Genomic DNA, 62,448 nt, shown 5'->3' with positions numbered 1-62,448 from the left:
CTAAGAGGGGGCCCGCTCCAGTCACGCTTCAGTGATTCCCTATATAAGCAACCAAATTTTTTCCCAAAAAGGGGGGGCCGGGCCCCCTGGGCCCCCCCCCCCCCTAAATCCGCCTCTGGGCTCACTATAGTCAAACAAACAAATCTAAATATAACTCTGAATTAATATAATCTCTGATGATCTCTAACTGTAAATGGCTATGTGTGAAAATACAGATGTATGTATACCCGATACAATCAGACAACACACTTGACCTAACATATAAAAATGTTACAGTTTATGTATACCCTAATGAACCGTTTAAACGAATTATGTAATGAGTCTGTCACATTCCTTACCATACTTCTGTAATACTTAAATAGTACTCAATGTTGTTCCCATGACCCAGCTAAAAGCATTTTGATACAGTGAGAGTATATATATATACAACCTAAGTCTCTTTCCTCTTGCAAAAGTAGAAGAAAAAACATTTGACTTCTCAACTCATTCCAAACGGAAAAGAGTAAGTCAAACTTTGATTCATAAAAAAACATGCAACGCACAGGCAAATATCTTGCGTTGTATATAATTCGGAAAAGGTAAATAATACTTTTTATTCCACTGCATGTTATATTTGGTAGCGAAATCAACATATGATTGGTTGAAACTATCACACGTGACGTCGAACTAAACTTGTTATTCCCCTCTGAGTATCATATATTCCCCTCTGAACGTAGGGATTGCCTTTTGCGAAGTTTCCCACGGTTAATGTTTAAATAATATATTTTGATATGGTTTATTTTTTAAATTATTTCAAATCTAAAAACAAATAGAAAAAAATAAATTATTTAACTTTAAAACGGTACTGATTATCATTGTGTATCATGTTGTGTTTAGTTATAAAACCAAAAAATGAAAAATATAAGAAAACAAATTTTATATTCAGAAGTAAAAAAAAGTATTGGCAGTGGAATAAAACATTCATTTCCCTCAGGCACGGGAAATAAATGTATGGTTAAAAGACCCTAATTCAAACAAAATATATTCTTAACCTTTAGAGGACGTGTTTCACAATACCATCGACATTCCTATGGGAACCAACTGTGTTCGTTTGGTCGACTTCTCTCTTTTTAATATGAAACAGAATTTATACAAGATCTTTTCAGGATGAATGAAAAGAAGCTTGCATTATCCTATAATTTTAATTTTCGTTATATAATTCCGCTTAAAAGTTTGATGACTATGTATAATTAACAAGTTATCCCATCCAACTTGATATAAATGATACCATAGCCAAATACAGTCGAGTCTACAAAAGGATGACGCAGTCCTTATATCTTGAATAAATGTAATATTTACGACAAATGAGATTAATTCATCTTTCCTATTGTCATTTCTTCTTTTCGATGTAACACATTCCAAAATCGCCTGCATAGTTGATATGATATTCCAGAGCTTGTATCATTTAAAAAAAATATCATGATTTCATTGATTGTGGTTTTCTGCTTACAAGGAGGACACTATACATTTATTTTTCGTGCCTGAGGGAGATATGAAGATTTTTTCACCCAAGAATATTCATATTTCACGAGGGCTCTGCCCGAGGGAAATATGATTTTTCGAGTGTGAACAAATCTTCATCTCTCCCAAAGCCAAGGGAAATGAATGTGTTATTCCACTGCTTAAGCTGTGTATACTATTTGAACTTCAAATATTAGTTTGCATACCGGCATTTTTTTCTTATCCGCTTGTTTTTAAACACGACATACATATTGATAAACAGTACGGATAAACATTAATTATTTAATTATAGTCTTTTTACTTTAACGTCTGAAATAAATTTGAACACGATTTAATGATATTTGCTAAAGCTACTTAGAAAATAAGAAGTTCAAGGAGTTATGTACATAAACCGTGCGTTACGTCGCACGATTAAGTCCCGACAGTTAATGGAGAGGAATATGAGTTTCAGAGGTGAGTATGAAGTTTTGTTCGACGTTACGTGTGAATGTTTCAACCAATCAAATGTTGATTTCGCTATCAAAATCAACATGTAGTGGATTAAAAAGAATCATATAAACAAATGTTGTCTAATAGTAAAGTTGAGGTAATATCTGCGAAACTTTTACGTACGACATCATGATTTAACTTAATGGAATGTATGTGTCATAAATTACCAAGGATGGTTTCCAACTATAGACACAATCCCTTCTTCGTTTCTTCGAATCTTTAACAATAGGTGCCACAAGTGGAGCAGGATCTGTTTACCCTTCTGGAGCACCTGATATGATACATATATTCTTTTTTTTTGTGCAATCATTCATCATTCACACACACTTTGGTTGAAACTCAATCTTAAGTTTGAAAGGAGAAAATCTTTGAAAAAGGTTACCACAGACAAATCAAATTTTGACTTATTTTGTAGATATTAATTCACTGAATTGTCTCTCTATCTATCATAATGTCTGTAAAATAAACCAACAACAATAGAAAAAAAATGTCATTCAAGGACAATAACTCCTACAAGATATCCATTGACAATTTCGTTCATGTTTGACTTACAGTTGTATTTGTCGGGTATAACTTCATTCGCTAAACATCTTTGCATATAACATGTATAAAGGTTATCTGTATCTATCGTAGTTTCTCCAAAAAATATTTTCAAGGACAATAACTTCATTAAAGAACCAATTTACGATTTCGGTCATGTTCAACTTAACAGTAGATCTTACTTTGCAGAATATTTTGCCCCTTAGTTTCTCTCTATCTTTTATTGTTTTTAAGGGCCATTACTCATATACGAGATCAATTGTATGTCAGTTTTACTTTTTTCGATATCTGAACTTGCTGGACATATTTGCTTTTAAAATCTATCTTTAAAAAGGTTTTCAAGATAATACAAACAGAAAGTTCGTAAAATTCATTTTATTGGTGAGGTATAGCTCCAAAAAGGGTTTTGCGATAGGTCTGGAAGTTTTGTGGCAGATAAATCTAAACATGCAAAAAAACTGCATGCATGTAAACCATTTGTTCATTTTTAGCCATGGCAATCTTGTTTATCGATGGCAAAGATAAAAAAAAACAAAGTTTATACAAGATTTCACAAGTTATCATTCAGACTATTTTTGCTGACATTTGGTCCAGTGGTTTCAGATGAGATCTTTGAGAAAGTTTACCATGGTCTATAAAGAACGGACAGACAGCAGACGCAAAAGCTCATCTGGCTAACCAGATGCTCCGCAGGGCGCAGCTTTATACGACCGTAGAGGTTGAACCCTGAACGGTTTGGGCAAGTATGGACACAACATTCAAGCTGGATTCAGCTCTAAATTTGGATTGTGATTAAATAGTTGACACAGCATAGGTTTCTGACACAGAATGAATGTGGTATAATGAACTTAACATATCAAGTGTTGTCCACATCAGCTCTGTAGTTTCAGAGAGGATTACACTCTATACAAGACATGAAATGTCAAATTGTCAGCTAAAAAAGGTATTTGTATTTAGAAGGAAACTTTTATTGAATTGTAAGAATGAAATTGGTGTATTCTAATGTAGGGCACTTTGAGTCTTGCCAGTTTGACCTGCCATTTTTTGGTGTCTATTTTCTAAGCTATCATGTTCATGTTTACTGACCAGTAAATGTGGAAGAGGTTTATAATATTGACTTGATCTCATTTTGTTATCAGTAACCACAAATCAAAGTTTGAAGAAAAAAAATGGACATATTAATTACTGAAACTGTTGGTAGCCTGCAGTTCATCACCATATTCAGACAGGATAATTATTGCTTTGGAAAACCTGTTTAAGATTAACATTCTATCAACAGAATGATGACAACGGACACCAAATAAAGGGAATAATAGCTCATCCTGACAGTTTGGGCCAGGTCAGGTAAAACTAAAAATTTTCTTGTGGATCAAAGGTATACAGTTGTTTATATGACTGTTCCTCAGTGAACTTAATGATATCATGTTGGTAGTTTTAAATCAAAAGATTGCTTCAGTGTTGGCCTATATTTTCGTATTGATCATTTTAAAGATATCACCCGATTTGCTTAGTAATTCCCACTCACAGTCTTTAGTTTTCTACATTGTGTTTTGTAGACTGTTGATTGTCTTTTTATCGTTTTTCCTTTTTACCATGGCACTGTTAATTTGTCTTTGGTTTTTTAGTTTAATATCCAATTTCCATTCGGTATCTTTAAAAAAAAAAAAGCGGTCACTCTGGCTGTAACTGAATTTCTTGTATGAACAAATGATATTTATTTTATTGTCATTGGTCATGTGCTCTCAAATTGACAGCTTGTTTCCTTGTCCCTCTCTTAAATGCTGTATATGTTTTATTTTTATTTATACTTTTATATATATTTGTCTTTCTATGTTGGCTCCTAAAGCATGTTTATGCACCTGTCCCAAATAAGAAACCTGTTGTTCAGTGATTGTAGTTTGTTGATGTATATAGATATAAAATGTGGTTTGAATGCAAATGAGACAACTCTCAATCCAAGTCACAATTTATAAAAGTAAACCATTTTAGGTCAAAGTATGGTCTTCATTAAGGAGCCTTGGCTCACATCGAGCACTAATCTAAAAAGGCTCAATAAATTACTTGTGTAATACCATTCAAACGGGAAAACCAATGGTCTTATCTTATCTAATGGTTGTTCATAAGTGTTTCTGGCTTCTAGATTTTTATATAGATTATATTAGACAGTTGTTTTTCCTGTTTGAATTATTTTACACTAGTCATTTTGTGTCCTTTAGCTTGGTGTGAGCCAAAGTTGTGTGTGTGGTAAGGCCTTAATTTGACTTAAAATGGTTTACTTTTTAAAAATTGTGACTTTAATGGAGAGTGGTCTCTATACCATTCATACCTCATCTTCTTATATCTTAACTAAAAAGATTATCTTCACAAAAATATCCCAAAAAGGGGTTAGTTACTATTCATGACCCCTCATTCATCACCACAGATAATTTCTAGTTTACATTCAGAATTCAATAACAATTTACCTCAAATTATGCTGTTAACAGTGTCCAAATATGACACAACTGATTATTTCAAAAAGTCAGAAACTCTTCATCCATTTTTAATGAAAAGAATAAGATTCTCAGCTTGATAAAAAAAAGTTTATTTAATAAACGACTGATTAACATCATTAATTATGCTGGTTTCAAGCGCTTTTCTCTGTGTGAACTTACCTTTTTGTAGCTAAATCTAAAGGATAATTGGTAAATTTCAATTTTTAATGTTAGGGAAATAAGATTAAATTGTCTATAAACAGTTGCTGTGATAAATATAATTAAAACATTCAAAATATAGGGAAAATTATAATGACTCTTTCACACATAATATCATAATTCAGGTATTTTTTCAAAGAAATTCATAATTAAAACAAACCTTGTGCCAATTAAGATGTAATTCATTCAGGAATATACACAATGAAGCAAATATAATTATATTACAAATAAAACAATAAAGTCAAGACTAAGAGATTTAAACATTGTCTAAATAATAAGTTTTTCAAACTTATTCACACATCTAATAAGTGATAATATTTCAACTCTTTCTTTTGGAAATTAAATTAGAAAATAAATGGTTTTCCATTCTTTCTTTATCTTTTGGGACTTACATGTAAACCCGATGCAAAATTTGATTGCAAATCTATGTGAAAGAAAACTCATATTTGGCATCTACCAATTGCAGAACCTTTTTAGTTGATGCTGATATGGACCTGAATTTAGTAAAATTCACTATTTAGTTGGTTCTATACACAAGAAAAAATAGTGAAAATAATTATGATCAAGACATTTTATCACACAAACATCTGCAAGCATGATCATAAACTCTTTCTAAACAACTTCAATTTATCATTTTTATACTGCCAAAATTTAATTCCTATTATTGTTGTTTGAATTTTAGTTCTTGTGAAATTAAAATATTTATTTCTATAGAGTCATACAAGTATTGTGGAATGGAAAGGTTGACTTTTGATTGACCTATGAATGTTTCTAATAAATGCAGCTTTTGATTGTAAAAATGAGACAGTAAACTTTCTTTACATATTTTTAACCTTTTGTTTCTACTAATTGAAAATTCAACATGATCTAAAATTATGTTAACAAATTGGCTGTGCTAGTAAGGTTTTTTTGTGTTTTTTATAATTTCAAACATTTTATGTTTGTTTTCTTTTCAAGCTCTTAGTCTCAAGCAAGCATGGTACATTCATAACTTCATAATATTCATCTCAAAATTTCAAGTTTTCAATTATCCTTGCTCCTGCAAATTAAGGTCTTAAAAATTAACAATTGTGTTATACATTAAATATATTCAGATAAGCTGAACATTTTACTTGAAACCTATTTACAACAGCAAAATTACTGTTCAGTTTATCTCAAAATTTTACATGTGCTAATAACTGAATCAATCACATCCCTAAAATAATTATAGTAAAAATAGAATTACTTCTTCTAAATTACCATTTTAAAACATTCATAGTTTTTACTTGATCTAAACCAAACCTGTATATATATAATCACATTCACTTCATATTGAAGTAATTTTTTTTTATTAGATTCTGACCAACAGCCATTCTGATGCCAAATTACTTATATGAAAGTATAGATCATAAAGATTACAAATAGGAACTAAAAAAAATCATCAAAGAGTCTTATTATTTTATAAACCAGGAGTTGATTTCACAAAAAAAACTTACGACTAAGATTGATCGTAACTATACTGGTTTGTTCATGACTTAAGACCAATCTTAGTCGTAAGTTTTTTTGTGAAACTGACTCCTGACTTGTGTTTTCTACAAAGAGACTCATCAGCGACCCTCCAATCAAAAAAAGTTAAATGGCCAAAAGAACAAAAACCAAAATTTTCTGAGAATTTTAAAATATTTTCATGTTCAATTACAACTAATTGATTAAATGATCAAAACAGTCTCTTCCTTTGTGGAAAGGAAAGACGAAAGTACCATAACAAGTGCCTTCTACAATATTGAATGGACTTTTTAAACCTGGATAACAGTTTAAAAAACAAGAGATCTATAGGATAAGTTTAATGCATCTAAGAGTACAATCATACTTCACATTCAACACATTCAAGACATCACAGGCTTTATGAATAACAATCATCTCAATTTAATATGAAAACATATGGGTAAAAATATGGATTCTTCTTTTGAAATTCAAATCAGTTTTCTATGAATGTGATTGTTTTTCTATTAAGAAAACTCAGTTAGCTACACAATTTGAGTTTTATCCCTATTAAATCTTACAAATGTTTATATATTACTTATAAAGTAGAGCATTAATAAAGTTTGTTCTGTGTTTTAATACTAAACAGTGAAAATGTGTTTATTTTCACAAATCTACTTCCCTTCTTGCCAAGGATTTCTTATGCAATTGAAAGTGCATTGATTATATAATGCAATCTTATTTTGCCATACATGCAAAATTTAAAAACTGATTAATATTTATAACAATTATAATGAATTTTATACGGGAGAAGAAAATCTGATGAAGTTTTTTTCATACCTAAAACTCTTACTTAATTCATAATCATTTCAATTAAAAAATTATCTTACATTTGGTCCAGTGAAATCTCAATTTACTGATTAGACCATTTTTTGATTGTTTTCAAATCTTAGTCCTTTGTAAACTATGCAAGGCCACACTTAAAAATATTTTAGTTTGCCCAAACCCTACCCAAAAGTAGAGACAGTGGGTAGGTAGGTAGGTAGGTAGGTAGACAATTTCTTTTTTATTTTGAAAAAGAGAAATGGAATTGTCGGATGTTTTTTTGTCATACAGATCGGATTAAAAAAAAACTTTTTCTAATCAAGGCAATAAAAGTTTTTGAGTAGGTAGGGTAGGGTTAGGGCAAACAAACATATTTTTTTTATGGCCCAATTGAAAAACATTCAGATACTAGATAAGCTTCACTAAATTTTGTAAAATTAACTATATTTGACATCTACAAATATAATTGATGCCTTAGTTCAAATAAAGAAGTTTGAAAGAAAACAAAAGTTACAAACCCATCCAATTTCTAAATTTTAGTTGAAATACATTGTTGTCATTACGACCAATGTCAATTCATTTCCTACTTTATATGCACTGCCTGTCTGATTCTTTAACAGGTACAATCTGTTTTCTCAAAATATAAAACTTACATTGTTTCTCTTAAAGTAAAACATATTCAATGGACCTTATCATACCCTAAAAATCATGACTCAAAATGAGGGAAAACATTAAAAAAATGTTGAAATAAATCTATAATGAAGACAAGGAAAGCAGTCAAAAGCCATGAACAATTTGTCTAGTAATCCATTATAACATGTAGTCATAGATATTTTGTGCAAACAATTTTAATGTTAGTCTGTGGAGATCCATGTAATGTAATTTTCTAACAAAAACAATTCTTAACTTCAATAAAACAGTAATCGTACAAGCAATCATAACTTACATAAGTCTCTAGTGACATAATGTTATTTGATCACATGCATGATATAAGTAGGTATAACATACAATGAGGTGATATTATGGAGGGCAAGACCAGAGTTATAGGTTAATACTACTTTGTCACGTTAGTTATATCCCTTATTTTGTAATTCTGCTTCCTGTGCAAAGAAGTTTCTTTTCATGACTTCATACAAATTCCTCTACATAAACCTTTTTAAACTTTTTAGGAAATTTTAGAGATAGGATCTGATTTATTTTTGCAATGCAATAAAGATTGACAACTTCAAAATAAAACTGAGAAACTGTGTATACAATATCAATGTTTATTAAAAACACTATACACACCATCTTGACATGTTATATAATTTGTCTTCTGATAATTTTTTGTCAACATTTTACATTTTGCATTTTTGAAGTTCATACCAAGGTCAATCAATGGCATCATATGTCATTTGGTCAAAATTAGATAGTATATTTTTTAGTTTTCTTTGGCTTGTTAATTCACCAACGTAAAAATGAGTATGATACAAGTATTAACCCGATTTTTCACACTTCAATAACATTTAATCATTTAATTCAAAATCAAAGCTTTCAGAAAATTTTAGTATAACTTAGGTTGGCATGTAACATTATTGAATATACATGTATATTATAAGGAAGATGGGTCAGGTTTTTATGCAAAAGATCTCAAATTTCTTTGTGGCCGACTATACATAGAGCACATGTCTCCAGGGAATAAACTGAGAAAAAAACACAATTTTTGGGGCAAGGTTAATGCCCTGTATTGTTTCTCTGCATGTATGAATTAAACAGTGTTTTAAAATAATATTTTCATCTTCACTTATTTGATGTTGTTTCATGGATACTTCCAGCAATTGTTTTCAGTGCATAGATTTTCAATGTTTATTTCGGCAATATAGAGAATTTTAAAAAACAATTTATTCAAAGGCCAAGTTGACCTCTTAAAGATTCCGTCTTCCTTAATATGAAAACAGAAATTATAAAGAAAAAAATCTTCTGAATTACATCATTAATACCTTTGTACATGTAACAACTTTAGGAGTCGTTTATATGTACATTTCCAAAAAAATAATTGAATCATATAAAAATCTTTAGGGCTGTTCCAGAATTAAACTCATGGGGGACATGAGAGGCACATTTTTTAAGACCCAAACGACTCATTATATTAAATTTTCTTTAATTTTTTTCATTTTCTAAGGAAAATGCAACCACCCACAATATGAGTGTCTCCCATCTCCAACCAAAACCAATTATGGAACAGCCCATTTATTTATATCTGTACAGGATGATTGGTAACTATTCTGACAAATGGTTGATTTATAACAATGATGTCTTCCATAGTATTGGTGTTACCCTTCTCCTTGCCCTCCAGCATAACAATATCACATATGAGTTTCATCATCAACATAAATAACAAAAGGACGTAGATTTGTTAAAATGTCTATAACACATGAATATTAGCTGAGTAAATTCTCTGTCGCTCTTTCTATATCCCAATTATGTGATGATAGTGCTACTCTAGCCTTGCCCTGAAAAACATCAGAAAATTAATTATTTCAATATATGATATAAAGCAAATTGTTTTTTAAGTTAGTGAATACATATGAATTCAATAGGTTCATTCTGTTTTTCAATGCTTTCTTTTCACACTATTTACACAATATTAAATTGTAGTTTTAAATCTTGTATTTCCACTTAATCATTCTAAATTTGATGTGAAACAACTAAGGAAAGCCCTAACCAAATACCCATTTTAAAATGATAGACATTTTAAATCCTTTTACCCCTAAATGTATGTTCCATTTTAGCAATAGTGGCTATGTTACTTGGAAATAAAACACAACAAGAATGTGTCCATAGTACACGGATGCCCCACTCGCACTATCATTTTCTATGTTCAGTGGACGATGAAAATTGGGGTTAAACCTTTAATTTGGAATTAAAATTAGAAAAATCATATCATAGGGAACATTTGTACTAAGTTTCAAGTTGATGTAACTTTAACTTCATCAAAAACTACCTTGACCAAAAACTTTAACCTGAACTTCGCACTATCATTTTCTATGTTGAGTGGACCACGAAATTGGGGTCAAAACTATAATTTGGCATTAAAATTAGAAAGATCATATCATGGGGAACATATGTACTAAGTTTCAAGTTGATTGGACTTCAACTTCTTCAAAAACTACCTTGACCAAAAACTTTAACCTGAAGCGAACGGACGCACAGACGGACGCACGAACAGAGGCACAGACCAGAAAACATAATGCCCCTCTACTATCGTAGGTGGGACATAAAAATTATACTAGATACTCTGAAACTCATTTTAGTTTATTTAAAGTGATTCAACAGAATCATAGGACAATAACATTGTCATTTTAATGTTATAATTAACATTGCCATTAAAGCGGGAGGTTTGGCATGCCACAAAACCAGGTTCAACCCACCATTTTTAACTTAAAATGCCCTGTACCAAGTCAGGGAAATGCCATTGTTATATTATAGTTCGTTTCTGTTTGTTACATTTTAATGTTGTGTTTCTCTTGTGTCCTAGTTCTCCTATATTTGATGCGTATCCCTCAGTTTAAGTTTGTATTTCGCATTTGTTTTTTCTCTATCGATTTATGAATTTCAAACAGCAGTATACTACTGTTGCCTTTATTTATATGACAAGATTTTTTAAAGTAACCTTGATGAACAAATTGTGAAACATTTCTTTATAGGGCTTTTACTCCTTAAAGGGATAATTGATAATATTGATCATATAAACTTATTTGTTAATCTTACTTTTCTGAACATTTTTTATGTTAACAGTTAATTTTTATCCTTTCAAATAATATTCAAAATAATAACGAAAAACTGCAAAATTTCCTTAAAATAACTATTTAGAGGCAGCATAGATTGATTAGATTCATCTGAAAATTTATGGACTGATAGAACTTCACCTAATGAACATTTTTACCTCACATCAGATTTGATCTCAATGCTTCAGTGTTTGAGATATAAGCCAAAAACAGCATATTACCCCAATGTTCAATTTTTAGCCATGACAGCCATGTTTTTTTATGAAATAGAAAATAAAACACAAACTTTATTCTAGATAAATTGGTTCAGTTGTTTCAAAGGAGAAGATGTTTGAAACAGTTTTACACCGGATGGACAATGATGGATGCCAAGTGATGGCTAAAGCTCACAGTTTCTTGGGAACGGTAAACTAAAAACAATAATGAAGGGTTTGACATATGATCTGATTGTCTGTCTGTTGTTGAAGAGTGTGTTGCCCTCTAGATGTCTTTTGGTAATACATGTACCAGTATTTGTTGGTGAGTCCTTACATCTATTTCAATTGTAACAAAAGGCAGAGATATTTTTGAACAGAACCTTCAATGCAAATAAAGAAACAAGTAACAGCATTGTCTTCATAGTACTTACCTCATCAAATCCCATTCCCATTACTTGTGTAATTTTATTTTCTAAATCCAATTCTCTATGGGGACCTACAAAAACATAATTCATAGCCTATAACATCAGTTTGTTTTTTGTTTATCTTAATCATGCTTTAACAATGTTTTAAAATATGTTTCTGTCTTATATCATGTTTGTTTGTTGTTCTTCTTTAGATATTTTTGCTGATTATATCGCTCTCTTTTATTATTAAAAATAGTGATGTTCTGATTATAGATTATAATGGCAAAGGAGTAGGTCCGGTAAGGGCCGATTTTGGCCTCAAATTTCAGGTTCATCTGACGAAAGATGTTGGACACTTTTTAAACACTTAAGCGTCTATTTCAGTTGATCCAATTTGTTTAAGTGAAAGATTTTCACTGATTTAGTCATTAAAAACACTCCGATTCAAGCTTAAATACGACAAATCTATCAAATATGCAAAAAAAATGTCACTTTTCAGATGTTTTTTTTTGTAAAAAATGAAAGTGGCCGCATTCGTGTTCATCCTCAACTTTTATATATGTTAAGTATTATCATCAAATACAACTTACACTTCAATATTAATGAAACCGTCTAAAATTTAACTAAAATGCTAAAGTTGTGATGATTTCAGTAATTTAGAATGACTTAATGATGCTAGTTCTCGATATATGTGCATTTAATTGTCAAAAACAGCCCATATATGTATGTAGCAGAAGCATTCTTCTTTCCAATAAATAACTAAAAGTTTGCATTTTAACAATTTTGTAAAACTGCTATATTTTGGGGCCAAAAAGGGGTCTTACTGGACCTACTCCTTTAGGAAATCCAACCAAAAAGCAATTGTACAATTCCATAATCAAATGTAATTCCTTCTAAATAAACACTTTGAAGGTTGGACCTCTCTTTAAATTGTTGCAGGACCTTCAAGTTTCCATGGAAATGAAATGTGCTATAATGAATAATCTTATCTGGATTGTAAACAGACAATATAATAGGGTTTTGAACCCTATCATATTGGCCGAAGCATGTGAAAAGTTCCATATTAACTTTACATCTTAACCTCAAAACAACAGCTTTTTAAGTGTCAAATAACTCAGATAATAAGCTTCTCAAAGCAATGAGTACTTAACTTATCATGATCAAAATGTAAGACATGGTGACCGTTTTTGAAGCAGTATTATTTTAGATACATCAATTAATTTACAGGATCATATTATCAGAGTATTGTATTCATGGTTAAATTTAACTTGTCAATATTTAAACTTTGAAATGCTTATATAGCTTAGAAGTGTTTAAATATATCGTATATGAAACTTAAAATATCTATGTTATCAAAATCTTATCAAAGTATCAAGGAAATGAAACTTTAAAAAAAGTTTTAATAAAAAATCAATACAAAGGGGATACATATTACAACCCTGTAATCTAGTAATCTGGTAGCAAGATACCGGTATATTAATATACAAGAACAATGACTTTACATTTGTATTTCCAATAAATATATATGTATATACAAACCACCAGCATATATATTTGTCCAATGTCTGGCTGTTTTTATAAAAATTTCTTGACAATCTTTATATTGTTTGGCTACAACTGCATCCTGTGGATCATCGGGTTCTGCTGCAGCTAACAAAGCTTGTAACGATAATAAAACTGTTCTTAATGTCATAGCAGCAGCCCTGCAAAAAATAGATTATTTCAGAATAAAATTTAAGCTTAAATTTTGATATACATTGTAGAAAAAAATAAGAATGTGTGTTTAAGTGACACATGCAGCTTGTCGTCTGTGGTTTCAACATGGTCAAATCTGACTTGTGGCTTTGGGACCAGATATCTCATTTGAAAGGACTTATAATTTTTTTTTTTTTTTTTTTTTATCAAAACCAGTATCATATACTTCAGAACTGTGTAGAAGGCATAAACTTGACTTGAGTTAATTTTTAAACGTGACTTGAGGGGATATCCTACTGGAGGTCCCTTTCTCACACTAACAAATTTCAGTTTTCTGTGAATTGCAAAATTTGGTAAATAAATGGGGAAGATCGCTTGCATATAACATTATAAGCGGACATTACTCAAGGACTTCAAGTGAAACTGGCCAAATGTACATCATTTAAGTTTTGTGGTAATAAGCATTGTATATCAGTTTTATAACATTTAGTTCATTCAAACTAAAGTTAGAGAACGGAAATTAAAAATTTGCCAATTTTTCCATTTGTAAAGGGGCATAACTCTAGAACAGTAAAGGTGATGCCACCAAAATTCAAAGTTGATCTGTGTTTTGTATAAATAAGCATTGCGTTTAAGTTTCATTACATTTGGTGGAGGCAAACTTAAGTTAGAGAACAGAAATGAAATATTCAGCATTTTTTCATTTGTAAAGGGGCATAACTCTAGACAGTATAAGCTTTGTGTATAATTTTGAACTTTCATAACATTTGGTTGAGGCAATTTAAAGTTAGAAAATGTAAGCCATTTTGGGATGTTGGTATGTTCAAAAAGTCAGACAAGGGTGAAACTTAAAGCCCTGTCTGCTACAGTAGGGGTATAAAAAAATCAAAATTGGGCATTTTATTTTAAAAGTTCACAAACGACATAATAAAATTGAAAATGGACATAATGCACATTTTCAGTTATTTTCAATTTTTATATTAAAACAACAGGTCTTTAAATCACAAAAACTCACCACTGATCTTTTAAAATATCTAAACAAATAGCTCCAGTGACAGAACTAATATTTGGGTGCCATATTCTTGTAGTAAATTTTACCTGTAAAAAAGATTGTTTACTATTATTATACTCAACCACAAAACAGACTTCAGGTCATTAGTTTTCTCATTAGAATTCAATTTTTTAATTTTTGCCAAATAATGGTATGGGTTGTGCAGAACTTTTGCTCATTGTTGCAGGCCATACAGTGTCCTATGGTTGTTACAGGGAATTAACTTATAACTTTTTTCTCTATTGGCTAGCTTGGATTAAATATATGACCACCCTAAAATCTCTCAAATAATAAAATTTCAGGTACATGTTATTGTACAAGTTTATTGTAAATTTATAAATAAAAAATCAAGAGGAACATGTTTTTAGTTTTATGGTTAATTTGATATTTTTTTACATGTAACTTCGTTATTAAATGTTTAACAATGGAGGTATACATTTTTATCCCTAGGACTAATTGGTATTTAAAATTCATGTAATATTCAAAAGAAAGCCTGAGCAATGATATCTTATTAATGTTCAGTTTTTATTACACATCAAAACTGAGCATTTTGTTTTTGGCATAGTAAATGATAAAATACAAGAAAATATTTCAGCTTTATACCTTAGGAGGATTAAATGGATATGTTTCTGGAATTTTAATTTCTAGTTTAAATGTTCCTCCAGCATATGGTGTGTCGGGAGGTCCTGCTATCGTCCCTTCTAACTCATTATACATATCATTTTTCAGCGACACTTTTATCTTACATCGTTCCACCTGGATTATAAAAGAAAAACACATTTAGTTATACATGTACATATATCTGTAAGAAGGTAAAATCTACTCATTATCACTTTCCACTTGAATGTTACTTTTGTTAAACTTAAATAAATGAAGAATTTATCCATGGGACAGATGTCTAGGGCTTGTAAATGTACAACAAATTACATTTTTTTTATTTATAAAGGGACATAACTCATGAACAGTGCAAGTGATGCCACTCAAATTTGGTTATGACCAGTGTTTGGTGGTAAAAACCAATGTGTTAAAGTTTCATAATATTTGTTTGAGGCCAGGTAAAGTAACTTTCACTGTACGAGTGCAGAAACACAACAGGTAACCTTATTTAATCCTTTGAACATGTTGAATATCTTATTCTAAAAGGTTGACAAATGCAATTCAACACTGTTATAAGATTTAGATCTTTTTCAACTGATTTCAAGTATTTGTTCTTATGTTGCACTGTCACATCACTTTCCTAGGTTAGTTGAGGGTTGCATTGGCACCTTTTTAACCATGCGACATTCTTTATATGCCTGTAATTGAGTAGTTATTGTTTTTTGTTTTCTCATTTGTTTTCCCTTTAGTTTTATTTGTTAAGTTTGTTCTGTGTTGTGCAGTTACATTGCTGTCCTAGGTTAGAGAAGGATAGGTAGTTCAGTGGTTGTAATTTTTTCATGTCTGTCAGGAGTAGTTCAAATGATAAAAGACTGTTAACAACAACAGCATTTTTTATTTGTCAATCAAAACATCCCATGCACCCAGAGGCACAGAACAATTAGTTTAAAGTTCTGTAAAGTTTGTCAGAACAAAGTCTGTACTTGAAATTGTTTGTATATAGCTAGGACATTGGGATTTTTCATTTATTCACATGTAAGTTTCTTTTATCATGTTTATGTATGGGACAAAGATGCATAAGCTTTTTACACCTGTTCAGAGTTTAACCTTGATAGCTTGCACTAATCACATCAACTTTTATGTTTTTTACTTATCATGCTTATTCATAATGCATGCTGTTTTGTTTTAATGAATATCAAATTATGTGTGAAAGTTAACTTTTAAATAAACCTCTATACTATAAATTAAGTGACATGATACAGAATACAAAATAAAATGTGTATCCATTGGTATTGGGGTAGTCAGACCCAGAGTCAGCATAAATCAAGGTGAACCGTCCCAGATTCTATAAAGCAAGTCACACACAAAATAAGCCTGTACAGGTGATTATTGGAACATTCCTTATTGCAGTCAACTCAATTTTCCCATATTGGTTTCTGCTATCAATCTACATGTTATAAGTCATTTTAGGGCCTTTTATAGTGGACTATGCAGTGTGGGTTTGCTCATTGTTGTAGGCTGTATGGTGACCTTGATAGTTGTTAATTTCTGTGTCATTTTGGTCTCTTGTGGAGAGTTGTCTCATTGGCAATCATACCACATCTTCTTTTTAAAGTCAAGTATGAAATAATAATGCTTATTAAACTGGGAATAATACTAAATAGTGATGTAGAAAATTTGCCAGCAGACCAAACTTCACAACTTTTAGCATCAATGGCAATGACAAGATCGATCTGAGCTATTAACCATGAATTTGGGGAAATATACCCATCAATCAGGAAATTAGGTAACTAGGAATACTCTCCTTCAGGTTGTCCTGTTAAAATGTCTTGGTCATAACTCATATTCACTTCTGTCCTGATAAGGAAATGAAAAGTCCATGATGAAATCAGTAAATATATGGTTCTAGATTGAAACCATTTCATGATAAAGGTTGGCTTTTGGAGTCGGTGTGATCATGAAAAAATCTGCAGTTTATAGATGAAATATATCTCAAAGAACATAGCAGTCTGTACCTCTTCACTTTTAACCACTTCTTTGAATTCTCTTTGTATTCGAGCAGCAGCAATATTGGCCATATTTACAAGACAAAATGTTACATCAATCACAAGTTAAGGGCAAAATGAATCAATAGAATTAATTTTTAACGGGATGAGTAACACTTTCAATGTTTTTTTCAACAGTGCTTGTTCCGGAAGTGAGCACATGGAAAGTTGCGCATTAAATACAAAACTGAACTTTTTACTTTATTCACGGAAATTTTTGAATTGAATATATTTGCGATAAAATAAGATAGAATTATATATTATTCCGCTGATGTTTCATTGAAGTTAACTATTTTCTACGTTTCGTTGAAATATATTAGGTCATGTAAGGTCAATCTTAGGGTCAAGTTGTCTTAATCATGTTCACGCTTTACAGTAACATCCGTTACAACCAAGCGCAGAAATGAAAATACTCACATGCATCCTGAGGCCAAACGTGTTTAATGTTGGGTATTCGTAAACAAATTTCTGAATCAAAAAGCTTGACAGACTTCGGAAGAATGCCTAACATTAAGGTTTTTAGTGGAAGTTCTCATGTTGATCTTGCACAGAAAATTTGCGATCGTCTTGGAATAGAACAAGGCAAAGTTGTTACCAAAAAATTTAGCAACGGTGAATGCAGGTGATCATGAGTGATTTTATCATTATTTTGTATCCATGCCCATGGGGCACCAACAGACTATTTGACCTGAATAGTGACACTCATTGAAAATTAGGTTTTAGAGTTGATATTTCTTATGTGAGACAGCTGTTACACATGATGAGATTTGAAAGTTGGTTTTTAAATTATGTGCATGTTTAAAAAAATTACTAGGCATTTCCAATGATTTTCTCATTATGTGGGATCATGGCTTAGACATAGGTTTCTGGTCACCCTTGGTCTATTCTCATCAAGTTCTTTCGACCATATTCTGTTTCTGATTCTGTTAACGTAGTTCTGCCAATCAAGGCACACCTCCATTCACCAGAGGAAAATGTCAATACACAATATATCACATTATTGCATAGCAATATAATATTTCCAACAGAAAGTAACCAAAAGTTAGCGTGCAATAAATTCCAATATTGCACTAATGTAATAAATCTTTGAAATTAATGATGTCATATGCATCAACGACAAAATCTTAGTTTAAACCAATTTTAACTTTCAAATTATTATATTGCTCAGATACAATAAAAGGGTTATTGCATGAATACACCTTATCGCTAATCCCGGCTGACCCGGCCACTTGAACTTTTGACGTCAACAACAATCACTTTTCCATTGTGGCGTCAGACATTTTGTTTTATGACGTTAAAATTTGACGGGAACCTGTGTGATATCCAGTAATGGCGGACAAATAGCGATAAGGTGTATATTGGGGAATATTCATGCAATAACCCTTTTATTGTATAGCAATATATATATATTCAGTGATTTTCCAACCCTCATTTTGGGGCTGAATTTCGGCCCCATTCCCAAAGTGAAATATGCTCTTTTTTTCCCAATTTTCAGCTCTAAAATTCCCAATCGTATTTGGACATCGTCACGAGATTTTGTTATTGTCGTAACTCCGTATCTTGTATTATTTTGTTGACAAACCTCTGAGCGTTCGGGGTATTTCGGGAGTTATCATTATCGTTCAGTGTTCTCCCCAGAAATTTTGGATAGCATCACATTTGGCGTAAAAAAAAATGTATTTTTTTCAATGTAATTTGTCGCGTCTCGGCAATGCTCCATTTCCATTATGATATATATGTGTTATTGTTTATTACAAAATGTATTATATTTTTTGTATGCTATAGGTCCTTATTTGGTGAATAAAATATTCTTTTCAACCCTATTCTTTGTGTCAATATTGTTGAATTCATGACTGAGAATACAATTAAACTATAACCATGATAACAGTATTCTCAGTTTATGTTTTCTATATTTATTTATAGTTCCAGAATTATTTTTTCCTCTTGGGCCAAAAAAAAAATATATGTGTGGTTCCAGTTACCCTACCTACCCAGTTAAAAAAAAATCTTTATCATCTATCTCTATGAAATATATTGGTTCATGGTATTCAATGAATCAGTCCCAGTTGTTTCTTTTTATAAAAATGATATATATTCTTAACAAAGTTATCCAACAAAAAGTCTGTTAATGCTAAGTTTTCTCTTTAGGTATCATTGTTTTCTGTCTACTGTGCCATTTGTGCAAATGAAATTATTATCGGAAAATACGGATTTTTGTCATATCTGGTCCGGTTTCGACCAGAAGTTTATACTAAAATATTAAATGGCCGCCGAAAGCAATGAAAAATACGAAAATAAACAATGTTTGACAAGAGATTTGGAATGAATATGGCGTTTTTAATGCATTAAATGGATGAAACATAAACTAAAGCCAATTATGATCATTTTCAAAGAAAGACCAAAACTTATTTAGCTCATAATCAAACTTTTCACTCTCGATTTACAAAAAGTGATAGGAAGAGAAAGAAAGTAATACTACTGTAATATTTTGCAAACCACGTGGTATTTATCATGTCACAAGTGACAGCTTGGGGTATTCCTATCCAAACAGTTATCCCCAAAGGGCAATTAACACCTATTTGATCACTCTTAATTGTCTATTGCCCGACTTGAAGGGATCAAGGTGATATATTTTTTTATGATTATAAGCGGTAATTAGATGAAAGTTCAAAATTTAGGATATGGCTTTGCATTATAGAAACGAGGAAAATAACATCCTCAAAATAATTATAGCATCGCGGAAATTATTATAGCGTCGCGGTAATTATTATAGCGTCGCGGGAAGAAAATATAGCGTCGCGGTACCGCGACGCTAAAACAGCCTGGGGAGAACACTGATCGTTCACTTAAGACGATGATTGGTTTGCAATCTTTTTTGGATTGCATTGCAATCTACGATATTCTGGTCACGTTTGCGCTTGAAACATCCGAATGAATAATTCAATGACAAAGCAAAAAAATGAGACATAATGTAAACAAAATGAACGTAGATCATGTCTCATAATTCCAAATATTACACAAAGAAGCTAAAGGCGGCGGACGGTAGTAAATGCCGGAAGCTGGAAGCTTTCGGATTCAAAAAGTCGTTTCTACTTCCTTCTGATGAAACAAGTGAAAGAAGGAAAAGACCGACTCTCAGATACAGAACTGGAACAACTAGTTGACATGTTTAAAAATAAACATGAAGGAAAACTTGGAATTTTGAATAAAACTAAAAAATAAATGCTTCAGATTTCAAATGTGTCTTTTTAGAATTTCTATAGATTCTCATCATTATAAATAGAATCAGAAGGGATAGGTTGAATTTTACCTTTCAAGAGTAAAGTTACAAAGCTTGAGTGCATGCAAATGTGTCCTCAGACACATTCAACTTTTATTTTTAATCCTTTTCCTTATAAAGATAGCTTATTTTGTAGGCAATTCATGCAGTTAATCCTTCTCAGATTGCAGGATTTTGCACCTAATTTTCAAAATTTTCTTGGGGGGAGCATGCCCCCAAACCCCCCTAGCGAGGCGCACACGGCTTATGCCGTGTGCCCGCCGTCGTAAAGACCAATCATATTTTTCCCAAACCATAATTTTTTCCCAATTGCATGGGCCCCAGGACCCTTCCCCTAAACACCAGGAAAATCACTGAATTATTAAAATATAAAAATTTATGTTAAATACACAAATAAATAAATAAAAGAAATCTTTGATAGAAATAAATTAAATTCAATACTTTAAAATGTAATCGATTAAATTACAATTACTTTGCTAATGAAATGCAATCGATTACATTACAATTACACCTTATTTCATATGTAATCGATTACACTAGATTACTTTTCTTTAAAGTAATCATGATTACTTTAGATTACTTATGATTACATTGTATATTGCAATAACAAAGTTTTTTTATAAAGCTAATTTTGGTAATTTTTGTAAAGCTTTAATTTATTCATCTTATTTAAAAGAATTAAGACAAGTACAGTGTAACATGTGTATTTGATAAAATAGCTATAGACAAGTGTCATTTCTCTATATAAAAGATATGTCTTTATTTTTTTCTACAAATTTTAACCAACTGCCTAATTAACAAAAAAACTGAACAAATAAGGAAAAATTAATTAGTATAGTTTTATTGTCTGTTGGGACATAATTGACACATCCATTAATATTTTTACAGGTGTTAATCACTACTTCCTATTTTTTAACAAACAATAGGTGAGCTTGGGTATTAACATTTTATTGTCTTAATAACAATATCAATAAAGTTAAAAGTGCTTGATTGTCGTTATTTTTATTCTTTAAAAATTAGAAAGCACATATTATACACAAATTTATGGAAAACTAAAAAAAAATCAATAAATGAAATCTGGTTTTAACTTTCATTTTGAATTAAGTGGGCTCATTTATTTATGTCGACCATCAAAGTCAAATTGGAACTACCGGTAAATGTTTTCTGCATTTGAATTTCAATGTAGTTATGTAAAAATATTGGGTAAACTTTTATGAAATTGGAGTTAATATCAGAAGTTTTCAATCAAGGAAAATAAATGCTTTCAAGGCATATTCTTGTATCATAAGAGCTCAATCTCACAAAGAAATATTGGACAGGCAATTTTCTTTAGTAAACTGTAAACAAAATAAAACACTTGGTTATACAAATTTGTTATATAGATGATACAATTTATCACATTAAACAAGGTCCCATCATTGTGAATACTAGTTTCATGATTTTTTTATTCAAGCTTTACATTTTCTTATTTTCATCTTGTATATCAAAAATTATTACAAGATTTGTAATCAGCAAGTAAACATATGAATGTAATCTTAAAGTAATCTTAAAGTAATCATGATTACACCTGCTTTTTGCCATGTAATCTATTACATTAAGATTACTTGTAATCAGAAATTGCATGATTACAGCAATAATGTTCAGCAAAGTAGGACATTCAAATAAGTCATCATGACAAAAATGGTCAATTGACCACATAAGGAGTTAACAATTTTTCAAAATTTTTTTTAATCTATTACAAAAGTCTTCTGAAACAAATGAGACAAATTTAACCAAACTTGGCCACAAATAAGCAATATTAATAGGGTATTTAGTTTTTTTAAATGTGTCTGATGACCCTGCCTGCCAAACAACATGGTAGACATGGCTAAAAATAGAACGTAGGGGGAAAATGCAGTTGTGACTAGTACCTCTAAAACTAGAGAAAAAGTATAATGATTGCATTATTTCATGCATTAATTGTAAATAAAAATATCATGTGTGCGAAACAGGTTCTTTGGAGCCTCTATTTTTTTTATTTTTTTTGCCTATTATCACAAAAACTATGATATACAGAGAGAAAATCCTTTTTTCAGTGTTGAGATTATACAATTTGTCTGTTGAGAAACAGTAATTATATATCAATCCTTTTTTTTCAGTGTTGAGATCGGAGAATCTGTGCGTGGAGAAGATGTGTACATTGTACAGAGTGGTTGTGATGAGGTGAATGATATGTTGATGGAATTGTTGATCATGATAAATGCCTGTAAGATAGCATCTGCGTGTCGTGTCACAGCTCTCATTCCATGTTTCCCATACGCTAGACAGGACAAAAAAGATAAAGTAAGTATTTTTAAAGAACAGTGCTACATTTTCCATTACTTCAAGTTTTGAACATATATATCTATTTAAGCCTCAGTCAGGTTGGGAACAATTGTATCCCTCTATAGAAGGATTATCTCTCTATACAGGTATAATCACCATGTAGAGGGTTTGTTCCCAACCTGTCAGTGGCTGAGATGTCTAAATAGTTAATCTTCTATGGTAGCAAGCCTCTTACTGTCAACACTTATTCTTGCAACTGCTATGTGGAAATAAGCTTTTGAGTTAAAAAAAAACCAAAACAAACTATTTGGTAATAACAAAAAAAGGTTACTGGTAGGTCCTTGTTGTGGGTTTGATATTTGTTTATATAGAGAATATGGATTGGTATTAACATATTACAACCTTTAATGTAAAAACGTACATAAAATTGTACAAACAGCTTCCAGATTTAGATGTGTTATGGCCTGGCATCATCACACACATAACTTATAAAGTTCTGTTTGAGAGGTTTTGGAAAAAAGCCATGCTAAAATTTTCTATGTTTTTAGCTCACCTGGCCCAAAGGGCCAAGTGAGCTTTTCCCATCACTTGGCGTCCGGCGTCGTCGTCCGTCGTCCGTCGTCGTTAACTTTTACAAAAATCTTCTCCTCTGAAACTACTGGGCCAAATTAAACCAAACTTGGCCACAATCATCATTGGGGTATCTAGTTTAAAAAATGTGTGGCGTGACCCGGCCAACCAACCAAGATGGCCGCCATGGCTAAAAATAGAACATAGGGGTTAAATGCAGTTTTTGGCTTATAACTCAAAAACCAAAGCATTTAGAACAAATCTGACATGGGTAAAATTGTTTATCAGGTCAAGATCTATCTGCCCTCAAATTTTCAGATGAATCCGACAGCCCGTTATTGGGTTGCTGCCCCTGAACTGGTAATGTAAGGTAATTTTTTGTTGTTTTTGGCTATTATCTTGAATATTATTATAGATAGAGATAAACTGTAAACAGCAATAATGTTCAGCAAAGTAAGATTTACAAATAAGTCAACATGACCAAAATGGTCAGTTGACCCCTTTAGGAGTTATTGACCTTTATAGTCAATTTTTAACCATTTTTCCTAAATCTTAGTAATCTTTTACAAAAATCTTCTCCTCTGAAACTACTGGGCCAAATTAATCCAAACTTGGCCACAATCATCTTTGGGATATCTAGTTTAAAAAATGTGTGGCGTCACTCAGTGACCCGGTCAACCAACCAAGATGGCCGCCATGGCTAAAAATAGAACATAGGGGTAAAATGCAGTTTTTGGCTTATAACTCAAAAACCAAAGCATTTAGAACAAATCTGACATGCGGTAAAAGTGTTTATCAGGTCAAGATCTATCTGTCCTGAAATTTTCAGATGAATCGGACAACCTGTTGTTGGGTTGCTGCCCCTGAATTGGTAATTTTAAGGAAATTTTGCTGTTTTTGGTTATTATCTTGAATATTATTATAGATAGAGATAAACTGTAAACAGCAATGATGTTCAGCAAAGTAAGATTTACAAATAAGTCAACATGACCAAAATGGTCAGTTGACCCCTGAAGGAGTTATTGCCCTTTATAGTCAATTTTTAACATTTTTCATAAATTTTTGTTAAGTTTTAGAAAATATTTTCCACTGCAATTACTGGGCCAAGTTCATTATAGATAGAGATAATTGTAGCAACAAGAATGTTCAGTAAAGTAAGATCTACAAACACATCACTATCACCAAAACACAATTATGTCATGAATTTATCCGTGTCCATTGTTTAATATGCACAAGACCAAGGTGAGCGACACAGGCTCTTTAGACCCTCTAGTTGTCCTTGTATTTCAGAGCAGAGCTCCAATATCTGCCAAGTTGGTAGCCAATATGTTGTCAGTAGCTGGTGCAGATCATATCATCACTATGGACTTACATGCTTCTCAAATTCAGGTTGGTCACATTTTTTAAACATTTATTTGGGATTGCTTTTGGAAATAAAAAAGGGATTATTTTAAGGACATTTTGACATATGAATGTATTTAATAAGATTTTGAAAATTATCTGTAGATGCAGTGAAATGTAGTGACTATTAAACTCCATTACTTGCTTCTCTTTTAAAAGACCTAAATATTTTTAGCTGATTATTTGTTTTTCTTTACAGGGTTTCTTTGACATTCCAGTTGACAATTTATATGCAGAGCCAGCTGTCATTAAATGGATTAAAGAGAATATTCAGGATTGGAGAAACAGTTGTATAGTTTCCCCTGATGCTGGAGGGGCTAAACGGTAGGATTGTGGGAACTAAAATATGACATCATATCAACTATTGTTAATGATTAACATCCAGTACTAATACTGTATTGCATTTGCTAGAACAAACAAGAATTTTAAATGCATTTCAATTTTTGTCTTGCCTAGATATAGTAAAAAAAGCAAAAGATAGGTATTATGCTGTTTCAGATGGCATCAACAATGTATAAGATTGTGATTATAGGTCAATGAAATTTGATAACCTATTGTACTTATTTTTTGCATGGAGATTTTTGGACCCAACCCCCAAACCATTGTCAATTGACTTTGAAACTTTTTGCTAAGTTTACATGTATTAGTTTGCAATTGGGTTAGTTTATTGAAAACTAAGAGTGGTAGGTCTACGATATTTGGTTTTAACAAATCTACCAGCCCTAGGCTAATAATATTCACATGTTAGGCCATGGTTTTTTAATTTGTTGATTTACGGATCCGCTGACCCGATTTTGCCGATTTTCAGAATAAAAATAAAATGGACTTTTCATGCTTTTTTTATTCCTGCCAACCCTAACAAATGCATTATCCCTGAAAAATAATTAAAATATTTTTTTTTATTAAATGAAATGCATTAATCACTAACAAAATTGATAACACTTTCTGTTGTGAAAAATTAGAACTTCCAGTTTATGTTTTTAAAAATAGACAAATCAATTATAACTGACCTTGAAATGTCGTTTGCGCAAATAATTTTGCGGAACGAACCAGTGTTTAAAAAACCACTTACACAATAAGTTTGTTTCCCTTATTTGTCATCAGTCCATAAGATGCATCATCTCATAGGAATAGACTTGTCCAAATGTGATATCATGTTAAAATACTGATTAACAAATCATTTGGAATTTCCATGTGATTATTATTAGGGCTAGCCGGCCTGCAAATCTTCTTTCTTTTTTTTGATTTAAATCAGGTACAAACAATCATTTTTGCATGGCCTTACCTGTTTATGAAAAAAATAATAAAATAATGAATAATTAAGAGTTTTTTTTATTTTCACAGGGTTACTTCTATGGCAGATCGTCTCAATGTTGACTTTGCCTTGATTCACAAGGAACGCAAGAGAGCCAACGAAGTGGCATCAATGGTACTGGTTGGTGATGTGAAGGACCAAGTGGCTATCTTATTAGATGATATGGCAGATACTTGTGGTACATTCTGTCATGCTGCTGAAAAGTATGTAATATGATCATTACTAACATGACTAAAGGACTTTTATTTATAGTGCAAACATAATGTCATATAAGATACATTCAGAAAAAAATACATTCAGAAATTGGGAATAGGAATGATCATCTTCTGAAATAGGACTTTCAGCACGAAAATTTCCAATGAAAAACTCTTCATTGAAAAATTTCAAAACTTCCAAATAAAAACTGCTACAAACTTTTTTTATTCATGTAGATGTTTGTCTTTAAAGTGTTATGTTGTGCAAAATCACAAAAAAAAGAAGAGTAAAAGTATATTATATTGAATCTTGATAAAGGGCACACATTCAAGCTTCATCTGGTTATGTCATACTACATGTTTAAATTTCTTAACTCTCATTTCTGTGTGCCAAAAACTTATATTTTTTAAATTTCATGCACATATTTTTAATTCAAAATAGTCAACAACATAGGGTGAGGGTATGATATTTATAATAAGGGAGTAATAGCTCACAGTATATTTTTTTGTTTTTTAGATTGATAGAAGCTGGCGCCAGTAAAGTTTATGCCATCTGTACACATGGGATATTTTCTGGTCCAGCCATAACACGCATCAATGAATCTGTATTTGAAGCTGTTGTTGTAACCAATACAATACCTCAGGAAGAAAGGCAAAAACAAGCTCCAAAAATACAGGTATGGACTTCAGTTAGACAAATTATGATTTAAATACTGATTCCTTCTTTACCAGTTTTCTTATCTTTGAAAAATCGTAAAATTTGTCGATATTGAATACTGTATTCGGTCGTGTATATTACACAGTTATGTATAGTATGCACCCCTTTCATCCCCCAAAAACCAATAAAAAAGTTGAAGAAATTTTTTTTAGGTCTAGTTCACTGAAAAATCTAAAAAAAAAAAAAAGACTGGTTGGTACTAGGTCAACATAATGAGCTCAGGCTAGCATCTGGTTCATCTCTCATTTGCCTGCGTACATATCTCATTTTATTGGAATCTCTTGATCTTCAATACTTTATGGCAAAAGTAGAGAATTCAAAATCAGTCAAGATGCAATATTTTAAAAACATATACAGTGCTCTAATTTTAGGGAAGACTAGTAAAAATATCAGCAAATATTTCATCTAATTTTTTATCTACATGAAATACTGTGAAGCATAATATCCACCGACCCAGCTAAAATCAGGAATGTGACAGCATTTTATTGAATATTTTAGAGCACATCTTTATCATTCAATAACTCATGGTAAGACATTCTAAAGTGAAGCAGATTTTTATGCCCCTACAATAATAGAGGGGCATTATGATTTCTGGTCTACGTCCGTTCGTCTGTCCGTCCGTCCGTTACCCAGGATTCAGGTTAAAGTTTTTGGTCAAGGTAGTTTTTGATAAAGTTGAAGTCTAATCAGCTTTAAACTTAGTACACATGTTCCCCATGATATGATCTTTCTAATTTTAATGCCAAATTAAAGTTTTGACCCCAATTTCATGGTCCACTGAACATAGAAAATGATACATGTAGTGTGAAGTTCAGGTTAAAGTTTTTGGTCAAGTGTATTTCATGAAGTTGAAGTCCAATCAACTTGAAACTAAGTACACATGGTCCCTATTATATGATCTTTCTAATTTAAATGCCAAATCAGAATTTTGATCCCCATTTCACGGTCCACTGCAGTGTTCTCCCCAGGCCGTTTTAGCGCCGCGATGTTCAGCGCTATTTGAATTCACCGCGGTGGTATTTGGGCAGACCGCAGCGCTATCCAATCAAAAATCAGCGCTATTGTTTTTGAATTTCAAACTTCCGGTATTATTTTGTACACATTCCGATCACGTGATCGACTGGTTTATTTATCCGAGAGATCGTTAATTGACCCAACGATGTCAAATATCGTAGGGGCCAGTTCAATAAATGATCAAAATGGCGCCATTTGCAAAACTTTTACTGCCAAATAAACCTTTCCTTCCTCGAGTTTTTCGCTTTAAAAAGATGCCGAAACTTATGAAAGGAATGGACAGTGCTAACAGAGACATATAATACATGTCTCGGGTGCTGAAAAGTTCATTTCTAAATGATATAAGGGAAGTTTCTACCCCCTTCTCTGACACAAGGTCTCGACCATTTTTTGAACCATCTACGATTATATCATTACTTTTTTTTGCGTTTACACTCGAACTGTTGAACCTGTATTGCTTGATGGAAGCATCCCTGTTATTAAGGGATTCATTATAAGCCCGTATTTTACGATTACTTGTCCATCCATGGCTCTTTTTCAAATGGATAAGGGAATAAAACAAAACGAAAATTTTGTGTAAATATATATAAAATATCGATATTTGTCAACCAATCATCAATATATATTAATTAAATATTGCTTTAAATTTAATGTAAACAGAGGATGGCTTGGATAAGGAATAGTGTTTAATGCTAAAAAGGCCACAAGTGTAAACAGGAAGTTATGTCAGCCAGTAAGGGAGATAATTTGGGAGGGAAAGACCTAAAAGAAGTATTGTCAAATATTGACAAACTTATCTGGTGGCAAGTATTCAAATGTTTATAAAATTAGCAAACACAACCTCTATAGATGGTAGTTGTTTCAATTGGCATGATGTATTTGATTGGTAATTCACCTTTGAAATAAAAAATCTCTTTAAAATATTTTTATAGGATTTCTTTCATATTCATAATTGGAATGTTTTAGCCTTTTTTTAAGCAAGTCTTTGATAACATTTGAATATTATTGAAAGGGCAATTCCATTTCTTCCTTTGAAATACTATACTCTGTTTTATTGAAAAGTTGTATTTTGCTAGAAATGTTAATAAAAGTAAATGTAAAAAATACCAATCTGGTCATTGAAAACTTTCTCACAGAAGCTGACAATGACTTTATTCTTGGTCCTACATGTTCTGCAACATCACCTGTTAGTGATAAGAAATCTTCACATAGGCAGTCTGGTATAGACCCACCATGGAAAAGACTTCTCCTTGGGTTTTATAGACAGATAATATGAGGATTATATGAATTTACAATGGAGAAAAAAAGACTTTTCTTCTATCATGTCTATATCCAGACAATAACATAAGCAAACAAAGGGGTATCTTCCATGAGCATGATAAGGACATCATTACAAGAGAAACCATCAATAGCATAATATAAGAAAAACACATAACAAATCAATTACAAACCAACCGCGCGCCGCGACAAAGTTACTGAGAATTGTCGAAAATCACGCGCTTACCACAGCGCTATCCAAAAATCCTGGGGAGAACACTGCCACTGAACATGGAAAATGATAGTGGGACTGTATTTGGTCTTATTGGGTAATTTTTTCTTTGTTTGTTTTTTAGTGTATAGATATATCCATCATTCTAGCTGAGGCTGTGAGAAGAACACACAATGGAGAATCTGTCTCCTATTTGTTTAGTCATGTACCATTATAACAGGTAACCAATACATTTTTTCATACAAGGCTAATTAAAATTAATTGATAGATTTTCATCCCCGCCCGCCCCTCTGAAATCTTCCCGCCCCGATTTTTTTTATTTTTGAAAAAAATACGATCTCCGGATTTTGTTCATTTCTGTAACCGGTAACCGTCGATAATTTCGTTTCATGTAAAACTTCCTGTTTCAAATTTCGGTTTTCGTATTTCTTCTTCTCTTCTTCCATATAAGAGTTGGGTTCCTTTAATGAAACGTTTAAACTCTGCGGGACTACGCATGGTGACATCACATATCTAGTCCCCTAAGGCTATATACAGTATTTACAATAAAATCAGGTTGTTACGGTTAAAATTATGTACAATCGTCCAGTCTGGTATTAATGTGTTGTCTGTAGCCCTGAGCGAAAATCTTCAACTGATCCCGCTTCAGCAACCCTGGCAGGTAATGTATTCCATTCCATGATTGTTCTTGGAAAGAAGGAGTTCCTGTAGACATCACTGGTGACCCTCTGTTGGTAAAACTTGTGTCCTCCACGAGTTCTACTGTCGCCACCTTTGAGGTAAGTACTCTTGTTGATGTCTATCAGCTCATTCTGGATACGATAGAGCATGCATAGCCTGTTGTCACGGCGTCTTGTCTGTAATGTGTCCCATTTAAGATCTTCTAACATTGTAGTGACGCACCCTGGTGTGCGTGATGTGTAGTCATTATAGACAAATCTAGCAGCTCTCCTCTGTATAAGTTCTAGTGTGTTGATGCTTGCTTGGTTGGTTGGGTCCCATATAGTAGAAGCATACTCTATGACAGGTCGCACGAGTGTTGTATAGCCAGCTGCCTTTACTTTCCTGGTACATTCTTTAAGGTTTCGTTTGACAAACCCAAGTGTTCGGTTACCCTTTGCTGTAACACTCTGGATATGTTTGTTCCATGAGAGGTTGTTTGATATTGAAACTCCCAAGTACTTGGCACTATCTACTGGTTCGAGTATGTGTCCATGTAGAGTGTATGGGTATTGTATAGGTTCTTTGTTCTTTGGTGGTATGCGGATAATATTGCATTTTGTTGGATTGAATCTCATCATCCATGTTTTTTCCCAACTTTCTAATGCTTCAAGGTCTTTCTGAAGTTGTTCTGTATCTTTGGTGTTACTAATTTCCCTGTATAGTAGACTGTCATCAGCAAAGAGGCGGACATCTGATTGAGTATATCCGGGCATGTCATTGATGTATGTTAGGAACAATAAAGGACCTAGTACTGTGCCCTGTGGCACACCTGACAGAACATCGTCTTGTTGAGATCTAGCACCTTCCAATACTACCTGTTGTTTCCTGTTTGATAGGAATGAACTGATCCAGGAGTTTGTCCGGCCCCTTACTCCATAAAATTGGAGTTTGTACAGCAGTCTTGAATGAGGAACCTTGTCAAATGCCTTTTCAAAATCCAGGAGTATGATGTCAATCTGGGTTCCATTTGAAAGGTATTTGGCTATACGATCGATGGTGATGATGAGCTGACTTTCACATGATCTGCGTTTCCTGAAACCATGTTGGTTGTCACAGAGTATATTTTGTTGATCAAAATGTTTCATTATGCTGCTGTGAACTATATGCTCTAACAGCTTACAAGTGATGGAGGTAAGGGAGACTGGACGGTAGTTGGCCGCTAGGTGAGTATCCCCTTTCTTGTATAGTGGCACTATGTTGGCATCTCTCCAATCTTGTGGAACTTCTCCTGTATCAAGTGAAAACTGAAAGATTCTTGTCAGAATTGGTGATAATTCTGCAGCAGTTATTTGCAGTATTTTGGTTGGTATTTCATCTGGTCCTGCTGCTTTGTTGGTGTTAAGGTTTTTTAACAGTTTGAATACCCCATTTTCAGTTACTGTGATGTCATTCATTGTATTGATGTTACTAGGACCTTTATCGGGAATAGTGCTGCCATCTTCTTTTGTGAAAACCGAGCAAAACTGTTCATTTAAGATATTGGCTTTACTCTGGCTGTCGCTTTTAAGGAATCCTTCCTTGTTTTTGAGTGGTGCAACTCCAACCGAGTCCTGTCCTTTGCTCTTCAAGAATGACCAAAATCTTTTCGGTTTCTCAGTGTAACTGAGACTAATGATGTCATTCATATATTCTTTGTATGCTTTTCTTATTTCCATTTGTGTTTGTTGTTGGAGGTATTTATATCTATCTCTGTCTCTCTTTTTCTTTGTTTTCCTTGATTTCTTGTGGGCCTTGTTTTTCCTTCTTATTAGGCGCTTGATGGTGGTATTGATCCAAGGATGGGTAAATTTTGTAGTTGTCATCTTTGTTGGTACTTTCTGATCAATAATTTTCATGATGTTTTCTTTGAAATATTTCCACATGTTTTCAATATTAGTGAAGGTCGTCTGGTTAAAGGTTTCAGCAAATAACCTCACCTCATTTTGTATTTCATCTATGTTGGTTCTTTTCCATAGTTGTATTTTACGTTTAACCGGTTTAGGTTTTTGTGCTTTAATTGAGGTATCAAGAAGGACAATGTCGTGGTCGCTGTTACCAATAGCTGGAATTGGTTTACATCTCTGCTTAAAACTTGGATGGCTAGTCAAAATTAAATCTAGAGTTTTTTCTTTTCTTGTAGGGAAGTCTACTATTTGTTCAAGATTAATGTCTGCTACTATGTCCAAGAAGGTTTGGTTCACTTTGGATGGATATTGCTTACCATTTATGGCTAACTGTTCCCAATTGATGTCTGGAATGTTAAAGTCACCACCAATAATAAGGATGTTCTTTTTGGTGCTATTTTTAAGGCGGTTGAATTCATCTTGTGTATATTCTAGGTACTCGTTGTCTGTTCTATTCTTAGCATAGTCTTACTGAATGATTATGTCGATATATTCTGCTGATCTATGATGACAACATCATTTACCGAGAATAGAGATTGATTACGAGAAGGGGGTGAAAAATTCGGGTTACGAGTAATAAGCTGTGTCCAAGAACGCAAATCGCCGTATGTCACAAATGACACAAATGTTTGTGAGTAAAACACCTTGGATTTATTTTATTTATACAATGACTTTGTGTCAAGAAACCCAAAAGCGTTAGAATCGTGGAACACATTTGACTGGAATAAAGAAATTAAGGGAGCTACCATTTGATTTTTATGGGGGGGCTAGGATGAAATTTGAAAAAAATAGGCAGGACAGGAGTTTTGAGTAAAAAAAAAGGCAGGATGAGACATTTGCAAAAAAAAAAAGTCAGGACGACAATTTAGGTAAAAAAAGTCAGGATAAACTAAAAAAAAAAAAGACAGGACCGAACAGAGTGAAAAATAAAAAGGCAGGACAGAGATTACAGCTAAAAAAAAAAGGCAGGACAAAATTTTTCATCCTAGCCCCCCTATAAAAATCAAATGGTAGCTCCCTAACACAAGCATGAACTTTTTACATTGCATGGTGACCATATATTGAGTGAATCCGGGTCTGTTCGCGCCCAATCGCGTTCGCACCCATCCACGTTCGCCCCCTTTCACTTTCGCACCCTACACATTCGCACCCAAAGTCCGTTTGCACCCTACACGTTCGCGCCCAATTCTACCGAGTTTTAGTAAGTGTATTGCTATAAATATATATCATTATTTCTAAATAATGTGAGATTCTGACATTTTTTTTTGTATCATGTTAAGTTTATTGCTATAAAAAAATCATTGTTTTTAATTTAAGTGTGATTCCGACAACAATATTGAAATAAATGTTTTTTTTCTTCATTTTTTCTAGTCAAGTGCAAATCTGACAACATTTTGAATAAATAATAAGCATGGTAAGTGTATTAATGCTATAAATATTTTTTTTATGCGTTGGATAAATCTTAATCATGTTTAGGTATTAGTTAAGTGTATTACAAAAATGTACATGTACTCTCTATATATTTTTTTTTCTTTGTTTCTAAATAAAGGGAGATTATGTGTTTATAAAATCTTAATCATATTTTGGTTAGTGTATTGCTATAAATATTTCTTTGTCATTGTTTCAAAAGGAATTGGGATACTTACAGAGTTTTATTATGTGTTGAAAATAGTTCGTAATCATCGTAACCAATACAAATTGGGCGCGAACGTGTAGGGTGCGAACAGACTTCGGGGGCGAACATGTGAGGTGTGAACGTGTAGGGTGCGAAAGTATATTGGGCGCGAACGGACCTGATACCATATTGAGTTAAAAAAATCGACAAACATACGCATTTTTAATTTATTAATTTATAGCAAGCTCTTAGATTTAGATTTAGCCTTGATTTCGTTTTTTTAGAAATAGAGAAAACATCCTCTGTCCCAATACCCACGATAGAGTCATTTAACAACTTTATGTTCTACATTGTAATTATATTTACAGATTGTATATTAAGGACCAATCCTATTATTTAAACACTGTTTGAGTTTTCATTTTATTCTGTACTTATCATATACTTGTGTTGCATACCAATGTATTTGCTTCATTTTATTAGGACATCAAAACATTGTTTAGAAAGAAAAACATATTTGACGTAGGTAGTCCAACTGAAGAGAGCATTTCTCCACATTTCTGCTGTTTACTATAAAATAGATTTCTAAAGCGGCAATTACATGTAGAACAGTGGTTGCTAATCAGAGATATATATTTATAAATTTGAAAAAAAACACCAGCATATGGAGTATATGCATGTGTCTCAGTTGGTACGTTACTCTAGAGCTATAGCTCAAAGTACGTTGATTTTGTTGAACAAGGAATACTGCTTTCTCAAAAGTTGCTAAGACAGGGCTATCAATCAATCAAATAAAGGTCATCACTCAAGTAATTTTATGGTCGCCATCATGAGCTGATTGGCCATTATGACAAAAGTGTGTCAGAAATCATATCTCAGTGATATTCTTCCTCATTCATAAGAACCTTTCATCATTACCGAACTGAACAAGGAAATAACATAACGGGTGCCGTATACGGTGCAGGAAATGCTTACCCTTCCCGAGCATCTGAGTTCACTTAGTGGAGTTTGTGTTGTTTCCTACTTATTATTTGTAACTGTTGGTGTACATGTCTATTGGTTTTATAAGTCTTTGGTTACTCCTTGGTTTTGATTGTTATTGTCTTATACACAATACCTTATGGATGTATGATATAAGCTTATTATTACACTTGCATATATGAATAACACATGACAAGAAGGTTTCATATGAAATAAAATTTAAAAAATAAAATTTAAAAAATAAAATCCTCCCACCCGCCCCATTTTTTTCAAAAATTTGGATGAAAATCTACCAATTAATTTTAGTTAGCCCAATCATACAGCATTCTTTTTTTTAGTTGTAAACTGTCTTACAAGTTCATATACATATATCACAAAATATTGAAGAACTGTTTATACCCCAAGTATCAGATAGGGTACTTTAGGTTGTTTTTTCAATACAATTGTGATAATGATAAAAAAAAACATTGGGCTATACATTAATCCTTATAATTCACAATTGCCTGAGATTGACAATGCAACGTAAGGGAAAGGTAATTTTTTTTAAAGTACAATTTAAGCATCAAAATGTGCATCGAAAATATTGTGAAAAATAGACAAATGTAAACATTTCTCAGTTTAATGTATTCTTACTGAATTTTTCAGCATATAAAAGAATCTATTTGTTCTGTTAAATACTTTTTTTATTTCAGTCTTTCCAATAGTTGGTTAATTTTTGCTCTACATATACTCTATATGATTTCTGCCAAAGAAAGAACAGGATATCTTACATTAAAAAAAATCTGCTAGGTTATAATATTGGGTCTTATCAATCTCACTTATATGATGATATCAGCTATAGTCTTGACAAAAAGACGACAAGGTGTCATACAAAGATACTAAAGTGATTGGCATATTATTAAGGTATAAAGGCTGTAACTTGTATTTATATTCACCAAAACTACGTGTTAACGGGCTATTTTATGCAGCTATGGTGTATGCAACTGATTACTTGTTTGGAAAAAAACAAGACACCCAAGATATACCTGTTTTATAACTTCATTGTGTGATCTACAAAAGTAAACACCTTATGTGTATACTATTATTAAAATTTGTATTATTATGATTTCAGAAGAATTATAGTACAGCATCTAGTTGTTGTCAGTGAGAAGACTTCACAAGTAAAACACGTCATGTTAATGGACAGATAGTAATCAAATCATGTTTGATGTTTAGAAAGATTATGTGTATCTACTGCAAACATTTCAATTTTCATTACTTCATTATTTGTTATTTCCTATTATTTTTATTTGTCCCATTGTTATGACCTGATGTACATACAACTTGTTATTCAAACATCAATCATTTGTCAATGTGTTGTATTATTGTAGAGGATCTACTTAGATGTAAATGTCAGATTAACTGTTTTCATAAAAAAAATATGGTAGAAAAGTAGGGGGAAAAATTGAAATTGAAAAGATGACAATTTTATCAGTTACTATATGATTAAGAAGATTTGAAGTAACATGTTTCAAACGGTGCATTGGGTTATATATAGTGCTATTGATATTTATTTTTCAATTTACTTTATAACATGATTGACATACTTGTATTAAGATGTAGATGTCAAAAGTCAAGGAATTACAAAATTTTCAAATGTTGCAGAAATGACTTGATTGAAAAGTAACTTATGTAACTTATGAAGCCAACTTCATTGAAATTATGAATGAATATTTTGTAATGGTTAATATTTATGTTAAATAAACAAAAAAAATATTTGATATCTGCTAAAGAAAATACCTTCTAACTTTGAAACAAGTTTTTTTTACCATTATAGACTAAATGTTAGCATACGTTCATTTCCATGATTTTGTTTATCATACTTTTGTTCATCTTTGACCACCTCACATTTGTCTCATTTAATTTACATTTTATCTAACATTCCTTTAAAAGAAAATAACCCATGACACTCGAGAAATAGAAGACCAAGTTAAAATTGTTCTCCATTCAAAGAAACTGTGTAAACTAGTGGTTTCTAGAAAAGAGTGTATTGTTTGGGGTTAGGGTAATTGAAAAAAATATTGAATTTTTTTTGTCAGGTTGTATATTTCTGTATGTTTTATGCATTTCAATGAGTGAAATTGTTAAGGATGGATGTTCACTTGTCATGTTTTGGAATTTTTGTTAGATTTTCGGAATCCTGTGGTTTTATCCATTTGAATGCCTTAAAAAAATTTGCCCATTGACCCCCATTTTTCTTTTTATAAATCTTTTACATGTATAATGATAAGCCATCTGTAAAAGTCTTATAAAATTTTAATTATTTTTTAATAGTTTTTGAGAACTTAAATTTGTCAATGATAAAGCTATGAAAAGTCGAGAGAGAATATTTTCCCACCAAAATTTCAATGGCTTATATATCAAAAACAAGCGCATTGACCTATATATTTTTTTTGCTCTTTTGATTCCTTTTATATTCCCTTATCAATATAAACTAGTGTTTTGAAAAACTAATTATACTGAAACTGAGAAGTGAACTCCCTTAATAGATATTGTGGAATAACAATTTATTTTTATCGAAAAATCTTCAAATGTTTTGATCAGATTTAGTTGTTGGAATGAATAATTGATAATTTTTAAACTTTGACCCTTTTATTTGAAATTCATTTTTGTTGACCTTGAAGTGACTGTGTTGTTGTATTAAATGTTTTGTATAAGAAAGTCTGTATAAGTTTTCAGAAAAAGTAAAAGTTTTCATTATAATATAACGAAAACAAGCAGCAGAAATATAAAAACAGAGGTCAAAATACAGAGATTCTAAATATCATAAAGGAACCCACTTTTCCATAGATTTGTTCAAACAGCTACCAGTAACAAAGAGCTTAACAAACAAAGTAGTAAATAAATAACCAGTTAGGTTTGAGAGATTATATTCTGTCTGCAAATCATCATTTTTTTTCAACTTAATCTTAAAAAAATTACACAATCTATTAAAATGAACTGTTGCCTAAAAATATCTTTACAAAACTTCGAAAAACTGTTTTACATTACACAAAACTTAAAATAAATAGTACTTCTTTTTTATTAACCAATGTAAAAGTTTCATTATTGTAAAATAAAGGCAAGCAGAAATATAAAAGTAGTGGTTTTTAATATCATAAAGGAACCCACTTTTCAATAGATTTGTTCAATTTTTTAGTTGGAATGCAATGTAAAAAAAGGTTAATATAAAGATATCTTGGAAAGGAATTTTTAAATATGGCTAGTTCTGGAGTTTGAATCTCCCAGGATAAAAATTCCTGGAAATAATCCATTACTTATTTTTGATAAATAGAATTTCAATTTGTACATTTAACACATTAAATTGATATTATCCCATGATACATGTTCTCATAGATAGACAAAATAGATGTACTTGTATAAGGTTGTGTCTGTTTTCATAATTTTGTTTATTTTGTAAACTGTTTAATATCTTTATATTTTTTAATATCTGCACAGACTAAAATGAAAAAAGGTCGATATGTGAAATTTTTTTATGAATTGTGAAATCGAAATCACAGTAACTAGCATATGAAGTGCTAACATTTTTATTAAGAATGATTAACATAGGGTATTTGTTATTAAGAAAAGTGCTAAAGTGTGCCAGTCAATGATGTTTATATATAAATGTGATAAGATAATGTATTGTAACCTGGAACCTGTTTCACAAAAAAACCTTGTGACTAAGATTGATTATAAGTCATGAACAATTAAGTATACTTACAACCAATCTTAGTTGTAAGTTTATTGTCAAACCAACTCCTGGAACCTGTTTAACAGATATATTCAATTTGAATAAGGTTTGGACCTCATGTAATTATGTTTGAAATTCATGGATTTACATGTTAAAAATAAAATTCTTCAGTATTGACAATAATCTTTTTTAATTTTCCTTTAATAGTGTTCAGCTATTAACATACTTAATCAAAAATAATTTGAGCCAGATGAGTTAATGTCATCACTTGGAGTCTGTCCTTGTCCTTGATAAATTATTTTCTTTTTTGTACTTGCAGTTTATCAGTTTTACATTTGCAAAGATTTATTCTGGAAGAAAGGAGCAAAATTTTTCTAGCAAGAAGGTCATCTCAAAATGCTTTCTGTTAAACTTTGAATAGCCACATTGTAGCCAGGTTCATTTAAAGCAGCAGGATGGAGCTTCTTTTTGTCATATCAGCAATATAATAAGCAATGCATGCTTACATTTAGTGTGCTTTTTTCTTGAATTTGTCTTTAAGGAAATTAGATATATTATGCCACAGTAACCTCGATAAACACTTGTCTCACATATATATTTTCAACGCAAAAAAAGAGGATTTTTTCCCCTGTTACTTGACCTCTCTAAAAAGTTAATGGAGGGGAAAAACATGAATTATTGATGTAAATAATGACCAGTTAAATTTTCTGTTTGTACATTACTGTCATGTCATCTTTTGGCTGAAGACATTTGGTTTCCAGACCATAACTTTAGTACATGTATAAAAGAATGGATCACTATGATTTAACCACAAGGTTCAATAGCACAAAAGAAATTTTTGGATTGATTCTGGGGCTTATGGTACCCACTGTTTAGGAATTAGAGGCCAAAAAAAGGCATTTTTCTACAGTTTCCTGACAATAAATTGTGTATAACTATGAAATTGTACCACATGCTTCCATACCACAAAAGGAAGGTTGGGAATGACTTCAGGAGTTATGGCCCAAACTGTTGAGGGATTGGGGGGGGGGAAGAAGTCTTTTCTGGTTAATGGAGAAATACTAAAGTATGTCTATGGATCTCTGAAATTGAAACACAATGTTCCATATAATCATAAAGGAAAGGTTGGGTTTGACCTGTGGGTTATGCATCGAATCTTTCAGGAATAAGGGGGAGGAACAAGGTTTTTCTGGTTTTGGACAATTACTAAAGTTTTAGTCTATGGATCTCAATGAAATTGTACCACTAGGTTCCATTTCACAGACAGAAGGTGGGGATTGATTTTGTGGGTTATGGATTTAATTGTTGAGAAATAAAGGCCAAAAACTAGACTTTTCTAAAAAATGACTAAGCTGGTTCTAAAACATTATTTCTGATCTATATAAAATTTATAAACTAAATAGAAACATCAAATACTGATATGGCAGAAAGATATTGCATCTTCAATCTAAAATCTTTTAACCAAATTCAATGAGGATTAGTTCATAGTCTCGAATTGTCTGAGGTTTTTACATTGAATAATTATTTAGTATGATATTTGGACATTTTTAAAAAGGTCTACATTGAGGACAAAAGGATCCAAAATTAGAATTTGTTTAATTCAATCAGAAACTGAATTCTGGTGGTTCAATTATAATCAAATGCTGAATCTAATGGTGCATTCAAATTCATAATATTGAGTCCTATTTTCAAATTTCAGTGGCTAATATCTCGAAAACAAGCACATTGACCTATATTAAATTTTGCTCTTTTGCTTCCTTTATCAATCCCCTGTCAATATATACTAGTGTTATGAAAAGCTTGTTATTTTGAAACTGAGTAGCAAACTTCCTTACGGTCCAAAGGGTCCAAGATTAATCTTTGTTTGCATTCATGTTTTTTATATGCTAAATCTAACCATGGAACAAGATTTTGGATATTGGACCACTAAGTTGATTAAATGTCCCAATTGAAAAAAAACAAATTATCTGATCACATTTAAAGGAGTCAGAAATCTATAATGTGTCCACTATCCAAATTTTGAGCTGTATCAATCTTGACTACTTTGTCCATATTAAGGGGCAGATCCAGAAATTTTTACAAGTGGAGGCCCACTGACTGCGTGAAAGGGGTGCCGTTTCAGTGGTTCCCTATATAATCAACCATTTTTTTCCCACAAAAGGGGTGCCAGGCCTCCCTTTAATCCACCTCTGTAGCCTTAGAGTAATCTCGGACTAGAGCTTGTCTGGCAAAACAGCTGTTGGACGCTTGGGTAATCTCGGACTACAAGGCAGCTTGTATGGCAAAACAATTTCGGACTACCAAAGGTACCTCTGATACTTGCCCCAACTGTTCCGAGTTTGACCTGTGCGGTTGTATTCTGCTGCTACGTTTTTTATAAACCGTAAGAGCATTGGTTGTTCTGCTAATTGTCAAAATATAATAGAGATGAAATTTAATATTCTTTGATAGACGGTGAGATTTGGGAAATGAAAGTCGGGCTTTTTTGGCAATTTTACAAAATCTGTACCTTGCGGAAAACCATACCACATGGCTTATGTTCACTCTTACTTGATTTTGATTTTCTCTATGAGTTCAGAGTGAGACAGTCCTTTAAACTAGATAAGCAACTTTTTTTTCGTGAATTTTGATGCAGAGAATAACTAGAAGAAGCAAAATACAAAATCAACAAATCCTAGTACATGACCAAAATTGTTAGTAGACTTCTTGTAGAAGTTATAACCTTTGTATGACCATTTTTAACCACAAATTTAGTGTTTGTAGCTATAATCGTGAAAACCACTAGAGATACATTACTGGCATGTTAGTAAATGCTAGTTTTCCTTTGTTAATTTATGTTTCATTGACATTTTGCTTAGTTTCTTCTGTTACCAATTCTGACCTCAGACTTGGGCCTTTTTCTTAAACTGCTACATATGTTTGTTTATTCTACATGTGTTGAGATCTCATGAAACATGTTAATCTCGGCGCATTTTTGCTCTTGTCCCAAGTCAGGAGTATCTGGCCTGTGTTAGTCTTGTATGTTTTCTTTTTTTAATTTTAGATCATTTATATGCTTCCAAGTTTAGTGTGAGTATCTTTACACTAATTTAGTACTCAATTGTGTTCAAGGGCTAGGTGAAACCGGCCAGTCTGGTGCATGATGTTTTTGTATTGTAAATAGCAAAAATGATAATCTCAGCAAAATCTACTTAACCGTAAAGTGACAGAAATCATTAGTTGACTCATTCCTGGAATTTAAAAACTTTTTGATCTGAATGTTTTAATAGAAAACTTTAGAGCTGTAGAGCTTTAATAAATCGGATTGGCCAAATTCTTGACATTGGTCATAACCAGCTGATGAGTGAAACTGGCTCTGGATTTTTTGCTACAGAGTACACTTTCGATTGACATTTTTAGAGATCGCACTATAGGTTAACAAATTACTGGAAAATCATGAGGTCAACTTAATAAAGCCATAGCAAAAAAGTTGTACAGTTTCAACTAGAAGAAAACATCTAATAGTTTGACAGTAGATAATATATGAGCAGACACATATTAATAAAAACTTCATTATCCATTTCTTTATTTATTATATATAGTATCCTATCATGGCTGTAGAACCGATTATATCTCTGTTGATATCCTTAAATCTGGATACATGATACAGGAAAGCTCCTTGGTCTTGGAAACGTTCGTGCACTTGGACACCCTAAAAAATTAAAGCAGTTGATTAATGTCTGAAACAGTTGATATGCATTTTTATTATCAAGTGTAACTATGTTAACTTGATTTTCCAAATGTATAATTGATAAGTGGTGCTGGGATAAAATCCTGGACCAATAAAATCAAAATAGCAGCCCGGTGCACCCTTTTATCTCCCATGATCATCTTGTATATTATAGGAGAGTAGAATGTTGATTTCTCAAACTTTTTTTTTACCCAAATTTTACGGTCCACTGAACAAAGAAAAAGATAGTGCAAAGCTCAGGTTAAAGTTTGGTTAAAGTTTTTGGTCAAGGTAGTTTTTGATGAAATTGAAGTACAATCAACTCGAAACTTTCGAAACTTAGTACACATGCTCCCTATGATATGATCTTTCTAATTTTAATGCCAAATTAAAGTATTGACCCCAATATCACGGTCCACTGAATATGAAAATGATAGTGCGAGTGGGGCATTTGTGTACTATGGACATATTTTTGTTAAGAAACACTTTTGTCTCCGAAAACAGGCTCCGAAGCCTTTGTGATTGCTTTCAGTTATCATTTGCATGCTTTTTTGTTGTTGTCTATAATGTCGATTATTGAAGCAACTTCTATCCAAATTGATCTTAAATGGTTTGGTTTCAGATATTTCTTAAACTTTGTTCATTTGATTGAAGTTGTATGTCTAATGTCTAATGTCTAATGTATGTCTGTTTTTGGCAAATTATTTTCAAGATCTAAGCAAAATTTTGTAGTATGGGAAAATTAGGACAGTGATACATGATAAAAGAGTATCAACGAAACTTATTTTTCAACATCACTATACATGATAAAAGAGTATCAACGAAACTTATTTTTCAACATCACTGTACATGATAAAAGAGTATCAACGAAACTTATTTTTCAACATCACTGTACATGATAAAAGAGCATCAACGAAACTTATTTTTCAACATCACTGTACATGATAAAGGAGTATCAACGAAACTTATTTTTAGCTCATCTGGCTAAAAGGCCAAGTGAGCTTTTCTCATCACTTGGCGTCCGTCGTCCGTCGTCGTCGTCGTCGTCCGTCGTCGTCGTCGTCGTCCGTCGTCGTTAACTTTTACAAAAATCTTCTCCTCTGAAACTACTGGGTAAAATTTAATCAAACTTAGCCACAATCATCATTGCGGTATCTAGTTTAAAAAATGTGTGGCGTGACCCGGCCAACCAACCAAGATAAAAATAGAACATAGGGGTAAAATGTAGTTTTTGGCTTATAACTTTTATCAAGTCAAGATCTAGCTGCCCTGAAATTTTCAGACAAATTGGACAATCGGTTGTTGTGTTGCTGTCCCTGAATTGGCAATTTTAAGGAAATTTTGCAGTTTTTAGTTAATATCTTGAATATTATTATAGATGTAGATAAACTGTAAACAGCAATAATGATCAGCAAAGTGAGATCTTCAAATAAATCAACATGACCAAAATGGTCAATAGACCTCTTAAGGAGTCTAAAAATAGAACATAGCGGGTAAATGTAGATTTTGGATTATAACTCTGAAACCGAAGCATTTAGAGCAAATCTGACAAGAGGTTAAATTGTTCATTGAAGTTAAGATCTATCTGACCTGAAATTTTCAGACGAATCAGACAACCGGTTGTTGCTGCCCCTGAATTGGTAATTTTTAAAGAAATTTTGCCGTTTTTGGTTATTATCTTGAATATTATTGTAGATAGAGATAAACTATACACAGTAATAATGTTCAGCAAAGTAAGATCTACAAATAAATCAACATGACAAAAATGGTCAGTTGACCCCTGAAAGAGTTACAGCCCTCTACAGTCAATTTTTAACACTTATCATAAATTTTGAAAATTAATGTAAATTTTTAACAATTTTTTTTCTCTGTAACTAATGGGCCAAGTTAATAAAAGATGAAGACAATTGTAAGTAGAAAGAATGTTCAGTAAAGTAAGATCTACAAACACATCACCATCACCAAAACACAATTTTGTCATTAATCCATCTGTATCTTTTGTTGAATATGCACATAGACCAAGGTGAGCGACAAAGGCTCTTAAGAGCCTCTAGTTCAACATCACTATACATGATAAAAGAGTATCAACGAAACTTGTTTTTCAACATCACTGTACATGATAAAAGAGTATCAACGAAACATATTTTTCAGCATCACTGTACATGAGAAAAGAGTATCAACGAAACTTGTTTTTCAACATCACTAATCATGATAAAAGAGTATCAACGAAACTTGTTTTTCAACATCACTGTACATGATAAAAGAGTATCAACGAAACTTATTTTTCACATCACTGTACATGATAAAAGAGTATTAACGAAACTTGTTTTTCAACATCACTGTACATGATAAAAGAGTATCAACGAAACTTATTTTTTAACATCACTACATGATAAAAGAGTATCAAAGATACTTATTTTCAATATCACTACATGATAAAAGAGTATCAATGAAACTTATTTTTCACATCACTGTACATGACAAAAGAGTATCAACGAAACTTGTTTTTAACATCACTGTACATGATAAAATAGTATCAACGAAACTTATTTTTCACATCACTGTACATGAGAAAAGAGTATCAACGAAACTTATTTTTCAACATCACTACATGATAAAAGAGTATCAAAGAAACTTATTTTTCAACATCACTGTATATGATAAAAGAGTATCAACGAAACTTATTTTTCAACATCACTACATGATAAAAGAGTATCAACGAAACTCAAGTTGTTTTTCAACATCACTGTACATGATAAAAGAGTATCAACGAAACTTATTTTTCACATCACTGTACATGATAAAAGAGTATCAACGAAACTTGTTTTTCAACATCACTGTACATGATAAAAGAGTATCAACGAAACTTATTTTTCAACATCACTCATTGTTCATGAGAAAAGAGTATCAACGAAACTTATTTTTCAACATCACTACATGATAAAAGAGTATCAACGAAACTTGTTTTTCAACATCACTGTACATGAGAAAAGAGTATCAACGAAACTTATTTTTCAACATCACTACATGATAAAAGAGTATCAACGAAACTCAAGTTGTTTTTCAACATCACTGTACATGATAAAAGAGTATCAACGAAACTTATTTTTCACATCACTGTACATGAGAAAAGAGTATCAACGAAACTTATTTTTCAACATCACTACATGATAAAAGAGTATCAACGAAACTTATTTTTCAACATCACTACATGATAATGTGACTGTTCGGAAATTCTGGAATTACGTAAGTGCTTATATCAGGGCTTTCAATCCTGGTATCTATGATGAGTTTATTTACAAGTTAACCACTGGGTCAGTGCCACTGCTGGTGAAGTTTTGCTCCCCAAGGGTATCACCAGCCCAGTAGTCCACACCAGCCCATTAGTCATCACTTCTGTTGACATGAATTATCATTGATATGGTCATAATTATAAATTAACTGTTTAATATTTCGAAACATTACGTTATACCCTACAAATAAATGACCTAATCTGTAAAAAAAAATGCAAAACTTTTAGGAATTTTGGGTCCTCAATACTCTTCAGCTTCGTACCTTATTTTAAGTTTTTTCACCTTTTTGATTCGAGCGTCACGGATGAGTCCATTAATGTAGATGCATTGTGCAGTGGGTTGTGTTCGCTGGTCTATTGAAACTGGGACTATTATATTTTTATATATTATGTCCCAGATTAAAAGGAGACCTTATAATGATCACCAGATGCCTTTTGTTTCTGTTTCGGTTTTTTTCTTCTTTTTTTTTTGGAGGGGGAAGGGTGCATTAATGGTGAGGCTTCTATAATCATAAGCATATATCTCAAACTTTCTTTGATCCATATTTGATTATTGCAGTTATTCATTTAAACGCTGAATAGTTCATCTTATAATTTTTAAGACCTTCCTATTATCATGATACTTCAATACGAATATTTAAACCGTTTATTTGCATTAACACACATGACCATTTTAACTTTAACTGGCAATTATCAGAATTTAGAGGGAAAAAATTAACAATAATTGTCATCATTCAACTTTTTGTTAGTTTTAGATGAGTGAATCAATTACAGAAGACATCTTATTTCGATCAATTTGAAAGTTCAGTGACTAAATACATACGGGTTTCACACTTCTTTCCATAGTACCCAGTACCATCACAGTAACATTTATATGCAGGTGATCCATACCAAGTTCTTGTAGATACACAGAAACCATTGTTCCTACATACGTCAGGTAGAGAACAGTAATTCACAAGCCCTGTGTGCAGAAAAAAATGTTTGAATCAAATGAAATAAGTGACGTGTTATGAATCCGGTTAAACTTTAAAGCTATTGTGCTGATTCTTAATCAAAAATAGTCATCCGACCAAAATAATGACTAATATCTTGAGTAAAACGAATGACTAAAGCTAAAATATAAGCTTGAGGGTGCCAAAACATACGTCATTGTTACTCGCAATGCGTTTTTTATATATACATGTTTATTTGACGATTTTTAATTCGCAATTAAATTTGAAAATAATTCTAATGATATAAGACACACAAAAATGTTTTCAACTGTTAAATTACTAGACATAAAAAAATTCTGTCTTAATAAAAGCACATGCTCAATTGATATGCAACTTTCTTCGGCATATTGAAATAATTTGATTGATTTTTGATTTTCTTGCCATTCTAAACTTCTAAGAAAGTACCTGTCACTGCTTTTACAGTGGAAAAGCAAAATACCCTACCGTCATGTTAAATTTACAGTAAGCAAAATACCCTACCAGCATGTTAAATTTACAGTGAAAAAGCAAAATACCCTACCGTCATGTCAAATTTACAGTGGAAAAGCAAAATACCTTACCATACCGTCATGTTAAATTTACAGTGGAAAAGCAAAATACCTTACCGTACCGTCATGTTAAATTTACAGTGGAAAAGCAAAATACCCTACCGTCATGTTAAATTTACAGTGGAAAAGCAAAATACCCTACCGTCATGTTAAATTTACAGTTGAAAAGTAAAATACCCTAGGCTATCGTCATGTTAAATTTACAGTGGAAAAGCAAAATACCATATCGTCATGTTAAATTTACAATGTAAAAGCAAAATACCCTTCCGTCATGTTAAATTTACAATGGAAAAGCAAAATACCCTATCGTCATGTTAAATTTACAGTGGAAAAGCAAAATACCCTTCCGTCATGTTAAATTTATGGTGGAAAAGCAAAATACCCTACCGTCATGTTAAATGATTAAAATTGTTCTACATAGAACACGAGCTTGACTTTTTTGTTTACCGTAATCTATATTAGTTAACACAATACTTAAAAAAGATAAGGAAACTGTAGTTTTGCAATTAAATTCTTTTTCAACGTTTCCACGACATTTTTTGGTTTATTTAAGAACAAAAAAAGTCTATGAGTGCACAGTCTTGAAAATATCAAGTACACTGCTTATATATGTAATCATTAACGTATTTGTATGTTCTGGTGTAACTTGAAAGAATTAAAATATACACGAACGATGGACCCCCCTTTCCCCTGCCACATGAGCAATGATAAATACCATATAGCTCCAACTGACAATCCTCTAGACTGTTAAACATGGTAGGATTCTGACAATTATCAATGTCTTCTCTAAAAGTGCATTCATTTTCCATAATAGTCCATCCTTCGTACAACTGGTTGCAGTTCCGATCAACTGAGTTGCTATTTGTGGTAGTATCTAAAATAGACAAGATAAGGGTGACAATCTGAAATAACTAATGATAATCAGATAGGTATTTTCTAAAATCCAATCTTCGCGTAAAGAAATGTTCTGCTAGCAAGGCGAAAAGGAGGTTGGAGCAATTTTGTCACTGGTGTAATTAATTCTAGGGTATATGGATGATCGTTCTTGTTATGACCCGATATTTAGAATTAGAAAAAAAATTATGACGACCTCAGTATGTACACTAAATAGATTTATCCTGTCGACGGTCATATAACCCAAAATAAATATAAATATAAATATAAATAGATAGCGACCACGTGCAATAGGATTCTTCGAGGTCTGTTTGATTTCATATTGTATGTGAAAAATTTAACTGTTTATCGTCGTTTTTACCGGTATAAGGATGATATTTTTTGGTTGGTCGAATGCACTGCGGAATCAGTCAACCAAGTTGTGCATCCTTGGTTTACTTTCAATGTAAACATACTATTCCTTTTGATAGCAGAAGGCATCCGTACTCTATCCACAGCTAAGGGGTTAAACTGAAGGTTACATTAATACGGATTCTACGAGGTCGAATTATTCACTTGCTAGTGAATAATTCATCAGCGATATTTCTTAGCAAATTTTGAAAACAAAAGAACCAAACTGGAGGCTATAAGTAAATTATTTTTTTCACCATTTCACTTCCCTTATTGATTGAACAAAATAAAAAATATATTTCATCTCGAAGTTAATGCCCCTGTAATGAACATGTGTATGTGTTTCGCTTTATTTATATGTTCCCCATTCTTACATTTCTCAGATATCTATCAAATTTCTGGGGCGTTTGTCAAACTAATTCTTGAAAAAAAAACATTCAGTAGTACAACCAGGTCATTGCTATGGCTGCATTTACACGTAGATCTGTATTATTTAGATTTTTCATATACTTGATAATTTATAAAGCTTTTATCTGCAGCTATGACGATATAATTTGAAAACCCAACATAGTAGTATGGAAACGAGTTTGATTTATATCTTATGCATGGTAAATAGATCATCTTTTAGTGATAAACTGTTCAGTCGGTCACTGACCATGTAACGTTAACGTCATAAACTTATCTTGAACTTTACACACTTATTCATAATTATTTTCACAGAGAATCATTGCTAAACTCTGAAAAGATAACTTTTGTCCAAGTTATTCTGTTAGCGTAAACTACGTGGCCCAAATTCAAACTGAAACAGTGCGATGTTCAGTCGGTCATTGGCCAACATAGGAAAACAATATCAAGCACTGAACGCAAAAAAACAAATATCATAAATATCATTAGCTCTGCACATATATATTTTTATATAGAATGTCTTTGGGCACTGAATGCATGGTTAGATTGTGGCCGACTGTTTATTGCAGTTTTTGTTTGTTATCCTTAATATAAAAGCATTAGCAAAAAAGGGAAACGATGACAATATTTTTTTTTAATTCTTTAACGTACGCAATTCCAACTGGACGTGATACGTACTAAATGGACGTACATGGTCTTAGTTAAGATACTGCCTGGAATTACTGTTTTTAGATTTTCCAGTTCGGTGGTAAACGTTGATGTTTACAGCTCTAGTCAGTTACAAAATAATCAAATAGGGTACTTTTTTGTTGAAGCCTCTTTAACATTAGCGAATCAGTATTTAGTGTTGATATTTATTATATCAAATCAAGATTTTTAAATAGATCACACAGTGCGATGTTCAGTCGGTCATTGACCAACATATGACAACAACAATGAACATCACGCACTGAACGCAAAAAACAATTCTGATAAATGTCATTAGCTCTGCATATATATACTGTCGACTGGAAGTCTTTTGTTTCGATTATGATACATTTTTTTCGAAAAGAAATCTTTAAGAGGCTATCGGTTATACAGGGGCGGATGCAGGAATTTTCGAAAGGGGGGGTGCTAACCCAGGGCAAAGGGGGGGGGGGGGTGCAGGGGGGTGCAAAACATATGTCCCGATACAAATGCATTGATCGGCAAAAATAAAGGGGGGGTGCGCACCCCCGAAACCCCCCCCCCCCCCCTGGATCCGCCACTGGGTTATAGAGTCTCAGAGAACCGAACCGAAAATTACTATGGTAATTATTTTTCAATTGAACTTGGTCGCTAACTACAGGTTGACGTTTAAGTTTTCGATTTTGTCCATAATTATTTTGTCAAAATTGAGGTATTGTGTGTTGCAGAATCTTCATTTTCTGTCTGTCCTGGGCAAGATTATTTATTTTTTTAGCTCGTTCTCACTAGGCCAGCATATTCATTTCTTTAATCCTCTTGCCCCTTCAACGCTTCCGTCCAAAAAAATATAACTCTTTATTCCCCCCAGCGAATTGTGTAGCTTTATGACCATTGTTTAATTTGCCAACTTCAAATGAAATGCATAAAACCGTGATAGACATTTAAGTAAATCAAAAATAATATCTGACAAAATGGGAACATCATACTAATCAATATATCAGTTAAATTAAAACATCAATATAAATTATAACAATGATACTGATGATAATACCATATCACTAACGATAATATAACAATCTACAATTCCATATACCTTGAATAACATGAATATATATAAGTAAAGTTTGGTCACATGAAAAATTATTGCTAATATTCTATAGTTTCAAGATACACTTAATTTTATAAATACAAAAATTTATAATTCAAGGATTAAAAATGTCTGATCGGTGATTATTAGCCACAAATTATACAGACGAAGTTAAACACTTTTCTCAAATATTTAACTACTTACAGAGCAAACTCATCAAGAATAATAACCATCCCAAATATTCCATCATGTCGAAGCGCTCAGTTTCGTCGTTATGTTGTGTGCTAAACCTATTGAAGGGTTTTAAGCTTTCTCACGGAACATTTAATATATAATCTAATTGGCGCTTTTTTGGCATATTCGCTATAGGTCGCTTGTCAATGGTTACACATGATTGCCAGAACTTTTCATGGTGATTATAATTTTGTTGAACCGGTGGCATAGTCACTACTGGAGAAATATGGTAAGGCTTAAAGCCATATAGTTTATAAAATATCTTCTACATTATTCTTAAAGAGTATATGATTTCTTATATATTATATGTTTTTGAACTTCATGTATTAAGACATCATCGAAAGTTTATAAGATTTCTTATAAATATTTTTATATAAAATGTCTTTAATATACATGTATCATATGAGATATATGATCTTGAAGTTCGAATAAATGTTTATACCTCATATATACATGATATATACAGTTAAAGAATAGAAGATGTCTGAATTAACTGATTAACTAAATGAAATGTCTCAAAACTGACTGTATAAGATATCGGACTTTTTTTTTACATATTACAGACTATAGCTAGTGATGTCTAATCCGCCCTTTTCCCCGTCATGCACACAACTTGAACATATGATAGCAGCCGGCTAGACTGTATACTCTTTCAGTAATGGGCCTGTAAGAATGTACTTAGGTCAGGTTTAGGAAGTAGTGTCAGATGTCCAGACTCTGTTTTTTTCCTATGACACAGGGTAAATTATTTTGGAACATAACACCCATTTTCTTTTCAAATAAAGACTTCAATAACTCAGGTAAAAAGGTCACTTAACATATTTTAAGCAAATTCTAGATTTCCTTTAATTTCGATTTTAGACCAAAAATCATTAAGCAGATAGATTTTTCTTTTTCCTGTTTGTATTTTGTTCCTGAACTAATTGTCTTCCAAATCATAGTATCAATTTCACCTAAGTACATCCTTGAGATTTATTTTAAAAAAATAGTTTAATATATTTCTAAATAACAATTTTGGGGCAAAACATTTAGAGGTAGCATCTTTTAAATAAATTAGAAGGACATATTTCAGACGAAGAAGACCATAACAATAATGTGGTGTGTGTATTCTCATCTACTCTTTTAAATCAACAATTATTAGTAATTTGATTCATTAGGATGTGTGAAAGAATTATGTTTTGTAAAAGTTTTTAAAAATGTTAACAGGTCACTATAGCCAATTCCTCAAACGCACCTCATAATAAAAGCATCTTAATCTTCTTGGCTCTTATTATAACCATTTTCCACCACATATTTTAAGAGACAGAATTACTCTGAACATTATTGTCTGAGAAAGAGAAAACGGCGTGTTTCTGTAGAGTTTATCATGATTAGGCTAAAACAAGACAAACCAATGACTCCAGATGACGAGAAAAAACTAGCAAGAGCTGGAACGAAGCAAAATGTTATCCTGTTTTTAGCCTTTTGTGGAATAATCCGAGGAGGTAAAGAAGTTTCTCATAAATTAATTAATCACCTTCAAATAATTTTGTTATCCTTAGGCTTAGCAAGGACGCAGATGCTATTATACGTCCCTGTCATTAGAAAACATAATGAAAACACTTAAGTACTATTGAATGGGGAAAAAAAACACACAAAAAAGACAAGACTAGTTGTCAATATTTCAAATCATATCTCTCACGTCGATTGGTCTGTTAGAAGTGTTTGTCCATGCAGGACGCAATGTCCATATTGCCATGTCGTCTATAAGATGTATCGTCCATACCTTGAAAAGATGCATCGACCATTGGACAACATCGTCCATACTTTGTGAAGACGCGTTCATGGGTGTTTTTTTTTGGAAATAAATTGATGGTTATTATAACTTGTAAATGTATTATGCTGTATTTACATTATTTATCTTTTTTTTTTTATATGTTGTTCACTTGGAATACGCATTATATATATATCATATATAAATGTGTTTTATCTAATAAAATATTTATTAATCACTATAAAAACAACATGAACAATGGCACCCAAGCTGAGTTCAAGCGGATACAAACATACAATGGGTAGTGAAATTCTTGTAACAATTCAATCTATTTGAACAGTCTTTTTGAAGTACTGACCTTGCAGCATTAAGTAACCAGAAATGTTGTAAGCGATCTATACTGACTCTCTCAAACGGGCAAACTTGTACATAATAAATACTACAAAATCATATTGTAACCAAGAAATCCACAGTCTAAAACTAGGAGACTGATATGAGGATTCGGTCACAACTAAATGTTAAACCTAAATAACCATGCACCATAAACTAGCAGTAATACACAGAAGATTAATTTCACTTAGTATATAATTTATTCCAAGACTGGAACTTGTCACCAAGCCTGTCAGACTTCCAAACTTATGTCTTTTACAATATAGTACAATATAATATATATGAGAATTAAACAATAAGCTAAGATCAATTATTACATAACGTGTTGACAAATATATACAAGTTATTATCCAGATAAAGAAAGATAAATAATTAATACAACTCTTTTAGCAATGTCTCTAATTTAAGAAGGATAAAGGATTAAGCCCTGAGGCATTATTGTCACTTTGATTGTAAAATGTCCATTATCAATTAGATATATATTAACTTATTGTCCAAGTAGAATATATAATATAAAACATAATTAATGATAAATTCTTTGAGTCTCAACATTAACATTAAAAACCTAAACACATTTGAAAGTCATTTTAACTCTGTCATACAATTTATCTTAAAACTATGAAATAATACTTGTTGTACATTTGTATTATTATATTTTATGCTATAACCACAATGGAATAAATACTTTAAGTAAGGACGATACGTCTTTACAAGGTATGGACGATACGTCCTATGGACGATGTGGCGGTATGGCCGACAAATCATATGGACGACATGGAAGTATGGCCATCACGTCTCGAAAGCATGTTTGTCACTTGTAAGATCTGAAGACGTGCAATTTAAGGGTATGATGCACTCCACAAATTTGGAGTGTATGATCAATATCATGAATATGTCTCGCTTTTTTTTTGGACAAAAGTCGAAGGCTCCACAAAAAGGGAGTAATTTTTTATTTTTGAAAATGTGTAATCATGCGAAGGCCCAAAATAAATATACGTCTGTTTACGGTTACCCTACCGACCCTATTTTGAGCTAGACCTTAAGCCATTTTATTTCCGTCGTAAAGTGAAAATAAACTGAACTTGTGTTAAAAGTGAAGATAGTGTTGCCTGATTGATACATCCCAATGTTCATAATCATGAATATGATAGCTGTTTTAAGGAAATTGGCGACTCGTGTGATGAAATTAACATTTTGCCGCCATTTTTTCCAATCAATAACAAAAGGAATTAATCCAATCATTAAAAATACAAGTAAACTCAGTCCATGGACAACTCTGACCACAGCACAACTCAAAATCATGGCGCAAAAAATAAAATGGAAAAAAAAATAAAATGGAAATACTGACCTACCTACCCTATTTATTTTGATGATGTAACCTTAAACAGATATATTTTTTTTCTCGCCTAATCTGTTAACTGCCCTTTTTTTTTTTTTAAATTTTAATAACTTTTTTAAACTATCCTGAATTTCTACCAAACATAGACAGAAGCTTGTTTATGATCATAAGATACTATCCAGAAGTATATTTTGTAAAATTATTCTTTTTCCATTTTTTACTTATAAATGGACTTAGTTTTTCTGCCAGCAAACATTACATTCACTCTGTGCCAGACTGTGGTTAAAGTTTTAAGATTTTAATTATTGTCTTAAACTATCTTGGATTTTTAACAAACTTGGACAAAAGCTTGTTTATGATCATAAGATACTATTCAGAAGCAAATTTAAATTTATTTTGTAAAAAAAATAAGACAGTACAATGTATTTTATTCCTTATAACATGTAAATGGTTTTAGATTATGTGCCAATCTAGGAATATCTTAACAAAAAACTTTTTACATCAAAAATTAAATGTAAGTTATACTTAAACATGTTAAATGTTCATGACTTTAGATAATTTTTTTCCGAAAATTGAGAAAACAACCATTAAACTTTAATTTAAAGTTCTAATATTTTCACTTTAATATTTGTCAAAATGTTTGATTTGAGTCCTTTACCTCTCAATAATAAATCAAGAATGCATGTTCTCCTGAAAATTGTTGATTCATTTATGTATTACTTTCTTTATATAGGTTTAATTTAGAGGCTTTTATTGATGTCAAATCTCATAAATTTCTATTTATAAAAAAAAAATGCCTAAAGTATATCAAGGATGAATAAAAAATTCTGCAGTGATTTCATCACCACTAAAATTCACAAGAATCTAATAATTTTATAATGTCATAATCAGTTAATATATAGATCAGAAGAACTCTTAGTTATCGTAAGCAAAAACGTGAGTTGAGATGTTGGTCAAACAATTTTTCATGTTGACTCTTAACTTTTTTGTTGTCTTAATTAGTCCTTCTTCCTCATAACTTTGTTGAAGCAATTATTTGTCATGTTTGTGTCAGGAATCCTCTTAATGAAGTCGATTTTGTGTGATATGCACAGCATAGAATGTTATTTTAGATATGAACATGATGAAAGCACTATATGATGGTGATTGATGGTAAATAGAAATGATAAAATATGACAATGTCATAGGTTCTAGTATTGTCAGTCAATCTGTGTTGACATCAAGGAAAAGATGTTTAACCTTGTTTAATATGTTTAACCTACAAACATGACAAATGTATTAATGAATTTTTTATTTTTTTCTGTTTCAGTACCTTATGTCTTGAAGCAGTTTGAATGAAGAATCCTGTATATTTTGAAATGGAAGACTAATGTATGGTATAAGATCCCAGCCAACCAAGACCATACATGTAGACAGACAATGTACTTACTGTGTGATAAATATAGTGTATGATTATGTTCAATAAATACATATTATTTGTTTATGTAACATTGTTTAATGTGAAGTAAATTTATATGATCAATTCAATGTCAAGATCAACTTACCTTCTTGCTCCACAAAGATAATTTGACTACTGTTTATAGGAGTTATTGCCCTTAAATGACAAGGGTCTAGTAAGCTGCTATACTCATCACTTGTTGTTTTGTTTCCGTCACCCACAGTAGGGGTCTATTTACTTTTATACAAATCTTAAAACAAATTTGGTCACAAGTATCTGATTATGATTTGGTTTCTATTTGAAAAATATAGTCCAATGAGCAAGCCTACCATCCAACATGACTCAATCTACATGTAATTAAAATTAGTTCTCTGCTCTTGCTCCTCATTGTTTATATGTCGTGCATGGGAACTTATTAGTTCCCTACCGATGAAGTCAAAGTGAACTTTAGATTTGCATTCCGTCCGTCTGTCTGTCTGTCTGTCAGTCGGCAAATCAGTTTTCCAGACTTTTTCCTTCATGCTTTAAGATATTGATTTGACATTTGATGCATTGTTTTATCATGACAAGTTACAGGTCAAGTTCAGTTTTCACGATTTTAGCTTTTTTCCTTGTTCAGTTAAAGCCCTTTCCCTAGAAATAAAATTTTTGATGAAATACTTATTAGTTACTAGATTTCTGTTCAAAGGGAAATAACTCAATGACATTTTGGATTTTTTTCCTTTGGTAAACTGTTTAAAGAAGTTAGTGGGAGGTTTGTTTGTTATTCTGTATTAGTTGAAGTGAACTCATTTATTTAGTCAGTCCAGCAAATCAGTTTTCCAGACTTTTCTTCATGCTTGAAGATATTGATTTGATATTTGGATTATTGTTTTATTATGACAAGTTTCAATGAAGTTCAAATATTGTTACAGTCGGATGATTTTGTGCAGGGTTATTGTCCTTTGACTTAGAAATTTCACTTAAATAATCAGTTTTCAACAGTTTTTATATGCCTAATTACGGGACGTATTATGGTATACTGTTACCAGTATCCATCTGTTCATCCGTCATCAACATGTCAGACATTAAGTCAAAAATGCTTTAACCAATTTGCATAAAACTTTGGTGAATTGTTTATATCTATTGACGTGAGCTCCCTTTCATTTTTTTATAAATTTTAGATTTTATGTTTCCAAATTATTGGGTTTTATTCATTAAAAAAGGGGGGATTTTCAAGTTTTAGGACAATAACTCAAGAATGCTTTCACCAACTTGCAAGAAATTATGGGGAATTGTTTGGTGACATCCCATTAGTCCGACAACCATTATTCCGACAGCCCATTATTGACCTTAATGATGATTTGTGTCCTGCCTGGGACTTCAGTCGCAGAAAGCTCAACACAAGAATAGTGATCTTGCAGCGGTGGTATTAACATAACTTCTTTTTAAAAAAGCTCAATAGTTCAGAAAGTAGAAGAAAAGACCTGGATGCTTCATATTTTGTATACAAGTATAGATGCCTGATGTTATGATTTTTCTGTCTGTACTTTCCATTGTCCTTGACCTCATTTTCACTACTTGAAAAAAAGTTAAGATTTTTTGTACTTTAATTCCTCTCTTATTTGGAGAAATAGGGTAACTATATTTGGTATGTGCAGATTTGTATGCCTGTCAGAAAGTTTTCACTTGACCTCGACCTCATTCCATGGACCAGTGAGCAAGGTCAAGTTATGGGGTCAAGTCTTGTATATTAAATTCAATAGGTCTTCTATATTTGGCTTATGGTTTGATTATAAGTTGTACATGTCCAACTGACAGGTATAATCAGATAACCTGACTTCGTTTTCATGGTTCAGTGGTTCAAGTTAGTTTTTATACGACCGCAGGTTGGGATTGATTTTGGAAGTTTTGGTCCAAACAGGTTAGGAATTAGGGGCCAAAAAGGGCCCAAACAAGCATTTTCTTGGTTTTCACACTATAACTTTAGTTTAAGTAAATAGAAATTATTGAAATTTTGACACAAGGTTTATAACCACAAAAGGAAGTTTGGGATTGATTTTGGGAGTTTTGGTTCAAACTGTTTAGAAATTAGGGGCCAAAAAAGGGCCCAAAATAAGCATTATTTTTGGTTTTCGCACAATAACTTTAGTATAAGTAAATAGAAACCAATGAAATTTAAACACAAGGTTTATGATCACAAAAGGAAGATTGTGATTGATTTTGGGAGCTGAGATCTTAACAGTTTAGGGATTAGGGGCCAAAAAGGCTTTTCACACCATAACTTTAGTATAAGTAAATAGAAATCTATGAAATTTAAACATTTTTAAAATTTAAACTTTGTTTGATTTTATGGAGCTACCATTTGATTTTTAGGGGGGGGGGGGGGGGGGGGGGGGGCTAGGATGAAATTTGAAAAAAATAGGCAGGACAGAAGTTTAAGGTCCAAAGGGTCCAAAATGAAACTTAGTTTGATTTTAACACAAATTGAATCCTTGGGGTTCTTTGATATGCTGAATCTAAAAATGTACTTAGATTTTTGATTATTGGCCCAGTTTTCAAGTTGGTCCAAATCGGGATCCAAAATTAAACTATATTTGATTTCATCAAAAATTGAATAATTGGGGTTCTTTGATATGCCAAATCTAACTGTGTATGTAGATTCTTAATTTTTTAGCCACTTTTGAAAATTTTTAGAAATTTGAAAAAAAAAGGCAGGACAGAAGTTTTGAGTAAAAAAAAAGGCAGGATGAGACACTTGCAAAAAAAAAAAGTCAGGACTACAATTTAGGTAATAAAAAGTCAGGATAAACTAAAAAAAAAAAAGCAGGACCGAACAGAGATTACAGCTAAAAAAAATGCAGGACAAAATTTTTCATCCTAGCCCCCCCAATAAAAATCATATGGTAGCTCCCTTATCAAAAATTGAATAATTGGGGTTCTTTGATATGCCAAATCTAACTGTGTATGTAGATTCTTAATTTTTTGTCCCGTTTTCAAATTAGTCTACATTAAAGTCCAAAGGGTCCAAAATTAAACTAAGTTTGATTTTAACAAAAATTGAATTCTTGGGCTTCTTTGATATGCTGAATCTAAACATGTACTTAGATTTTTTATTATGGGCCCAGTTTTCAAGTTGGTCCAAATCAGGAGCCAAAATTATTATATTTTAAAAGTATTGTGCAATAGCAAGAAATTTTCAATTGCACAGTATTCAGCAATAGCAAGAAATCTTCAATTGCACAGTATTGTGCAATAGCAAGAAATTTTCAATTGCACAGTATTGCGCAATAGCAAGAAATTTTCAATTGGAGTTATCTTTCTTTGTCCAGAATAGTAGTTGAATCAACTTAAATCATTGTTTTATACAATATACAATGTATATTCACTTTTACTACCAACTGATAAATTAAAACAATCTTTACCATTCAGTGATAACAAGCACTTTCTTTACATTTTAATATTTTATGATGTTTTTAAATGAGTAGTTATTGTTGCAAACTCCATAAGTAATTTGAATTGAGATCAGTTTTGGAATAAGAGAAAGGGGGATGTGAAAAAAAATTGGGGGAGTTCAATTTTTCTCATTTCAAATTTCTTAAATAAAAAGAAAATTTCTTCAAATATTTATTTGAGAGGATTAATATTTAACAGCATAGTGAATTGCTCAAATGCAAAAAACAAATTTTAAGTTTATTAGACCACATCCATTCTGTGCCAGATACCTATGCTGTGTCAACTATTTAATCACAATCCAAATTTAGAGCTGAATCCAGCTTGAATGTTGTCCATACTTGCCCCAACCGTTCAGATTTCAACCTCTGTGGTCGTATAAAGCTGCGCCCTGCGGAGCATCTGGTTGTGTTTTGGTCTGTTATTCTTCTATTGTATGCAATAGGTCAACTTTATTTGATGCATGGAAATATTTTAAGATGACCTTGACCTTATTTTTTATGGTTCTTTGTTCAATGTTAAGTTTTTATGTGTTATGGCTTTTTATTTTTAAATTATAAGAAATAGGCCAGTCAACTTTATTTGGTGTATAAAATGATTGTAAGGTGTACATGTTGATCTGGCATGTATCCTCTGATCTTGACCTAATTTTCATGGTTTATTGGTCAATAATAATAAAAAAAAAGTCTGGTTAAGTTTGTTTCTTAGATACTATATGCAACGGATGATCTGTGGAACGATTGTAAGTGGTACATGTTTGTGATCTCTCATTGCGACGTTGTTCATTTCAAAGTTTATACGCAAATCTATTCAACTGATTGTTAGGAATAAAAAATGCAAAAGTGTGGCAGGCAGAAGAAATTGTTTAAAATAATCAATATCTATTAATGTCGGCAAGGAAACAGTTGCGGATGCAAAATTGCAATCATGCAGAACAAAAACAACACCAACATTACTATTTCAAATGAAAAAGTTTGTAGAGTATCTTCTGAACAATATTTTTGCTGTTTTTTCTATACTAACCATTGCATTAAAAGTACCCTGTTTCGCGGAGAAAGTATATTGCTCCTGCTGATAATATATATATATATCATACATCTATCTACACCTTCGGGTCTTTATAAATCCTTCAAATATTCGGCTTTGTTGCTTACATCTTATATATATATAGAAGACACCATTTGCTATTTTGTATCTGTATTGTTGGTTTGTTTTTATACGACCGCAAAAAAATTTTGCGTTAAGTAGAAATTAATAAAATTATAACACAATTTTTATAACCACAAAAAGAAGCTTTAGCCTTGGGATTGAATTTGGGGGTTATGGTCCCTAAGGTTTAGGAATTAGGGGCCCAAAACAATCATTTTTGTAGTTTCAAGACAACAAATTGGAGTTATCTATGTCCAGAATGGTTGTTGAATCACCTAAAACTAATACTTTATGAAATCTTTGAAAATTGAAGTTATCTTCCTTTGTCGAGAATAGTAGTTGAATCAACTTAAATCAATGCTATATATACACTATACAATGCACTATTCACTTTACTTCCAACTGATAAATTAAAGCAGTCTTTACCATTCAGTGATTACAAGCACTTTGATTACCATTCTAGGGTTATGCCCCTTTGCAAATGGAAAAATTGAAGACCCCTTGTTTTTGTCACCTGTAATCGTAAGTCTAAAGTGTAATCCTAGGTAAAGCCATAGTTTCCGCAAATGTCTATAAAGATAAATTTTCACGTCTTCGTACTATGAACATCAGAATTATTTATTTTGTAAAAATATTTTTTCATTTGAACAACAAAATAATTTTTATTTACCAGTGTATAATATTATTGCAAATGACGGATTTTAGTTCAAGGTTGTTGTTTTTTTTTCTGAAATTGTTTAACATTTCACAGCTGTATAATACTGTTACTGTAATTCATAATTATTCATCCCCTTTTTGTTGTTGATGTATCATCATATACCATATTTATTCGTTCAGTGTATTATCACTTGTGTTTATATGTCATTTGATTGAGTTGAGCCATTTCAATTGATATTTTATAGTGTGTCTTTCTATGTTGTGATGTTACACTATTGTTTGAGATAAGAGTAAAGATTTGGTTACATTAAAACGTTTAATATCAGTTGATGTGGTTCATAAGTGTTTCTCGTTACTCGTTTTTTATATAAATTTCACCGTAGGTTTTCCCATTTGAATGGTTTTACACTAGTAATTTTTGCCGCCCTTTATAGCTTGCTGTTCGGTGTGAGCCAAGGCTCCGTGTTGAAGATCGTTATTTGACCTTTTATGTCTACTTTAATAAATTGTGACTTGGATGGAGAGTTGTCTCATTGGCACTCATACCACATTTTCTTATATCTATAAACATTGATATGAGATTTTGAGTCGAAACAATGAACATGAAGTTGACAGCTAACACCCCTTGATAAACTCTATACAATTAGAAGGTTTATAATAAAAAAAAATTGGGGGGGGGGGGGGGTCTAAAAGATATGGATTTTTTATATATAAAAAAGATGTGCTATGATTGCTAAAGAGACAACTCTCCACAAGGAACCAAATGACACTGAAATTAACACCAATATATAGGTCACCGTGCCGCATAGTCAGATATATGAGATCTCCGAAATGACAAATGTAAAACAATTCTAAGAGTAAACTAGCGGTCGAATTAATGTACAAAAAAATAACAGAAAAACAAATATGTAAACACAGCAACAAACGACAATCACAGGATTATGTATATTGCATGGTATTTTGGAAGTTGTAATTGAGATTTTATTTTATTGAACATAGTCGTAAATTTATATATCGTAGTTATCCGTAATACGCTGATCACATTTTTCGATGCGAGATTGACTTCTGCGCTAAACCGGCAGCTACAGAATGAAAGTGTAAACATTATATATATAGTAACGTGTTTTCAATGCTGTCATCTGGTACTTAGGGAGACGGTCTTATAAAGAGTCAAAATTATTTCCGAATCCCGATGGGTTTTTTTAATATCTGTCATTTGGGCAAACATTGCGTCTATTATAACAAGTATCCCAGCGAATCACATAAACTAATTACGAAGTTACTACAAAGTTCCAAGAAAAGTGGTGGTACGAGGTTTTAGACCGCCAAATTTTGCAAATGGCCGACACAATTTGGCATTTTTCAATAGAAATAATAAGTTGGTGACAAGCATATTTTCTTTAAGGACCACGAGGACCACCAGGGAAAAAAGATCCGAGAACTTAAAAAGTATGCATCTATCATTGATTTTTAATCAAACATATAGGTAGTGTATGGAAACATACTGTATTTACCCTCGAGAGTTGTTTATTGGGGCCTTGGTCTTATCTGAGAAAAAAAAAAGAGATAAAGTCTCTTTAGTATACAAAGACCCACTACTCAAACCTAGAACA

At 31.9% G+C, this 62,448-nt stretch overlaps 3 protein-coding genes and 1 long non-coding RNA gene across 5 annotated transcripts; 2 read left to right on the top strand and 2 right to left on the bottom strand.

Annotated features, from left to right (window-relative positions):
• Positions 1-5,094: 5,094 nt before the first annotated feature.
• On the bottom strand, positions 5,095-17,433 carry LOC143085401 (ubiquitin-conjugating enzyme E2-22 kDa-like). Its single transcript, XM_076261732.1, has 6 exons — positions 17,235-17,433; positions 15,226-15,378; positions 14,587-14,669; positions 13,416-13,579; positions 11,901-11,965; positions 5,095-9,997 (listed from the first exon to the last, which is right to left on the bottom strand). The coding sequence occupies exons 1-6, from the start codon at positions 17,295-17,297 to the stop codon at positions 9,926-9,928; spliced, it is 600 nt and encodes a 199-aa protein (XP_076117847.1). The 5' UTR covers positions 17,298-17,433; the 3' UTR covers positions 5,095-9,925.
• A 235-nt stretch (positions 17,434-17,668) lies between these two features.
• On the top strand, positions 17,669-38,643 carry LOC143085400 (ribose-phosphate pyrophosphokinase 2). 2 transcript variants are annotated; one of them, XM_076261729.1, is made up of 8 exons: positions 17,669-17,886; positions 22,683-22,866; positions 24,709-24,807; positions 25,019-25,143; positions 26,164-26,337; positions 26,846-27,005; positions 29,674-29,769; positions 35,860-38,643. In XM_076261729.1, exons 1-7 carry the CDS (start codon positions 17,708-17,710, stop codon positions 29,764-29,766), a joined length of 1,014 nt encoding a protein of 337 aa, XP_076117844.1. In that variant the 5' UTR covers positions 17,669-17,707; the 3' UTR covers positions 29,767-29,769; positions 35,860-38,643. The 2 variants fall into 2 exon arrangements, with proteins under 2 accessions (XP_076117844.1, XP_076117846.1); XM_076261731.1 differs by lacking the exon at positions 17,669-17,886 and adding an exon at positions 18,016-18,037.
• A 3,375-nt stretch (positions 38,644-42,018) lies between these two features.
• On the bottom strand, positions 42,019-50,754 carry LOC143043200 (uncharacterized). The gene is made up of 4 exons (XM_076215613.1): positions 50,648-50,754; positions 47,717-47,875; positions 46,285-46,422; positions 42,019-42,151 (listed from the first exon to the last, which is right to left on the bottom strand). Exons 1-4 carry the CDS (start codon positions 50,691-50,693, stop codon positions 42,087-42,089), a joined length of 408 nt encoding a protein of 135 aa, XP_076071728.1. The 5' UTR covers positions 50,694-50,754; the 3' UTR covers positions 42,019-42,086.
• Positions 50,755-51,990: 1,236 nt separating this feature from the next.
• Positions 51,991-55,642, top strand: LOC143085399 (uncharacterized). The gene is made up of 2 exons (XR_012981325.1): positions 51,991-52,161; positions 55,469-55,642. It is a non-coding gene; the product is annotated as an uncharacterized LOC143085399 (long non-coding RNA).
• Positions 55,643-62,448: the final 6,806 nt, after the last annotated feature.

Source organism: Mytilus galloprovincialis, chromosome 8, assembly GCF_965363235.1.
Source record: "Mytilus galloprovincialis chromosome 8, xbMytGall1.hap1.1, whole genome shotgun sequence".
Classification (NCBI taxonomy): Eukaryota; Metazoa; Mollusca; class Bivalvia; order Mytilida; family Mytilidae; genus Mytilus; species Mytilus galloprovincialis.
Note: the sequence above shows the minus strand (reverse complement) of the source record. Positions and strands in the feature narration are given on the sequence as shown.

What these genes read in the sequence shown, in the direction of transcription:
- LOC143085401 (XM_076261732.1), bottom strand. Translation starts at nt 17,297, where the DNA reads ATGGCCAATATTGCTGCTGCTCGAATACAAAGAGAATTCAAAGAAGTG. An exon ending in GATATTTTAAAAGATCAGTG is followed by an intron (nt 13,580 to 14,586) that starts GTGAGTTTTTGT and finishes TATTTTTTGCAG; the next exon opens with GGCTGCTGCTATGACATTAA. An exon ending in GACAAATATATATGCTGGTG is followed by an intron (nt 11,966 to 13,415) that starts GTTTGTATATAC and finishes ATGTTTTTGTAG; the next exon opens with GTCCCCATAGAGAATTGGAT.
- LOC143043200 (XM_076215613.1), bottom strand. Translation starts at nt 50,693, where the DNA reads ATGATGGAATATTTGGGATGGTTATTATTCTTGATGAGTTTGCTCT. An exon ending in TTGTCAGTTGGAGCTATATG is followed by an intron (nt 46,423 to 47,716) that starts GTATTTATCATT and finishes TTCTGCACACAG; the next exon opens with GGCTTGTGAATTACTGTTCT. An exon ending in TGGAAAGAAGTGTGAAACCC is followed by an intron (nt 42,152 to 46,284) that starts GTATGTATTTAG and finishes TTAATTTTTTAG; the next exon opens with GGTGTCCAAGTGCACGAACG.
- LOC143085400 (XM_076261729.1), top strand. Translation starts at nt 17,708, where the DNA reads ATGTTGGGTATTCGTAAACAAATTTCTGAATCAAAAAGCTTGACAGAC. An exon ending in TACATGCTTCTCAAATTCAG is followed by an intron (nt 24,808 to 25,018) that starts GTTGGTCACATT and finishes TTTTCTTTACAG; the next exon opens with GGTTTCTTTGACATTCCAGT. An exon ending in AACAAGCTCCAAAAATACAG is followed by an intron (nt 27,006 to 29,673) that starts GTATGGACTTCA and finishes TTTGTTTTTTAG; the next exon opens with TGTATAGATATATCCATCAT.